We start from the raw sequence: 72,089 nt of genomic DNA on the forward strand, positions 1-72,089 counted from the left end.
AACGGGCAGTGGTAGTGGGCAGCGAGCTCGGGCGGCCGCGGCGGAGGCTGCAGAGGTTGGGGATGGCACGGTCGGCGGTAAAGGCACGTAGTGGCGTAAGTAGCGGCTTATGGCCGTGTTAGCGGCGGATGACACGCGGGCGGTGTGGCTGTGGGTGCTGGTGCATCACAGAGGAAGGGGAGAAGAAGGAGGAGGAGGAGGAGGAGGGAGGAAGAAGAGAAGGAAAAAAGAAAAAGAAAAAAAAAAGAAAAGAAAAGGAAAAAATGGAGAAAAATAGAAAAAATGCTAGAGAAATCCTGAAAAATAGGATTTGGGGATTTAGTAATTTTTTGGAGATTTTGGCAAGAAAAATGATTCGAGTAGGCGTTTTGAAGATATGACACGTATATCGAGGAAGCCAGAGATGCTAAGTTAAGGTAAGTAAAATTTTCTAAAAAAAATTAAAAATTCAAGAATATTATTTTATGAATTGTCGTAGTGAAATATTTGAGAAAATATTTTAGAAATATTTAGTTTGGATTTATTAAGGAAAAATAGAGAGAAAAATAAAGAAAATGCAAGAAATTATGGAAAATAGGTTTTGGATGCTTATTTAAATAATTATGGTGTTTAGGATGCTTTGAGGTTTAAGTTGAAGTGACTTGTGCAAATTTTGAGGTTGGTACACAAATTGAGGTGATGCGCGAATTTCAAGACATGCACGAATATCGAGGTAGCTTGATAAGATTGAGAAGGTAAGTGGTACTTCCCAACTAGATTTAGCTTTATAAAAAATACTTGAATTGTAGGTGATTTATGTTTCAAACCCCGATCCTTGGGGATGCTTTTATCATATTGACATGTTCCGATATGTATCCATCACGTAGACTGCATACATGACATGTTATGAAATGCATATGTACACGTCGATATCATTGATCACACGCATCATGGCCGTAGGGAGTATGAACTAGCACCGCTACCTCACCAAGGGTGCCCCCATACACTCCAACTTCGAAAGAGATGGCCGTAAAAATGGTAGGTAGCATGAGGGGTGCAGTTGACACCTACGATAACTAAGACATTGCATTCATGCACGAAATATGTTTTCTGTACTCTTACTTATATAATTCATCATCTAACTTGGGATTTGCCCCTGGAATATTCAAACATTCCATATGGAGATTGTAGCAGATACGAGGATGAATGAGGCATGAAATGACACTTAGCAAAGTGCATGATAAATGAAATGTATGTAATGTAGCCCCTATATTTAAGTTCTGCTACTTTGAATTCTGGATGTTTTGAAAGCATGAGGATGTATAACCTTATTTGAGGTTAATGATAGTTGAGAACTTATGTTTGTATTAAGTTATGTTGAGGAACGATGAATTAATAATCAATGTTAAGATATCAGGTTTCGATCATTACTTTCGCATTTGATGTGTATAATGATTTTCTTTCAAGATAAATGAATGAGAATTCTGGGATGGATTCGAGGAAGGATCTGGTTTAGCATTAGTTTGAAAGAAAAAAATTTATTGTTCTAGAATTGTCCCAAGTTATAACGCGCCCGAGAAGCGGGGTGTTACAGCTGCTCCGATTGCTGGCAGCCATCCGCTCGCTACCCAGCTCTCGAGGTGCTGCCATGGCCGCCTGCCCAAGCTCTCATTCGCTTCTACATTTCTTCCATTTGCTCTCCACTTCCTCTTCTATTTATAGGCAACCCTCACCCTCAACTCCTTTGGCCATCCCCTTTAGCGTGAAGATTACGCCATTTGTAGAGCATGGCCAGGGAGTTCACAGGGCATGGCCACACTTGCATATATATATATATATATATATATAGTACACCACATTTAATTAATGAGAGATAAATCAATCTCTCAATTCTCCCTACCCCATATCTTCTTGTAGATTTTCTTTCAAATCTTCCAACCCACGATTGATTATGTGCTTCCAATTGCACAAATTTGCACCCACTGCTTCACGTATATGCACATATATATCATATATTATATTATAATAATAAAGAAATAACACATTTAAATCTCAAATTTCATCTCTATTTCACCTATGCAATTCCTTAATTACAATTATACCCTTAAACCTCAAATTAATTTACATTACAATACCGAAAACGCAAAATTAATAATTTCAAAGTTACTCGATAAGGGTGATTTCATCCCAGTGTCCTCACTGGGCCATTGATTCATCTCGAAACCACTGAAGGGTTGCTCATTACAAAAAATTGGAGCCGCCTCAGGCTTCCGTTGACTTCCCGAGGGTCCCCTACGATGATTCAGTTTTGCAGCCTAAATAGCAGCTGTATTTTACCTGTACCAAAAATCGTTTCTGATCTGATTTCTTTCAATACCATAAATCCTATCTCGGAACGCTCATTAAGACCATATCATTTTTCTTAGATAATTTCACTCCGAGACACTCCCTGCAGTCGATTCGGTACTTATAACTGCTATCAAACCAATTTTTCGGTATTCTAAACTTGTCTAAATTATGTGGTAACCTCATACAAACATGGGGTATTACATATATATTTCTGTGTATATATGTATGTATGCTAGAAACGATGGTGTTCGTTGCTCATTTTTGTGTGGATACATATATTTTGTGTGTTTGCTGCTCATTTATGTATATTAAATGTATGTACGTTGTATTAATGTTTGCTGGAATTAAATCTTAATGTTTGCTGGAATACTGTATCCCGTCAAATTTGGTTTAAGATGTATGTATATATATTAAGATTTACATACATACAACGTTTAAGATTTATGTATATTTAATGTATGTATGTATATGTTTGTAAATGTTTTGTGTGTTTACATACTTATATTTCCGTGTATGTATGTATGTACGCCAGAAACTATGGTGTTCGCTGCTTATTTTTGTGTGTACACCTCATTTATGTATATTAAATGTATGTTTGCTGGAATTAAATCTTAAAGATTAAAATACAAATGAAATGTATGTAGGCAGCGTGTTTAAATGTGTGTTTGTAGGCCACGTTAGTATATGTATATAGTGATATTACGGGTCAGTCACGTAGTAAAAGGATTGCACACGGAAGACTTATTATTTTCTTGGAGTTTGGCATAGTGGGACTTGGACTTTGATATTGAAGAAGTAATTAATTGGGTTTGTTTGGGTGGGTCCTGAACAAACATTCTGATTTGTGCCCATAAAATGGCTGAGTTTTATCTAATTAATTATTTCCTTAAGAGTTGGTCATCTTTCTCTCTAACCTAGCAATTTGCCTGCTGCTGCTACAAGTGTGCCACGAACTTTCTTTCATCTTGGATACGTATGTAACATGTTTTTGAATGTTACTTCATATAATTTTAACAGCAATTAGTGTGTGTATATATCATGAGTTGGGTAGCTTTTTGAAAACTTTGTTTGGAGTAATCAAGAGTTTTAGTTACATATGAAAATGATGGTTTATTTTTTGGTTTTTGGTTAAGGCAAAAGGAACTCATAATCAACTATGTAGCTGTAGTCAAACACTTGGAAATTAGTTTTTTTTTTTATATATATTTCCAAATGTTGGAAACTTTTCTAATTTTTTTTTTAGGGGGGGGGGGGTTGTTAAATGTTCAAATACTAGTATAGTAGCATTTGTGTTTTTTCCAACTTTGAATGGAGTTTTTGACTTGCCAGTAAACATACGCATAAATTATGTAGTCAAATAATCAAAAAATATTTTTTGATAAATGTAAAAGGAATGCTTTGGTTGAAGAGGCGACGCACTAGGACTATTTATAAAGTTATTGAAATTGGAGGACTAACCACTATCTGATAATATATTGTCTACATAGGATATGTTACTGTCGCCTCTTCATTTGCATGTTCTAGTTTCATTTATCTCTTATTAATATATTTTTTGTTATAATATCACTAAAATGATATTTTTTATTCGATGAAATTATAGTATAATGACTTGTAGAGATATATGAGATGAATTTTGTTGTGATTTTATGAAGTATCTAATGCATTGAGAATTGATGATGTTGCATATATTGAATTGAAATATTTTTGTGGGATGTTTTTTTCTTATAAGATGTTGAATTGTAATATTTCTATTAGTTTAAAAACACAATTTTAAACATGAGATCATAAATATAATATAAATCATTTTTGTACATGATAAATCATATTTTATTTTGAAAGTATTTAAAAGTTCTCATCACATGCTTATTAATTGTTCTTTGTCTTGTATGGCAGAATATGGCACACAGATCATCATATGGTCAGTCTATGCGTCGTTGTCAATTCAGAAACATTGATGGGGAAAACCACATTGGTACACCCTATCTTTAACTTATTCATTACTTTGCATGTTAAATCCTACACAATTATATGTTTTTGCAGGGGGACATTCATCTCCGTCCACTGATATGAGATTTGATTCCCCTAACCCACAGACACCCCACCCCAACTATGATGGGCCTTCTTCCATGCCTATTGAAGTTGGGGGTTCATCCACGCCCACTGCCACCCTTGATAATCGTCCGATGATATGTCCATTGGATTTTTTGTAAGTATCCCTTATCTTACTAATCAATTTCAACTTAAACAAAGAAATTTTCATTTTAACACATTACTTTACAAATTAATGTGTGTTTTAATAGGTTTGATAATAATTTGTGCAAACGAGATATTTTTCGAATTATCCAAAGTAAGTTTGAGGGGCCGTACCCGAGTTGGAAGAAGACAGATCCTGCTGTCAGAGAGATGTGATATGGCGAGCTTATGGTAATGTGTTTCTTTAGTATATCTATGGTTGATGGTTTGCTTTAGTAATGTCTAAATTTAAATTACCTATGGCTTATAATCAAGTGAATGGTATGGAGACAGTTTGGTAAAAATTGATCCATATTCACAATAAAACAATACTCATGTCTTTTATTTAAACGTTTTTTTATTATCTGTATCCTTGTATTTTTTTAATTATAGTATCCATTTATGCATGTCTGTAACACCCAGTAATCCTAGTGTTATGAGGATGAGAAAGGAAGTAAGAAAACTTTCAAAAATGCCCTTGAGAAGGTGTTAGATCCCTGAGAATATTGGTGCCCTATAAGAGGGGTATTTTAGTAATTTGGATAGTGAAGTCCAATAAAGGGTATTTTGATAAATTGAAAATAATTCCTATGTGGAATTAGGTGTGTAAGTGAATTAAATCCCAATTTTGTGTTTATGTGGAGATATATGGGATTAATAATTCATAAAAGGTATTTTGGTAGCTTTGGAGCAAATTCCATAAAGGAATTTAATTATGGAAAATGGGAAAAATGGTGGATATTCAATTATGTGGTAAAGTAATTAATTTTCCCTATATTGGAGAATAAATGTGGCGATGCCACATGGATATATGAGATTAGAACTTGGAAGCCAAGATTGGTGTCTTGGAATGACACATGGCTTAATATGGTCCAAGTTAAATGGAGAGATTAAATTAAATGCAAAAGAAACGCTAATTAGTCTTTCAAGCATTTAATGTTGAGCATGATTATATGGATTAAGGAAAATCCAAAAGAAAATGGGAAATTAGTCACCCATTAATGATGGAAAATTGTGGGATTTATTAAATGGGAAAGAAATGTTTATGTCTCTCAAAGTAGTCTCTCATGTGATGGTTGAAAATAGTCTCATTTAAATAAATGAGAAAAATGGCTAATTTTGGGAAATTCCAAGACTTGATCCAAGGGTGGATATTTGGTTTTGAAATTGGAAATGGATCCAATGGCTAATAATGAGTCTTGGAAGTGGGCATGGATTGCTAAATATTAAGAGATGAGTGGTTGAGATTAAAACTTTCAAAAGCACTTGGATTGTGCTTTTAATTGAAGGTTGAGATCTTCTCTTGAAAAGTGAATAAAATCCAATGGATGAGATTTAAAGAGAGGAAATGGCATGGATTGTGTTTTCTTGTGTGGTTGGGATTTTCTCTCAAAAAGCAAATGAAAATCAATGATTAAGATGAAGTCTTGAAATTGAGATTTCAAGACAAGAGTAGTATAAAAAGGAAAAGAGTGCTTTAGTCTCAAATTTTTGTCATTTGAAGAGTCTTGAAGGAAGAAATAAGAGAGATAGGAAGAAGTCTCTCATGGAGGAAAGAAATGAAGAAGGAAGGAAAGAATGGAGATGAAAGGAAGAAGAAAATGAAGAATGCAAAGGTAAGGTTTCTACCTTATAGTATTAAAGAAAAATCCTTTTATCTTTCTTGTTTGGTGGCTTAGCTACCTTATTTTTTAAGGGGTTTCTTGAGAAAGAGCAAAGGTTGAAAGCAATGAAGGCCTTGAAGTTAAAGCATGTGAAAGCTTCAAAGAATGGAAAAGGGTAAGGGATGGCCCCATGGGAGGGTGGCCTTGCAATGTGTAGTAAGTATGGTTCATAAATGTATAGGTTGCATTTAGCATGTTCTTTGTGTTCATGAGACCTATGGCCATAGAGTAGTTTGGGAACATGGTTGAAATGGTGAGCTGATGCCTCTAACCTTGGTGGGTTGTGAGGGCAAAGAGACCTAGCCACACTTGCATACATTTGACATCATATAATCTTGTTATGTTCATATTTATTTTGCATTTCACCCTTATTGAGCTTAATAGCTCATGAGGTTTTTACCCTCACATATAGGTTGCCAAGGCATGAGAAAGTCAAGGCAATGGTGGAATGGCATGGGAAAGCTTGGGAATGAAGATCCAAGAGCTTATTTCGCTTATGGAAGCCTATGTGTTGTGTTTGATTTATGTAATGTAATTTATTTTGTTAGTTTTGAAATGTATGTTGTATTTAGGAAATGAGATATTAGCTTATGGAATGTTGAAGCCTAGGTTGGGTGAAAGTCTCATTTTCATGTGTGTTGTGGGAAGCACCAAGAAGTTAAATCATATGATTTTTGTTGGAAAAATAGTGGGTGTTTGATGTATGTTATGGAAACATCAAGAGTATTGTTTAAGCCTTAATTATGGAAAAATAAAGGCAAAAATTGAATGAATGTGAAGTATATTTATTTAATTTAATTTCTAAAAAAATTGGGTTAGGAAGCCCAAAAAAAAGAAAAAAAAAAAAGAAAAGAAGTGGAGGCAGCAGCAGTAGTGTCGGGGCCCGCACGTGGCCCGTAGGGGGCCACAGGGGGTAACAGTCAGCAGTAGGAGCCCGGGTGTGGGTGCGCAGGAGTGTGGGCTCGCACGGCAGGTGCGGCTTGAGAGCAGGCACGATGCAAACGCGCGCGACCAGCGCACCGCAGGACTCGCGTGGTGGGCCCCGTCGGCCAATTTTTTTTAAAAATTTGAAATTATTGGGGATCTTTGGTGCAATTTTTAATTGATTTTGGGCCCCGGAGGGATTTTCAAAATAAAGGGATTTCTCGGGCATTTTGGAGAATAATGCCGAATTTTTAGAAAATTGAAAATTTTGAATTCCCTTCAAATTTGTTATAAATTGATGGGTTGATTGAACTTGTGAGTTATGGAGCCCGATAAAATTCTTGGATGAAAAAAAAATTTAAAAAAATAAGAAAATAGCGATTGGGCATCTTCATGAGATTTCTTTTCAACCAAATGTGGTGCGGTTAAACCCCAATTCTGCTAGTGAATCTTGGGGTTGAGGGAAGGGAAGGATGAGCCTAGCTCCCACCTAGGGCATTTCGTTTCGAAACATGGTCCGCCCTTCACCAATGGTCGGGCAGGTGACAATTCGGGTAATTGTTCACGAGTGACAACTATAAGTGGGATCGGGGCGTCACAATGCCTAACTCTGCTATTATTGCTTAGAAAAGGTTTTTCTTAGTATATGTAATTGTTCACGAGTTATAGATGCTTGCTATGAAAAACCCTTGCATTTTGATATATAATTGATTTTTTTTAACTTTTATTTTTTTTAACATTACAGAAAAATTGGTCTTGGGATAGTGCTTTGGAACATCAAATCAGGGCTAATTTTGAAAAGACTGCTTCCGATCGTATGACCAATATTTATTTCGTGTCAGAAAGGATTTGAATAAAAAACCCTCGTGGATGTCGCTTTCTGTATTTGAAGTCCTAAAGAAGTATTGGAATTCTGCAGAATTTAAGGATAAGTTTGAAAAAGGAAAGAAAAATAGGGCTTCAGACGTAGGAGGTAGTATGCATACATGTGGTTCCGTACCCATGTCTGAGCATAAAAAGAGATTGGTAATATTTGATGTTTAATATTATATTTTACTTTATGAATTTTTAAGAAATAATGATTTTTGCATTAACACTTTCTTTTTTCTTTGTAGTCAAGACAATTTGGTCGCCCACCTACACAAGCTGAGTTGTTCCTCGCGACACATAGAAGGAAAGACAATTCTGGATTCGTTGATAGGAGGTCTGAGGATACTTATGTAAGTATACATTACTTGTGTCTTTATATTATTTTATTATGTTTAATTGGCCTTTTTATAGTATAATGTATTTCATACATGTATCCATGATGCTTGCAGGTTAACTTTCAGACGTGACAACACGAGGCATCATCACAGTCATCGGCTATTGGCCATTCAAAAGATAGTGATGCTGGCTAGCCCTCGCACCCAACTATTGACGATAGATCCTTATGGTTGGAGGTTGCGAGCAGTAAGAAAAAGGGTCGTGTTTATGGAATGGGGTCAGAGGCACATATAATTCTCAGTTCCTACTATGTACCGACACCACAACCACCGCCACAGTCATCGTCATCGTCATCCGTCTCACTATCAAATCAGATACAAGAAGCTGTTCGAGCAGTAATAGAACCCTTCAACCAGCGAATCTCGGCTATTGAAGATAGACTACATCACCGTTCTTCATCTTCATCGCCCTAGAACCCTTCGGATCATTAGCATGATCCATTATTTGTATGGATATGTAATATGAAATTGTAGACGATTATGGATTTGTAGACGTTATTTGTATGCATGATATGTTATTTGTAATTGTTATCGGGTTGAATTTTAATTTTTTTTTTAAAAAATATTTTATTTTTTTAAATTATATCTAAATTTGAGACGGATTTAGAGATAGATTTTTTCTGTCTCTAAAATCCATCTCACAATGCGATAAATTTTATTTTATCTAAATTTTCCGTCTTAATATTCGTCTGAAACCCGTCTCTAAATTCGTCGGAAAAATCCCTCTTAAAATTCATCTCAAAAATCTGTCTGAAAATCAGTCTCAATTAGAGACGGAAAAATTCCACCTCAAAATCCATCTCAATTAGAGACAGAAAAATTCTTTCTCAAAATCCATCTCAAATCCTCTCAAATTTTTCGAGGGGCATTTTACCGACGGACTAAAATATGTCTCAAAATCCGTCTTAAACCAAAAATTCATCTCAAAATCCATCTCAAATACACTGTTTTCTTGTAGTGACTTGTGTGTATTATGGAGTAAAAAGAAAAATGAAAAAGAAAAAAAAAAGAGGTAAAAGACCAAAATGGGTTTAATGAGTTGTGATGTGTGTAAAGGAGAGGGGCAAAGTGGTAATTTGGCCAAGGGGGTGGTTGGAAAGCTGATTGGTGGCCATCCCTCCCCCATGCTTCTTTTTTTTTTCTTATCTTTTTCTCTTTTCTTCCCCCTTCTCCCGATCAGTCATCTTCTTCTTCTTCTTCTTCTTTCTTTTTTCTTCCATTGTCAATCTCCATTAAAGCTTCAAGTGGGAAGTTGCAGTCGGTTGTTCATCTCTTTGGACCAAGCATCGTTAAGGCAAGTTCTTCTTGCATTTCTTTTTGGTTATGCAAGTTTCTTCTCTATTTCTTTTACATGGCAAGTTCTCGTTCTAAATGCAATTTCTTGTTCATTCTATGTTGTTTCAATGCAAGTTCATGTTGATTTTTCTTGTTAATGCAAGCTTTGGTTCTTTTTCTCTTGGGTCAAGTTGGTTTCCTTCTTGGTTCCTTTGTCTTTGAATCTTCTATTTTCTTAGAGATCTAATCATGAGCTTATATTGATTGGTGGATGATTTTCTCATTTCTTTAGACTTGGTGTTTTATCATTAATGGGTCTTTTTGAGAGTTATCGTTAGGGTCTAGCTTACCCTAAAGTCTCAAAGGAATGACACTTGATTGATTAGGAATGTTAGAAAAGCAAGGTTTTGGTATGTCTTGCCTGGGATGTTGAGTTTTGTGGGTTATTGTTGTTATTTTTAAGTTTCAGGCCTCTGTTAGTTGACCAAGTGTTTCAATCAGTCGACCAAGTATGTGTTTCGCCTTCTATTAGTCGATCAAGTACTTTTATCGGTCGACCAAATATGTGTTTTGCTTTCTGTTAGTTGACCAAGTGTTTCAATCGGTCGACCAAGTGGTATTTTAGTTTCTGTTAGTTGACTAAGTGTTTCAATGGTCAACCAAGTGGGTAATTTGGCTTCTGTTAGTCGACTGAGTGTTTTACTTGGTTGACCAAGTCTCTATTTTGTAATATCTCAAAATTTGAAAATAAATAATAATTATTCAAACCGGTGTTTGAGGATATTATTGTATATTTGAGAATTTAAGAGGAAGTATTTATTTATGTGGTTTTGAGGAAAATAAGGAACTAAAGATAATTAATTAAATTATTTGGAAATGGTTAATAATTATTAATTATTGTATTTTTGGTGATTATTGAATATTTGTGGGTTAAAAGGAAATATTAATTTATTTGGGTATTTGGAGATTTAAGAAAAATGTTTATTTATGTAACTTTGAGGAAATAGGAAATTTAGGTATTTAATTAAATTATTTGGGAGTATTTATGAAAATGGTAAATAAATTAATTTGGTGAAATTTCTAAAAAATTTAGGGTATAAGTGTAATAAGAGGAATTGGGGTTTGGGGGTGTGTGTGTGATTAATGGAAACTATGGATGCTGAAATGTAAAATTCAGAAGTGGCTGAGAGTCACTTTATATTTAATGTAATGCATTATACGTATGAAAATGATGGTTAGCCTGGCGGTTGCGCACGCGAGGAAGTAGCTAGGGGTTGCGGGTTCGAGGCCTGGGGCTTGCGTGCGCTGAAGGGAAATTTTGGCTGATTTTCAGCCAAAACCTTGCCTAAAACGACGTGGCGGTGGCACCAGCTGGGCTACCATGCAACAATCGCTGGTGGTCCCCTTTCCCTTGCTTTTTTTAAGCCACGATTTGGAGCAGAAATCGGGGGAAATTAGGCAAGAAACAGAAAGAAAAATTAGAAGGAGAAGAAGCGCGCGCAGTGAGCTCAAATGGAGGAAATTTTGAGGAAAAATTCAAGATTTAATTAAGTTTAATTGCAGTTTAATTAGCCAGGTAAGTAGAGAATTATGTATTAAACATTTTGTACGGTTTTATTAATTTTGGGAGTTTATATTAATTTGTAGCGTGTATTATTTTGGTGGCGTTCAAGCATAAAAAATGCTATAATCAGCTTAAACGATGCAAGCTCCCTCTACCCTTGCGATCTGTTTTCATTTTAAGAACCCCTCGCCTTCCCTTAATTTGTTTTGGTGTCGCGTATTAATTATAAATTGAGGATGTTATTAACGTGATTTAATTTAAATTAAATATGAGACTTATTAGGATTTTATTTGTGGTGCGCCTATGCGGGATTTTAGACGGTTAAATTATTTATATTACACGGTAGATTTATTTAATTAAAGTTATGATTTTATTAATTGCTAGAAAATGCTTTACTTCGTAACGGGAGCACAAAAGAAGCAGGAATCATTCAATTTTAGGCAAGCTCCTAACCCTCTCCTCATGTTCTTCATTTCCTGCGAGAGTCTTCGTTATTTTTTCGTATTTTAAACCTTTCCTCATCGTGACTCGGTTCCATGCATAAATAATAATAATCTGTGTGGTAACCACTTTATGACTTTTATTTTATTAATGGGTTTATTGTTAATGGAATGAGCTAAGCAATGACGTCTTGGTGTCTTTCATTTCAACCGTCACGGAGCTTTGTATCGCTTCGTTTCCCTTGGGAATGATGCCGAACCCGTTGGGGCTAGGTTCTTAGAAAATGATATGGTTTAGATTATGGAAATATGTTAAGAGTCTATTTTGTAGGTTGAGATGGTTTTATGAAAATTAGAAGGAATGAGAACAGGAATGGTATATTAATGGTTATGTTAGGGTGAATGAGATGTCATGGGAGTGGTTTAATAAATGTTAAGTTGAAAGTGTATAAGTTTGATGTTAAGGGTATGGGGTACAAAGCCACGGACTATCGACTGTGGGTCATGGAAATTGATGGCTGGATGTATGGGCGTCAATCATTGGCTGTTACGATAAGCGCTAGACGGGACAGAAAAGCTAGTACTCTAGATTCTCGCATTGGTTTGTGCATATCATGATGTGTGCGCTATAAGGGGTTGGGTTGCATTCATTCGGGGAAACATGCTTTGTGTGTGGTGGGATGTGTGAGCATTTGCATGACCTAGTTGGTCTAAGAGTCAATTTGGGTACCCTAGGCGAACATGTGCGTTTAAGGCATGCCGCATGTGTGTTTTCCTATGTGGGTGTAGCATGGCCTGATGCTTGGTTTATGGGGGTCTTGCCATCACGTTTATGCTACAGAAGCCATTGTATTTCTTATGTGTTGCATTGCATGGTTCTATTGTTATTGTTATTCTGGGCGGAAGTAGTGTGCAAGTCCAGGTGTTGGGAGTATCGACTTGGGGGAGCTTCGGCTCGGCTTAGAGATTAGCTCGGGGGAAGCCCGAGGCCACGATCACGGAAGGATATGACCATGTGATGGATGACAAGAAGAACATATGAGGGTATGATAGGTATCAAGAAGAGCATATAACGAGTATCAGGAAAAGCCGACTAATGTTAGGAAAATGTGAGTCTTTATGGATAATGATATGGTAGCCTATGTTAGGTTGCAACAGGTTTGTATGCGAGACTTGGGTGCCAATATGTGGCTTATGTGGGCCCTTAGTTCCTTTTTGTGCAGTTAACTTTATGTTATGCATTTAGAAGTAAGGCACGTATGGATCATGACATGGTGTGGTTGCATTGGTATGAATTGCTTGGGGTGTCATGGGAAGAGTCCTATCTTAAACCTATAGCCTTCCTTTCATGAGCTTGCTGAGTCTCGTAACTCACGTTTGCTTTCCATCATTCCAAGTAAGAGTCCTGAGATAGCAGGTGCGTTCAGTAGAGTTGGGTCCAGACCGTCGAGTCATGGTAGCAAGTGCAAAACCCTCCCAAAACTAGATCCTGGCTGTCACGGTGCTTGATAGCAGTTATAAGTATCGAATCGACTGCAGGGAATGACTCGGAGTGAAATTGTCTAAGGAAAATGATATGGTTTCGATGAACGTTTCAAGATATGATTTATGGTATCGAAAGAAATCGGATCAGGAACGATTTTCGATACAGCTAAAATACAACTGTTATTTAGGCTGCAAAACCGAATCGTTGTAGGACACTCCTAAAAGATCAACTGAACCCTAGGAGGGCTCCGATTTTGCATAATGAGCAACCCTTAAATGGTTTCGGGATGAAACAATGGCCCGGTGAGGACACTGAGGTGAAATCGTCTATATCGAGTAAAATTTAAGTTATTAATTATGGATTTTCGGTATTAAAATGCAAATTTAATCGATGTTTGAGGGCATGGTTGCAATAAGAAATTTACCCAAGTGAGATTATGATAAATTTGAGATTTAATGTGTAATTTTTAAAATTAATTATGCAATTTTCTATATATATGTAGTATATAATTATATGTATGCGTGATGTGTGTGCATATTAGTGCGCGTGAGGCTTGAGAAGCGGCTCGAAGCAGTGGAGCCGTGGCCATGGCAGCCATGGTCGCAAGCTCCAACAAGCTGGTGCGTCACTGTGAGGAAGAGGAAGAAGAAGGAAGAGAAGAAAAATGAAGAAGGAATGAGAAGAAGGAAAAAAGGAAAAAGAAATAAGAAAGAAAAGAAAAAGAAAAAAAAAAGGAAAAAGAAGAAATGAGGAAGCTGGCATGGTGTTGCGCGCAGGAGGTGGGAGGAAGAAGAAGAGAGGAAGAAGAAGGAGGGAAAAAAGAAAAGAAAGAAAAGGAAAATGAAAGAAAAAAATAGAGGAAATGTGGAAAAAAAATTGAAAAATAGGAAATAGAGTTTAATGGTTATCCCGAAGATTTTGGGCGAAAAAATGCTTCGGGCATGCGTTTCGGGAATATGGCACACATACCGAGGAAGCCGGAAAAGCTAAGTCAAGGTAAGTAAATTCCCTAAAAAAATTCTAAAATTTCAAGAATATTATTTTATGAATTGTCGTAGTGAAATATTTGAGAAAATATTTTAGAAATATTTAGTTTAGATTTATTGAGAAAAAATAGATAGAAAAATAAAGAAAATGCAAGAAATCTAGCTGGTGTTGTTTCCTTTCTTACACTATCCTCGATATATACTAACTTCTCTGGGCTCTCGGGGTATTACATTCTCCCCCCCTTAAGCACATGACGTCCCCGTCATGCGACCTTACAACTGGTCCCAGATCTCTCCCCCCTTACATGGTCGATGTGGGATTCGCCTAAGGTGCCTATACGCACCCCCCATAGGGGCCTCATGCCCCCCTCGGGACTCAGCCTCCTCGCTGAGGTTTGCCCCACCACCGCGCTCAGAGGCTCGGGGGTCGGCTCTGATACCACCTGTAACATCCCGTATCGAGCGATAGGAAGATCCGAAACAACTTATCCTAATGGGCCTACACGAACTTCCCAGGGGGATCACCCATCCCTAGATTACCCCACGTCAAGCACGCTTAACTTGGGAGTTCTTTGCCAACATTCAGCCCAAAAGGTATCCAGCTGGTGTTGTTTACTTTCTTACACTATCCTCGATATATACTAACTTCTCTGCGCTCTCGGGGTATTACATTGATACTTTGAGGCTAAAGTTGAATAGACTTGTGCAAATTTTGAGGTTGACATGCAAATCGAGGCGATGCACAAATTTTGAGGCGTGACGCGATTATCGAGGTGATGTTCTACCCTTGTGTTTAGTTTTGATGATGAAAAACAATACCTTGTTTTATCCCTAAGTCATGAGTCAAGTCTATGGTTTTCAACAAAAATCAATTTCAAGTGCTTTGTTAAAATGAAAATCAAAAAGATTTATAATTTTCTATATTAGTTGGAGATTCGCAAAGTCAAGTATTTAGTCTTAAAAGAATCTCTTAAAATGATTTTCAAATTAGTTTTGAAGTCGTTGGTCAACATAGAGCTAAAATTGTTTTAAGGCAAAAGACCAACTTGAACATAAATATGTTTGATGAAAATCCAATCTCAAGTATGAAAAATCATTTATGTTAATCTCATACTTCAAAATAAGTTTTCATATTTTGAAACGTGCATAAAAGGTTTTGGCTTGAAAGTTAATCGTATGAAAAATCCTTTAGTTCATGCATCATGTCTTGAAACTCGTTTTGATAACATTTCAATATTTTTTCTAAGTTTGGAAGACTAGCACCTTATAAGGAGACATATATAAAAATGTTTCCTTTTTAGAAAACTAACTCCCAGTAATTCAATAGCTAACATTCATTAGTGATAATGATTTTTAACGAATTTTTCAAGAAATAGAAAGTGTATATCTTGGAGGTGGTAAAATCGCAAAATCCTAAGTTCCTACTAAAATCCAAATTCTACTTTTTTATTCTTATGGATTTTGATTTTTTTGATATTTTTATTGAATCTAAATGGGGGGTACTTTCTTATTTACATTTATGTATTAAAGTAAATGAAAGGTAAAATATAAATTAAACAAGTGTGCTTCTACATGTTATCTGTTAAGTTTCCAGATTTTTCAAGAAGATAGTCGACTATGTTGTTTGGTGCTGTCGACTATGCATAAGGATAGTCGACTATGCTTGTTTAATCTGTCGACTATATATGGCCTATATCGACTATATTTCATTCTGTCGACTATTGTGTAAGGATAGTCGACTATGCTATTTATTCTGTCGACTATGTTTGTACATGATATTCAAAATTTTCTTTGTAATTTTTGATCTGTCAACTATGAGAAGTTTTGGTTGAGCAATAGTCGACTATGCTTTTCTATCTGTCGACTATGGCTAGTTTTATTTGATAAAATAGTCGACTAACCTATTTTCTCTGTCGACTATGTGTTTCACAGAAACTTACAATGGCTAGTTTTTCAATCTCCAACGACTAGTTTCTCATTCTCCAACGGTCACAAACGGCTTCATTTCTCTTCAATCTAGTGGGAAGCTTATAAATACAAGTCATGGATGATCAAGAGAAGGCTAATGGACGGGAATGAAATAATTTGAGTTTACTGTTACTCTCGTTTGTATTTACAGTGATTGGGCTTCAATTTTTTCTCTCTTCAAGGCTTTGATTTTAACTTGTATTAATTCATTCAAGCCTTGTTTTCTTTGTGAGAGAACTTGTAACTAAGAGTGCCAACTCTTAGCATCTCATTTACATTTGTATCACTTTTATTTTCCTAGCTTTATGCTAGAGGGCTTGCTTGTATAAGCAAGAGGTTGTAATTCCTAGTCTTGGACTAGAGGACCTACTTGGTTTAAGTAGGGGGTTTTAGTGGATTATTTGCAAAATCCTTAGTGAGGAGCTAAGGTAATGGATTAGGCTTGGGTTAAGCCGAACCACTATAAATCCTTGTGTTTCTTGTGCTTGTGCTTCTTGATTTATTTATCTTTCCAAGCATTTCATTTTTCCTCACTTGGTTCACATATTTTTCTTTGTAAACTTACATCTGTCATTTTATATGCTTCACGTTTTTAAGTCCTAAAACCTCAATTTGTATCAAAAGGTTTTCAAGTTTAAATAAAATTTTAAAATAACTAGTTCACCCCCCTCTTGGTGTGTGCCATAGCACCTCTCGTTCTAACACGAGGTAGCCCGATAAGCTTGAGAAGGTAAGTGGTACTTCCCAATTAAATTTAGTTTTATGAAAAAATACTTGGTTTGTAAGTGTACTATTACGAATAAGTACGATTATAAATGTTTATACCCCGATTTTCGGGAATGCTTGCATCATATTGACATGTTCTGGTATGCACCCATCACGTAGACTGCACACATGATATGCTATGAAATGCATATGTACACAATGATATCATTGATCTCACGCATTAAGGCTGTAGGGAGTACGAACTGGCACTGCTACTTTACCAAGGGTGCCCCCATAAATCCCGATTTCGAAAGAGGTGGCCGTAAGAATGGTAGGTAGCATGAGGGTGCAGTTGACACCTACGATGAGTAAGACATTGCATACATACATGATAAAACATTATGTACCCTTACTTAGATGATTCATCATCTAACTTAGGCTTTACCCCTAGAATATTCAAACTTTCTAGATGGAAATTGTAGCAGATACAAGGATAAATGAGGCATGAAATGGCACTTAGCAGAGTGCATGAGGAGTGAAATGTATGTTATGTAGTCCATGTATTTAAGTTCTGCTACTTTGAATTCTGAACGTTTTAAGGAATGATGATGTATAATCCTATTTAAAGTTAATGTTAGTTGAGTACTCATGTTTTGTATTAAGTTATATATGTTGAGGAACGATGATTTAATGATCAATGTTAAGATATCAGGTTCGATTCTTGCTTTCGCATCTGATGTGTTTAATGATTCTCTTTCAAGAAAAATGATTGGAAGTTCTGGGATGAATTCGAGGTATGATGTGGTTTAGGATTAGTCTGAAAGGAAAAAAAAAAAATTATTGTCCCAAGTTATAATGTGCCCGGGAAAGCGGAGCGTTACATGTGATGTTTTAGTTGGCTTCAAAAATCATCTCACGGGTATGTAGGTGTTCCAAAAATGGGAAAGTTAATTAATGGCGAGAATTAAAAATGAAAATCATGAACTTTTAATGGTGAATTCATGTCATCAACTTGTTTGATCTTGAGAAATGGTATGGAAATGAATCCTAATGAATGATGCTAAATCATGTGATGAAAATATCATTGGCTCATGTGAGGATATAATCTTGAAATGTCTAAGTGCGCATGATGAGCATGATGAGAACATTTCTAATAATGAAGTATGTTCGATATGTTACTTGAAACCTTCATGAGCATTACATGGTATTATTATTTGCGCACTTATTACTTTGCGCGGCAGTTATGTATTGCAGGGTGAGAAAAAGATATCCTAAAGAGCGCCTGACGCTGGTGAGGTAGCCATAAAATTCGGTAGATGATGCTCAAGCCAAATGAATGGCTAAATGATTTTTCTATATATATGTATGCATAAATGTGAATGAAAGGCCTTGAGGGCTGATGTGCTGCATGGAAAGTATGTATTCATGAGAAATGAAATGATGCATAAAATGCATAATGACAATGGCATGAGAATGATTGTAATGATGGAAACTAATGGGAAATGCTACTCGTGCTTGGGGGGTCGGGTTTATTCCACTTTGATTTACCCATGCCTTAACTCCATTGATTCATTTGTTGTATATATACTTACTAAGCCTTGTGGTTCACCTTGTTTATTTTTATCATTCCAGGTAAGGGAAAAGCAATTGCCGAGGGGGAGTCCAGTGGGGCTAGAGCTCGGGTCTAGTTGTGTACAGAGATATCCCAGCTGAAAAGGTCCATGGGAGTGATTTGTTTTGAGGGCATGTAGAGTGATATTCATTTTGTAAATGATAATTACCCTTATATTTTGATTATATGGTCTTTGAGCCTAAAGAATTGTGTAAGTTAAAATGTCATTGGAAATGTTTTATTTTGGCTCCTGAAGATCAATGACCAAGTAAGAAAAAAAAAATATTTGATGTTTAATTTGAGTTATTGTTTCTGTATCCATTTATGTGATGACCTCATTTCAAATTTTTCTATACTAACGAGATTTCCGGGAGAGGGCCGCTACATCCCAACCTCATCCAAGTTGTCTTAAGCCACTCCCAAACTTGCAAACTTCGAGCAACTAGGCCGTCTCCTCAAATGTGTAAGACCTACTCTATCCATGTTTGAGCTATCACGAAATCCTTTGCCAAACCTGTGATAGGACCATCTTGATAAAGATGAACAAAAGTTGTGTTGTGATTCTTTCTGTTTGCTTTTGATTGTCTCACAACTGAGGATTAACAACAAAGAATGTGACGAAATATTATTCATTCATTCATGTTAAGACTTCTAAGAGTTAAATAAAATATTTATTAGAATGTGACGAAAAATTATTCAGTTATGGGCAAATTGCAACGTCAATTGTTCGGATGATCCATAATTAGTTATTAATTTATGATCATTCGTCATCCTAGCTAGATCCTACGTTGTTAGATTTTCACCATGTTTTACACCACGTGCATGCATGTGATGCATTGCTGATTCTTCCACAGCAAGTCAATCCATTTTAACATATAAATTGGATGAAAATGGATCTGAAAGTCAAATCCCCAATGAAAATTGGATCGAATTTATTACGCATGGATGTTGCATTTATATGCATGGATACTTTAAAATTATTAAAAATTTACTTTCCTTCTTTTTTTTTTAGAGATGTAAAATTACTAATTAAAATTTTATATTTAAGTTTAGAAAATAATTTTTTTAATTAACAATATATTCAAATTACTTAATTTTTCTTGTGACATAGTTAAACACAAATAAGATTTTATTAATTTTAATTTTGAATTTTCTTTTTGCTAAAACTACAATAAGCAAAAACGTAAATGTTGAATAAGTTAAAAATGTGAGGATTCTACAACCAAATCCTGAAAATTAAAAAGTCACAAATTTTTTTTTTTAATACCTAAATCAGTGTGGATTCTCCCGGCAAAATTTTTGCTATCCAATGAATCATTTTATAAAATTATCCTTCTAAAATAGATTTGTTCACCTAATAAGTTTTAATTTAAAATAAAAATATGAAAATATTTGTTCTGTATAAATAATAGTATAAATATTATTGTGTCATAAGTAAAGACCCATTAAGACCAAAATAACTCTTTGAAGCAAAAGGTAAAAAATTTCAATACACGAGGGGTTCCATGCAACGCACAAACTAGATAACTCTAACATCCAAAACTTTCTCCATAAAGAAAAATAATTATTTATAAAAAAATCAAATTCTAAAAGAATTATGAAATATATAGAGATGAATATCATCTATAAGAATCATAATTCCAGACGGATTATGAAATATCAAGATAGATATTACCTATATCCTAATTCTAACAGGTTCCAGAATACCAAGGTAAACGTTATTTACAAGAACTCTAATTTTGAGACGCTTTGGATTATTCTATATTCCTCTATAAATAAGCAGACACTCTTTTTTAATGGTACATTTTTTATATTAGTTTTAATACAATTTTTATTATTTTCAGTATCTGATTTAAATCACTACAAAAAAATCAAAGTTTTAGCGACAGAAATTTTCGTCAGTAACACATCAAAATTCGTTGCTAAATTTTTTAGCAACGAGGCCTACTCATCGCTAAATTTTAGCTACGGGATATAGCGACAGTGGGCATTTTGCGACGGGACTGACCCCGTCACTAATTTTTGTGCAATAAAAAAAAATATAAATTACGACGGGTTGTTTACCCATCGCTGATCAGCTTTAAAATAAAAAAATTAATAGTAAATAAAAAATAAAATTATTAATAATTTATATAAATAATTTTTTTTAAATGTTAAAAAAGAAAAAAAATTATTTTCTAAATAAATAAATTTGAAAGATAAAATAAAAATAAAATTTTTAAATGTAAATTAAAAATAAAATTATAAAAAATTACAATAAATAAAAATTTATTTATAAAAAAATTCATATTTAATTATTAGTCAAAAAAATTTATATTTTATATTTATTTAAAATAAAATTTATATATAAATGAAATTAATGATAATTAATAATTTATTTTAATTAAATAAATAAAATTAAAAATATATTATTTTAAAAAAATCAAAATTCATATTAATTATTAAAATAACAAAACTGAATTTGTAAGTCAAATTGATTAATTCATAAATAGTCATAAATATTCAGTTACAATCATCATTATTACAATCATCATCATTTTGTTCCTCGTTATCAAAAAACTGATTACTTGGTCCTAGTTGAATCGATGGTCCAGGTTGCTGATAAGACGAGCCAGGTTGTTGTAACGCCATCATTTGTCTATTCATCTGCTCCTACCATACCATCATTTTTTGCTGCCACTAACGCAACTGCACATTCTCATTTCTCACCTTTGTCACCTTGGTTCGAGCAGAATGCAACTCCTCGTCCATTCGAGACTGCGTGGAATACAGCTGATTTTGCACCTCAATCACTTGGCTTCGAGCGCAATGTAACTCCTCGTTCATCTGGGTGACCCTCAGTCTCATTTGTTCTAATTCTGACGACAACCCATATGAACCATTGGAACTGCTATCAGATCCAACTGGGAATGACTGTCTACCTTAAGAGCTGAGACCGTAGACACGACCCTTCTTGTTCCTACCAGAGACAACTTGATAAAAAATCTGATGTTCGTCGATTGTAGGTGGGGAGGATGACTCGTTATCGCCGGCTGATGCTGAAAATTCCTTTGCATTTAATCTCTCGAAACGCCTCTTACATATATAAATTAAAATATTGACGTTGTCAATTAATAAAAAAAATTATTAAATTGTAATGTTAATTAAATTGTACAAAATACAATTACTGCGACGGCCTTTGATCTATTATCAACCCACATTTCTTGTCCTTGATCATCCTTACGAGTATGGGTTCTCCTGAAAATCTCAAATTCATTAGGCTCGTTACATGTCAAATATATGAAATAAATAAAAAATAATATAAACCATTATATAAATTTATAAAATTTATATTTAAGTAGAAAAACTAATTACCATCTTTCTTTAATTATCTCTCTGTGAAAAAAAATGAATCTGCTTGTGTGAACTGACCCACCAGTCTCGGAGGCGTGATTCTTTTTGTTTTGTTCTACTTTCTTCTTGTATTTATCTTCATCCCACTTGGCCTGCAATGCTCACCGCACCATCGGATCCATCCACTCGCCCTTATCTGCACCTCCTTTAATTTTTTTCAAATTATTTCTTAAACTTCTCTAATCAGATTTATTCCAAGTGATCTATATATGATCACTCTCATCGGGTTGACACTTAAACTCCTTCTACAAGAAATTAAAAATGAATAAATATATATAAAATTTTAAATTGAAACTTTCTATAATTAAGAATTGCAATTAGACTTACGCTAAATTCATTCAGCCACATCCGTCATGTTAATCCAGGCATGTCGCCAAGCTTCAGTATACCATCTTTTCCTAATCTTGGATTATACACTTGGTGAGCCAACCTCAGGAAAAAAACTGTAAAACCAATATTTATCAAGTATGAAATTGCATTTCTATGTAAAACAATCACAAATAATTAATTAAAAATAATATATATATATATATATATATATAAGATACTCATTGATTACAATTCTGATTGCAGGATAACTTTACTCGGTGATCAGTTCGGTCAGTATTAACTGGTTCAGATAGAGTCGGGTCAACATTCTGCGCAGGAAAAAATGTCGAAAGGTATGCATGTGGTGTTGACATAAATGAGTATGGGTATGAACCTCCTATAGGATGAAAAGTAGACCCAAGATATGGGACTGAATGTGGTGCAGTCTCAGGTGGGTGGGATGTGAGTGGGACTGTAGTATAATTCATATGATATGGCATAGAGGGAAATGGTTGTTGGAACTGAGGCATGAGAACGAAAGCATGTGGGTGTGATGGCTAAGGATATAAAGAAGTAGATAGAACAGCTGTAATACCCCATGTTCGTATGAGGTTGCCACGTAATTTCGATAAGTTTAGAATACCGAAAAATTGGTTTGATAGCAGTTATAAGTACCGAATTAACTGTAGGGAATACCTCGGAGTGAAATTATCTAAGAAAAATTATATGGTCTCGATGAGCGTTCTGAGATAAGATTTATGGTATCAAAAGAAATCAAATCGAGAACGATTTTCGGTACAGCTAAAATGCAGCTGCCATTTAGGCTGTAAAATTGAATCGTTGTAGGAAGCTCCTGAAAAATCAATGCAACCCTAGGGGGGCTTCGGTTTTGTGTAATAAGCAACTTTTCAGTAGTTTCGAGATAAAACAAAGGTCTCAAGAGGACGCAAAGGCGAAATCGTCTATATCGAGTAAAATTTAAGTTATTAATTATGGATTTTCGGTATTGTAATGCAAATTAATTTGAGGTTTAAGGGCATAGTTATTAATTTGAGATTTCGGTATTATAATGCAAATAAGAAAATTACCCAAGCGATATTATGAGAAAAATTGGAATTTAAAACATAATTTTATATATTAATGTAATATATGATATATAAATATATATATGTGTGTACGCGTAGAGCAGTAAATGCAACCCATGCCTTAGTAAATGCAACTCCTGCCACGCAAATCTCGCGCCTCTGCAATCGAAGCTTACCTCTGCAAGCTTGGAAGATTTTGCACGCAATGAGGGATGGCTGGAGGAGTGGCCAGGCAGTCAAGGGAGGTCGAGCATTTCCAATAAATAAGGGATTGTTTGAGAGCAAATGCAAGAAAGGAATGGAAATGAAGAAGGTAGCCGCGAATGAAAGCCAATGGCCAAGTGAAGCTTGGAGCAATGGCAGAATCGGCTGAGGCAACGAACAACCAACCGGAGGTCGAAAAGGAGCTGGGAAACGAGCAAGAGATGGCTGGAAGTGGCCGAATCTAGCCGCAAAAGGCGGCCAGTAACCATGGCCGTAAGCTCGAGTGGTCGGCTAGCAACTTTGGGGACGGCCCAACAAGGTATGTGGTGATCAACATGCTTGGTAGAGGCTCGAGAGGCGGCTAGAGAGAGCTAGTGCGGCCATGGCAACCATGGCCGCAGGCAGTTGCGCCGAACCAGTAACCAGTCGCGGCCGCCAACAACGGGCATGTGCGACGCCGAGGCGGCCGGCGGAGGGCCGGGTGGAGGCCGACGGAGGGCCATGTGGCGGCTGGAGCAAGGTGCAGGCGCGGGAGGAAGAAGAAGAAAGGGAGAGGAAGAGAAGAAAGAAAAATAAAAAAAAAAGAAAAAGGAAAGGAAAGGAAAAGAAAAGAAAAGAAAAGAAAGAAAAAAGAAAAGAAAATAGAAAAAATTCTTGAAAAATCCTAAAAAAATAGGATTTGGTGATTTATTATTATTTCAAAAATTTTGGCAAAGAAAAATTATCCGGGCACGCGTTTCAAGGATATGGCACGCATATCGAGGAAGCCGGAAATACTAAGTTAAGCTGAGTAAAATTTCATAGAAAATTCTAAAAATTCAAGAATATTATGAATTTTCGTAGTGAAATATTTGAGAAAATATTTTAGAAATATTTAGTTTGGATTTATTGAGAAAAAATAGGAAGAAATAGAGAGAAAATTAAAGAAAATGTAAGAAATTATGAAAAAATAGGTTTTAGTGTTTATTTAAATAATTATGGTGATTAAGATGCTTTGAGACTTAAGTTGAAGTGACTTGTGCAAATTTTGAGGTTGGCACGCAAATCGAGGAGATGTACGTATTTTGAGGCAAAGCACGGATATCGAGGTAGCCTGATAAGCTTGAGAAGGTAAGTGGTACTTCACAACTAAATTTAGTTTTATGAAAAATGCTTAGTTGTAAGTGATTTATCTTTAAAAACCCGATCCTCGAGAATGTTTTCATCCTATTGACATACCCTGATATGTATCCGCCACGTAGACTGCATACATGACATGACTATGAAATCACTACAAAAAAATTGATTTTTTGCGGTGGTTCTAAAAACCGCCGCAAAACATGGTATTTTGCAGCGGTTTCTATAAAATTTTGTGGCGGTTTCATAAAACCGTCGCAAAATTCAGTAAAACATATTTTTTTGCGGCGGTTTTAAAAAAACTGTCGCTAAATTTAAAAAATAATTAAATAATAAAAAAATTAAATTCTTTTTCACGGCAGTTTCTTAGAAATTGTCGCTAAATTAAAAAAATAATAATAATTTAAAATTAAAATTACATTAACATTTGCGGCGGTTTTCAATTTAAAAAAAATTAAATAATTTAAAATTAAAATTAAATTAACATTTGTGGCGGTTTTCAAAAACCACTGAAAAATTCAAAAAATATTAAATTTAGCGGCGATTTTTGAAAAACTGCCGCTAAATTTAAAAAAATTAAATAATTAAAAATTAAAAATTAAAAATAAAATAAAATAATTCATTAAAAAATTAAATTTAGCGGCGGTTTTTGAAAACCGTCGCTAAATTGAAAAAAAAAATTAAAATTAAAATTAAATAAAAATCTGAAATATTAAAATTCATTATTTTCATTAAAAAATTAAATTTTGCTTAAGAAAATAATTAAAAATTAAATAAATATAAAATATTAAAAATAAATATAAAATTGCATTTAAATTAATAGAAAAATTCATTAAAAATATAATTTTAAAAAATAAAAATAAATTTAAAAAAATTTTAATATATAAAATTTTAATAATTTTTAAAAAATATATAAAATCTTCTTTTTTATTTTTAATCAATTAATTTATTTAATTTAACTCAATTAATTTATTTTTAATTTATTCTATTATTCTTTTAAAAATAATCAATTAATAAATATTTTTAATATATATTAAAAAATATAAAATATAATTCTGTAAATTAGTTGTTAGATTAGTATATAATATATATATGTGCATATATGTTAAGGAATTCTTCGCAGATCAGGCAGTTCCCGTGCGCCGCACGCCCAAGAGGTCTTGGGTTCGAAACTTGGGGAGAGTGTGTTGGGATTTAATTTCCAGCATCGCCACGTGGCACGCAAGGGCGGGGCGGGCTGGCTTGTGCGGGCCGTAAAAAAATTAAATTTTTTATTTTAGCGGCGGTTTCAAAACCGCCGCTAAAATTAACAATTTAATTTTTTTTATTAATTTTAGCAGTTGTTTTGAAACCGCCGCTAAAATAATTTTTTTTTTAAATTTTTAAAAATAAAATTTAAAAAAAAAATTAATTTTAGCGGCGGTTTCAAAACTGCCGCTAAATATTATAGAAATCGCCGCAAAATTTAAAATTAGCGGCGGTTATTCCAGCGGTTGCTAAAAATCGCCGCTAAACGCTCCACGACGGCTGACTTAGCGACGATTTTGAAAACTGCTGCTAAAATACTTAGCGGCAGTTTTTAACCAGCACTAAATGCAAAAAAAAAACCGTCGCTAAATGCTGATTTTTTTTTGTAGTGAATGCATATGTACACGTTGATATTATTGATCACACGCATTGAGGCCATAAGGAGTATGAACTGCCATCGCTGCTTTACCAATGGTGCACCCATACACCTCGGCTTTGAAAGAGGTGGCCGCAAAAATGGTAGGTAGCATGAGGGGTGCAGTTGACACCTATGATGAGTAAGACATTGCATTCATGCACGAAATATATTTTTTGTACCCTTACTTAGATGATTCATCATCTAACTTGGGCTTTGCCCCTAGAATATTCAAACGTTCCAGATGAAGATTGTAGCAAATACGAGGATAAATGAGGCATGAAATGACACTTAACAGAGTGCATGAGGAATGAAATGTATGTTATGTAGCCCATGTATTTAAGTTCTGCTACTTTGAATTCTGCATATTTTGAAAGCATGAGAATCTATAACCTTATTTAGGGTTAATATTAGTTAAGAACTTATGTTTTGTATTTAGTTATGTTGAGGAACGATGATTTAATGATTAATATTAAGATATCAGGTTCGATCCTTTCTTCCGCATTTGATGTGTATAATGATTCTCTTATGAGATAAATGTATGGGAGTTCTGGGACGGATACGAGGAATGATGTGATTTAGGATTAGTTTGAAAGGAAAAAAATGTATTATTCCAAAATTGTCTCAAGTTATAACGTGCCCGAGAAAGTGGGGCGTTACAACAGCATGTGTGGAGACAGAAGAAGAAGACTGTGAACCAGCACTACTAGGATTTGGGGAAGTTGTGTCCCTACAAGATCGACGTCTTCCTTTACCCTTACTACCCCTACCCCTGTTTGGTTTGGGAGATGAATGTCCTGACATCTATTTTTGAAAATTACATGAAACATAAAAACTCGGTCAAACGTACAAGGTCACATACATTAAAAAATACAAAATATATTATATCATAACATATATATTTGAATTCACATATATTCATAAATATATCAATCTTCTTCTACAAATTCATCACTATCTATGTCATCAATAACTCTCTTTTTTTTCGTCTTCTGATATAGATTATTTCTTTGCATCATTTTCTTCTTCTTGCTGAACAATATTTGAAACATCTATTTCGTCGACTATCTCATCTAAATCTTGTAAATTACCTCTAAGGTCATCATTTTGATCACTTTGCGGGAGTTATGGTATTTCATCCTCCTGGAAAGGTTCTTCCATGTTAGTCTCGGGAGCCATTATTGTAGGTCGTGTATTTGTTTTAATAACAACCATCCAATCATGTTTATCACGGCAAGTGTCGGGATATGGCGTGTAATACACTTGTTCAGCTTGTTGAGCAAAAATGAAATAAGCATATTTCTTATACCTTCTTGACGGTCAAACCTCGATAATACCATACTTTTCGTGGATTTTGATTCCCTAGGACTTGGATCGTACCATTCACATTTGAACATAACTACTCTTTTGATTGGTAGACCTGCATATTCTAATTCAATAATATCTAAATTTTTTTCATAATAATAGGTCTCTGAGAATCCAACCCTTGTCCTAAGTACGCAAACACCAAAATTTTTGGTAGATTTACTAGTACTCCATTCGATGATATGAAATTTATATCCATTCACAAAATACATTGTCTAATACCGCACGTTTGGAGTAGGTCCCCATCCTATGTTCTGAATTAATGGATCTGTAACAACTTGATTATTCGAATTAACCTGAGAAAATGTTTGAATCACTTAATATATTTTTAAAATTCAATTAAAAAATAATCTAGTATGAAGTAACATATTTGATGATGGAACCACTTAGGAAAATGTTCCTCGATTTGTTTAATTATCTATTTTTGCATCTATGATATTTAAAGATAGCTGACGCAATAGATTGGTGTACATGCTGAAAAATTTAAATGATGTATCAATCATTTAATATGAACCAAGTATGAAATTATAAATATATTCATTTAAATTTTAATTCTTACTCGATATAAGGTTCGACCTCCGGAGTATTGAACAAGACATAATTTGGCGGCTTCAAACTTTTTCCCATCCATCCACCTGAATTTCATTGCTCCCGCAACATAGACTGAATAATTGAACACGAAAATTTATAGATATGAAGAATCTCCCCCATCGTCATTTTGAGGGACTCTCGTTCTTCTTGATGGAACATTTGGTGCAAAATAATATGAACCAAATTTGGACGTCTCCTCAATTAAATATACCTCACATATAGATCCTTCTACACGAGATTTGTTGTGGACTTTTTTCTTCAAAATGTTGAGAAACCTAAATCATTCGAAAATCTCCTCAATATAAAAGAATTTTATTATCTTTAAAAATTAACGATTCAAATTATAACAGATGTATCTTTCAAACGGATACATCCATCTGTATTGTACTAGTCCCCCCACATTTGCTTCGTTAACTAAATGCACTGGGAGATGCTTCATTGGGTTAAACCATCCGATAGGAAATACACGCTCTAATTTGGATAAAATGATGGGTATATTTTGTTCCATGACATCTAGGTGTTCAATATATAATTTATATAGTATTTTTGTTTAATATATTATTTATATATGAATTAATTATTCTATTCAAATAAGATTTTAATTCCAACGACAGTTTTTTTAAATATCTTATAATTAGAATCATTCTTTTTTCAATCCAGTTCCTCTACCACCACGAATCCCTTTTAGATTCAAGCATGTTACTCTTTTTAGTTATTGGGAGAACCCAAGTACTCTCTTTCGTTAGTATTACACCCTTGATCGTCAAATATCGATTGGTTGTTGAACCCTGTGAATTGCGTGAAAGTAAAATACTCCAAATTTGGGATTTTATTTATTATTTATATATATATTATTTCATTTTTATTATTGACTATAAAATATATATTTCTCTCTATATATATTATTTATATTTGAAATATTTTTTTAAAATTTTGAAAATTTTTAAAAAAATAGCGACGAGCATCTGCCCGTTGCTAAACCCCCGTCAAATTTTGTCCCCCCGCCCATTCTTTTAATTCCCCCATTTCTCGCCAGCAACCCTCTTTTCCCCTTGAATTTTCCCCTCTCCCCCCGCCCTCCTATGTAAATCCCCTCTCCTCCCCCTCTATGCACTCTCTATCTCCCCCTTTTGTAGTCTCCCCTCGCCCCCTTTACACTCCTAATCTCACTTTTAAAGTTTTGTTTAATTTGTTTTTTGGTAGAGTCTTCATTTAGAAGATACAAGCATCACCAAAATTTATAAGGTATTTTTTTTCTCTGTATATTATATTTTTAATATTTTATTATTTTAATTTTTAAATACATCTTTGAATATTTTTTAGAAGAAAAATATCCATGTTAGTTATAGTTATAGATGAATATTTATGATTCATTAACTGAATTAATTGAGTTAAATTTTATATTCATTTTTGTTAACTTACATATTTATATGAATTTAAATTTAGAATATTTTAAATATTTATTTTTTTCTCTTAATTGATGATTATATAAATAAATTTTTAATTTCTATAAAAAATATATTTATATTAAATAAATATAGAAATTTACTTTTAAATTTTAATTATTTTTTGTATTTGTTTAAAATTTTACTTTTTATTCAGCTTTTAATCAACAACTGAATGAGTGACGAGAACATTTTGTTGCTCATCAGCAACGGTGATTCAACGATGGAATAATTCCGTCGCTAAATCCATTCATCGCTAAAATTTAGTGACGTCAATTTTAGCGATGGAATCTTTCCATTGCTAAATCCGTCGCTAAATTATTTAGCGACAAAAAAATTTTATCACTAAAAACTAGGTTTTTGTAGTGTTTTGAAAAATATTTACTAGTTTGTAAACAATTGTTAATTCAATGAAAAGTATTCATAATTTTGTGAGTGTCAAAAAATAATGTTAGCCTAGCATTATGGTTACATGAATTCATCCACTAAATGTGTAGTTAAACATGTAGTTAAACCTTAAATTATTAACTATTTTTTAAGAATTATAAACATTTTTTGTTATGTGTAAAAAGTGTTTATAGTTGTTATCAAGATACAACAATAAATTTATAGTTGCAAGAGACATTTTAGGTTTGTTGAGAGTGCAAGTAATCGGGAGACCATAAGATAGAAAATAATTAGGGGCGCGGGTGTCTTTCTCTCGAGTCCTCTGATGCTTAAATCAACTTCAACCAGAAGACAAAAAAGTATTCAAGTAACTTATGCATGAATTCTTGCATACGTCAATCAAGGGAGATCACTTCCCATTTAAAGAGGTTAGATACTGATAAATGAAAAGAATTCGAATGTGAGTTTAATTGTTCTTAATGAGCCATAATTCGAAAGGTCTTTCGGAGATTATATGTTTAGGACTTAGGAAAGGCTCCCAAAGGGTCCTCGAGGACTCTTATGTTGGGAAGATCTTCTATGTCTCCCTTTTTGGAATTTTTTCTCTTAATTCAGTCTTGACCTTGGGCCTCTTTTGTTGGGCAGTTTAATAGTTTTTTAAAAAATAAATACTTTTATTATGTAAAAGTGTTTATAATTTTCAAAAACTATATAAACATTTTTAATTTTTAAATTATCTATAGTCCTTGAAAAATAGTTAATAGTTTGTAAACAAGTGTTAGCTTAACATTACCATAACACGATTTAAATCATCATAATACTCATCATAACACTAAAATAGCAAAATGGTCAATAGATGATCTTTGACAAGGGAATGAGATGTTGAAGTACCCAAACATAATATTCATTCCACATGTTCAATTTAGTTACAAGAGATCAAGCCATATAGTTACTCAAAAAGAAAAGAAAAAGGCAAGCCATAAGGTTGATAACGTTGTCGATGCTCAGTGACGACGATGGTTGCCAAACACGACGGGCCTCAGCTTATCGATGTTATTTGGGAGTGGCATCTGGTTACTGCTAGTGTTATCAGGGTGAGGTAGAAGAGTACCCCTCTGGGAAACTAGGATGAGAGACGTCCTCTGCGATGATGAGAAGATCAGAGTTTTAGTTTGGATTTTGATCAGGTTGAGGAACATGTTGGGGATGTGAAGAATAGTATGCGAATAGTGAATCTAGTAATAGAGCTCGATAAGCTTGCAGATCACTAACCTGCTATTGAAGGGCAAGAATGTGTGATACACATCCATAGACAAGATCCTGAAGCTGAGCCTGAGCTTCAAAGAAGAGTGTATCGGCAGCCCAAAATCGATCACTGACCGGAAGCGGAGCTAGGAGCCTGATGGCATTTTTTAGAGTAAAAACATCACGAATGGCAACAAAATGGGTAATACCATCCTCACAATGGAAGTAAAAAGCAAAGATGCATTGTGGATTGCATCTTCTATTTAAGACCACACACGCACCGCATCGAGATCGGGGTCTTGGTATGTTGTGCCTTGGTATGATAGATCTGGACCTGGCTAAATCTAAACAAATTAGATATGGGTCAGATCTAATTAGATGGGTCAAATCAGATGTGGGTCAGATATAATTGGATGGGTCAAATCAGATATGGGTCAGATATAATTGGATGGGTCAAATCTGAATCGAGTCGAGTTGGGTCAGATCGGCCCAGATCTAGCTTCAGATCCAACAGCAACAGGCAGCGTGGCCAGATTTGGCCTACGGAGGGTCGTTTGGGCCGTCGGAGATGGTGATCGGCGACTGGGGGGCAAGGAAGCCACGTTGTGGCTCGCGGCCAATGGCGGAGCAAGCCCTGGAGGTAGTTACAGAAGGGGCGACAGCGGCCATCAAGGTGGTGGCGATGCTGGAAGACAACGACAGTCGATGGCTGTTCGCGCGCAAGGTTTGTGCGCTGTAGAGGAAGGAAGAAGAAGAAAAAGGAGAAGAAAGAAGAAGAATGAAGAAGAAATAAGGAAGAAAAATAAAAAAGAAAAGAAATGAAAAAAAAAAAGAGTAGAATTTTATGGACAAAAGTGTTTTATTATTCCAGAGATTTTGGCAAGAGGAAAAAAAAATTACCTGGGCACGCCAAAGTTGAGTTCGAGGCTTTTCGGGTATTTATAATCCCGACCCTATGTTTCGAAACATGGAGCAATGTAAGGTTCAAAATAAAATTTTGGGAATCAGGTTTCGAAATAGGATGCTAGGATGTTTCGAAATAAGATGGTTGGCAAGCTGTTGTTAGACGGTCGTGATGGGACACTCCGAAGAAGAGATTAATGAGAATGATTTGCTAGACGCAGTGAGAGCTTGTGATAGCTCAAAAGATCAGGTTGCATGATAGTGCAACATGAACGAATGATTACGTGTGGATTACACCAAGGCACAAAGAGGACTACCCGATGTATGACTTTGAGCTAGCAGCTCGGGTATGTGCTCTAGAGGTTATGGAAACATTACTTGTATGGTGAGACATTTGATGTGCTCGCAATCCATGAAAAGTCTAAGGTATGTGTTTTCGTAGAAGTAGAGGTGTCAAAAGGGCCAGCCCGGCCCGAGTCGACCCACGGGCTTTTTAAAAGGGCCGGGTCGGGCCAGGGCCCTTTTGCCAAGGATAGGGCCCGGACCGGCCCACGACCCCTCTACAAGGGGGCCGGGCCGGGCCAACCCGTGGGCTAGAGGGCCGGGCCGGGCCCTTAGCCCACAGGGCCTAGCGGGCTGGGCCCGGGGGGCCTTACCCTTTTTTTTTTAAATATTTTGTTTTAAAAATAATACATATAATATATACATATATAAATATCAAAATAATACAAATATAAAAATCAATTTTTTTCTTTTTAAAATTTTTTTCATCTTGATTCATAAGTTTTAAATATTATTTCATTATGTTATATTTTAAAATTCTATATGCCTTATAAATTTTCTTGTGAATTGATATGAAAAATAATGTACATATAAAAAGGAGAATGTTTATTTATAATTTAAATATATAAAAAATTTAACTTAAAAATTTTAAATAAATTGATGGTTATTATTTATATATATTACGAAATTAATTTTTTTAGTATCTAATATCAATAATTATTAAAGAATAACAAAATTAAAAAAAAATGAGTAAGGGGCCTAAGGGCCTAACTGACTGGCCCATAAGGGCCTCATGGGCCGGGCCCAAAAGGGCCCAACGGGCCACGAACCGGGCCCTTAGACGAGTCGGGCCGGGCCAGGCCATGGGCCCAATTTCTTTGGCCCGGCCCCTTTTGAACAGTAACGGGCCTGGCCAAAGCTCGGCCTGTCCCGGGCTGGGCCGGGCGGCCCGCGGGCCGCCTGGCCCTTTTGACACCTCTACGTAGAAGGAGCTAAACATGAGGCAGCAATGATAGATGGAGTTCCTTGAGGGCTACGACTGCACTACTTCGTATCACCCGAGGCGTGGCAGTGAGGTGCCTGACGCTTTGAGTTGGATGTGCCTACTGTAACTAGGTGGATAGCCAAGAGTGGCAATTGTTGGAGGCTTTTAGCCTGCTAACTATGAGTGTAGTGCCAAAGGGATTATCTGTTTTTATCGCTGGCCTAACGGTTTAGCTAGATTTGGTGAACGAAATACGAAAGGCATGCGGTTGACTATGGATTGATGATCATGGCCAGCCTAAGGGTTCTGATTTTGAGACGTAGGATGGCATTTTCAAAAGTGTTGGGGTAGGATGTGCGTGCCTAAAAATTTTGGAAGGCGTGTGGTCGTCTGATCAAAGTCATAACGAAAAATTCTGTAAAGACACGGTGTGCTCATAAACGTTGGACGTGTATTCAATGCAAACCAGGATGTTGCTAGGGTTGAAATTATACGTGGTCGAGGTGTTCAGGTAATAAGCTGTGTTTGACCTTAGTTACTTGGTCGGTCATGTGCAAATTTTGAGGACGAAATTTTATAAGGAGGGAAGACTGTAACATCCATAATTTTGGAAATAATTAATAAATTGTTAAATCGACGGCAGGAAATGCCTTGGGACTTGGATGTCCAGAGAATAGGGCATGATATTGGTGAGCATCTCGAGGTGGGGCTAATGATGTTGGAAGCAGTCAAACCGAAAATAAATTATGGAATAATTTGTGTATAAGCCTGAATGAAGACAACCTAAGATAAGTAGAAAAGTTATACTGATAGACGATGACATGACCTTGAGTTTGTTGTCTGGGATCATATATGGCTCAAGGTAATGCTTGTGAAGGGCGTGCGGAGATTCGGGATCTCAGGAAAACTTAGCCCTCGGTATGTAGGACCATTCGAGATATTGGAGCGGGTAGAATCGTTAGCCTACCGGCTAGCCTTACCTCCACAATTAGCCAATGTTAATAATGTATTTCATGTGTCCATGCTGCGCAAGTATGTGCCAGACCCTCAACGTATTATTGATTATCGAACTCTTGGAGTCAAGAAAGATGCGTCGTATGACGAATTGCCAGTGACCATTCTGGAACGAAAAGAAAAAGTGTTGAGAGGTAGATCCATTCTATATGTAAAGGTACAATGCGAGTATCACAGTCTAGAAGAAGCCACATGGGAGTTAAAGGAAGAAATGAAGCGTTCCTTCCCTCAGTTGCTTGAATGACTAGGTACGAATTTGGAGGACCAAATTCTTTTAAGGGGGGGAGGACTTGTAACGACCAGCTTATTTGTGAATTAATGTGAATTTTGGGTGTGAAAAATTAATTGGAGAAAAATTAAAATTTATCAAGTGAGTTTTGGTAATTATTCGAAATTAATTGAGGTCATTTGAGGAAATGGGCAATTAATTATTTTATTTGGGAATATTTTAGAAATTGAAGAGAATATCTCTTTTTCATTTTTCTTAGATGCAATTGCCTTGGAAATTGAAGGAATATGAATGATGACCCTTGAAAATTGAAGAAATAAGCATGATGACCTTTGGAAATTGAACCCTTGAAAATTGAAGGAATATGAATGATGACCCTTGGAAATTGAAGGAATAAGCATGATGATGTTTCTCCAAGCTTTGCAAAGAATAAATTAGGTGAAGTGTAATGAATTGAGTGCAAAATTGAGTATAAATAGAGAACATGGATGTAAAAGAATTGGAGGAGGAAGTGAAGGAGAAGCAGAGGAATTGGCCGTGAGCTTGAGGAGGAATTTTAGCAGTAAGTGAGAGTGCGATAAAGACGAGAATCGATCATTTAAAGGCAAGTTCTTCTTCCTCTTTGTTTCATTTAAGAGGCAAGATCTCAGTTTTCTCATTAATATGCAAGTTCAGTTTCTCCCTCTTCTCAAGTTCATGTTTGCAAATTCTTCTTCCTTTTTGTTTCATTTAAAAGGCAAGTTCTCAGTTTTCTCATTAATATGCAAGTTCAGTTTCTCCCTCTTCTTAAGTTCATGTTTGCAAGTTCTTCTTCCTCCTTGTTTTATTTAAGAGACAAGATCTCAGTTTTCTCATTAATATGCAAGTTCAGTTTCTCTCTCTTCTCAAATTCTTATTTGCAAGTTCTTCTTTCTCTTTGTTTCATTTAAGATGCAAGATCTCGGTTTTCTCATTAATATGCAAGTTCAGTTTCTCCCTCTTCTCAAGTTCATGCTTGCAAGTTCTTTTTCCTCTTTGTTCCACTTAAGAGGCAAGATCTCAGTCTTTCTATTAATGAGCAAGTTCTTATCCCTATCTTGCATGTTATTTTCCTATTTTACAAGTTATTTCCCTTTGCTAGTAAATTATTCCTTGATTTACATTTATACCTATTGAATCTCAAATAGGGTTTTGTATCACCCAATCTTTCCTTGGGAATTATGTTTTATTGTAGACACGCAATGGTTTGATGTTGTCTTGCATGAATGTTTCCCTACTGTGCATATTGCTTTGTAAATTGCATGTCAGTTATATATGAGAAGTTATTATGAATATGTATGTTATGATAATGCATGAAACATATACATGAAAATGGTTTTTAATTAAAAATATGGAAAGGCCTCACAATGCGCACAGCGGATGAGTCCGCAGGATATGTTATGGACTTCGGTCCCAAGTTTATGTTATGGACTTCGGTCCAAAGTTTACGTTATGGACTTCGGTCCCATGGTTTTGGACTTTGGTTCCATGTTTATGGTTTTAAAAAAAATTGCATATGAGCATGGATGCATATTTCATCATATTATCATGTGAAAGTACCTTAAATGGCATTCATGACTCATTGCTTCTTAATACCCATGACTCTTATGCTCATTTTTTTCTAGTTATACTTGCTGGGACTTGTGGCTCATGTTTGCTTGCATCATTTCAGGTAAGGGTAAGGCTAAAGTAAAGGGAGAGCCAAGTGAATCAAGATCTATGGGGTAGCATTGTGTACAGAGCCGTCTCAATCAAAGGTCTTAGGGGGTGTTTTGTGGTGTGTAATATTAAGTCATACTTGTTTATGTTTTAGGTTGTACCCCTGAGGGGATATAGTGGGTTTATGGACCCTGATGTGGTGTGTAATATTGAGCTACTTTTATTTATGTGAACATGTGAACATTATTGTGTTTGTCTATGAGTAAGAATGTATGAGTGTGGCTTCCATTGCCAAGAAAAATGTGTAATATTTTAATAGATTTTGACATTTTTATCATCTTCTTGTGGTCCCTAGTTAGGGGCACCTACAATCTCACCTTATCCCTCAACACGCACATGCATGAAATTACAAAGTGGTTGAAATATATAATATAGAAAGCGTGCGACGGCTGTTGGGCAACACCAAAGCCATATCCTATCTGTCTTCACTTAGTAGTTATGATTTAAATTAAATATTTGTTAATGATAGAAAGCTCTTATGATTTAAACATCATTAATATATTCAAATTAAATATGCAATACGACAGTATCACACACATTAAACATGGCATGACATTTTGCTAATAAATTATATTAGGAGTTATGCAGAAACTTCTCAATCCTTGACGGAAAATATTAATTGCAATCTTAGGATAGGGATAGGGACAAAAGAAAAAATGTGAGAAATGCTAAGAAAGATAAGATATGAATGAATAAATTTGTACACGTATTCACACTCTTCGATAGTTACTTCAGATATAAATAAAAGCAGAGAAATTCAATATAATAATGCTGATAGTTCCTTTTTTTTGTTAATTTAATAAACACTTAATTAATTTTCAAATTAGCTATTATAATAAGCTAAAATATCTTTTTTATATCATTTTCATTTGTTTAATATGTAAATAATATAAACATTAATATTCTTCTATGTCTCCCTTTTTGGAATTTTTCTCTTCATTCAGTCTTGACCTTGGGCCCATTTTGTTGGGCATTTTAATAGTTTTTTAAAAAATAAATACTTTAAAAATACTTTAAAAAACTATAAACATTTTTAATTTTTAAATTATCTATAGTTTTTGAAAATAGTTAATAGTTTGTAAACAAGTGTTAGCTTAACATTACCGTCTCTCTCAAGATGAAATCCTCTTCAATATCAACTAGTTAAACGTGTAGTTATAATGACTCGTGAACACCACGTAAGTATAATTAAAAGTGTCATAATTGAGTATTTAAATAATATTTTTATTAAATTATAAAAATATTATTTGAACACTCAATAATGACACTTTTGGTAACATATGCATCGATGTGCTGTATTTTATGTTACATTAACGCCAATGTACAAATATCATTAAAAGTTTAATAACTAAATGTTTAAATAATAATTTCATTAAATTAGGTAAATAATATTTAAACACTTAATTATTATAGTTTTAATATAAATTTTTAAGTAGACGTAACAACTCACAAACAAGAGATTAAGCCGACCAACTAAAAATTGATCCGCTCATGTTTCCAAAACTATTTAATCTGAATAATTAATCTAAACATCCCTATTTGTACAAGTGTATTTTTTAAGGGATAATCCCAACCATTATCCTAAACTTCAATAAATGCACCTTGTATTTTTTTATGATAAACGTTTGTAATATTTTATTAACTAATAAAATTATTCTGAAATTGAAATATATTTATTAAAATATAACCATTATCTTTAAAATAATAATTAGCATTAACATTTTTAAAAACAAAAATACTATTTAAACACTCAATTTTCTATTAATCCATTTATATTAGGCTTAATACATACGGAGACCCCTAAACAATTAAAAAATATGATATTTGGTCCCTAAAGTGCAAAATATAAATAATTGGTTTCGAAACTATTAAAAAATATTATTTTTAAAACCTTACCGTGACAACTGATTAGTGCGGTACACATATGCTCATTTTCCTAAGTAAACGCCACATTAGCAAGACACATCAGATTAGACTAATGCATAAATATGACATTTGGTTTCTCAATAATTAAAAAAAAATAAAATTTGGTTCCTCAATAATTAAAAAAAAAATGACATTTAGTCTCTGATATGAAAAAAAATCAAATTTAATATAAAAAACCTAAATTTCATACAAAACCTAAAAATATTCATAAAAATAAACTAAATTTCATTAAAAAAAACTAAAAATTTCATTAAAAAATACCTAAAAATAATCAAAAAAAGATGTAAATTTTATAAAACAAAACCTACAAATTTCATAAAAAAGACCTACACATTTAATGAAAAACCTCAAAATAATCAAAAAGACCTAAATAAAACTTATGAAATGAAATTCGGGTCATTCTATGAAATTTTTATTTTTATTATTTTTAGGACTTCTAATAAAATTTGTAGGTCTTTTTTTGAATATTTTAGGTCTTCTTTATGAAATTTTTAGATCTGCTGATAAAATTTAGGTTTTTTTTTGGGAATACTTTTAGGTTTTTTTTTTTTTGTCTAGTTGTAAAATTCTTTCAAATTTATCCTTTTTGAATTATGACAAAAAAATGGGGAAGATTTTTGGATTCTTCATTTAGTTTTGTCATCATCAAAAAGGGAGAGATTCTTGTTTTGCCTTTTTATGTTGTTTTGATGATAAAAAACATTTATATTCTTAATTTGAAAATATTTTCTCACTTGGTGCTCCTAAATCAACTTATAAGTTCTATAAGCACCAATCATGAAAATTAATTTCATCCTATACCAAAAATCTTGGGTTCAATATTCTTAATGGCATTTGGAAAAATAAGTTTTTGTATCAAAAGACTCTTTTAATTTTAATGTATCAAAAATGGTTTTGATGTCTTGAAAAATTGGAGCAAAATTTTCAAACAATAGAGGATAAGTTGTCGACCATTTTTGGTAAATAGTTGATCGTTTTTGTCTTGCTATTGATCGACTTTTCAAGCTAGTCGACCAGTTCAAATGTTGCTCTTGGCCGTGTGTGATTGATTGTTTCTACATCTAACATGTCGACCGTTTTGTACTACAAGTTGATCGTTTCTTATATACTATCAATCATTTTTATCTCTAACGGCTAGTTTTGCAGGCTTCAACTATCACAAACAACTAGTTTTGCTTCAAATTTTTTCTATAGCCTATAAATATAGTCAAAGGGAGATATTGAGAAGACTAATGGATGGAATGAGTTGAGTTGAGCATATAAAAAGATATTTATCTTCTCACAAGAGTTCATGCCCTAATTTTCTCTCAAATAATGTTTGTACTTAATTTCTTTCATTTGATTCCAAACCTTTTATTTGATTTTGAGAGGCATTGTAATTAAGAGTGTCTACTCTTAGAACCTTTTTTTTGTTCAATTCTTGTATTTTTTTTTTTTGATGACCTAGGTGTTCGAGTTTCACCCGAATAATCCTGAGGAGAGTAGCCTTCTCCCCTGATTTTCCCTCTAGGTAAATTCAAATGCAGTCACAACCTATACACACTCGAAGTGGACTTTTGGAAAACTATTACACTCCCCATAGACCCACATTTATGTCATGCGGACAAGACCCCTGGAAAGGCGACAGGGCACACCATGACCCTACCTCCACGTGGGCGACTTGTCTTCTAGCCTTACTGCTGCCTTCCAACAATAATTCTGCCTCCCAATACATTACGAGGATGTGAACCTCCAATGCTCCTGTTATCCTCCTTATGCTTTACCCGTGGGAGGTAATTCTTGTATTTTTTTTAGTTTGTGAGCTAGAGGGCCTACGTACTTATATATAAGTAGGAGATTTGTAATTTCCGACCTTGTTGCTAGAAGGCCTACTTGAGATCATGTAGGAGTTTTAGTGAATTGTTTAAAATCCTTAATGGGAAGTGAAGGGAGTTGATTAGGCTAGGTTTAACCAAACCACTATAAATCACTTGTCCCTCTTGCATTTTATTTTAGTTGTGCTTCATTATTTTTTTGTTTATCTTTCAAAACCTCTTGAAAAGTTTTTAATTTGTCTATCACCCAATTCACCCCTCCCTCTTTGTGGTGGTGCCATTCATTGTGCCAAATCTAACTCGATAATTTTTAGGTATTTTAAAGAAATCTAGGTCCCTTTTTAATACTTTTAGCTCTTTTTTTTTATTAAATTTGTGGATTTCACTTTAAAAACATTATGCTTTTTAAATTATTTTCGGTTTTTTTAAATATTTTTAAGTCTTTTTTTTTTTTATGGAATTTATGTCTTTTTCTTCATATCAAGAATCAAATGTCAATTTTTTTTTTTTTATTGTTGAGCAACCAAATGTCATATTTATATATTAAGGCTAATCTAACATGTTTCTCTACGTGGTTTTTTTATGTGACGTGACATCTTACATGACATAAATAATGGTTTCATTTATTTTTAATTACAATAAAAACTTAAAAGAATAATTTTTAATAGTTAAGATAGCGAATTTTGATATTTTTCACTTCAAAGATCAAATGTTATATTTTTTAACTAGCGTATGCCCGTACCTAAAGGTACGGTGTAAATAATATTAAAATTAAATATAATTATAATTTATACATATTATGTTGTAATAATTTTACTTGTATTAAATACTCTACAAAATTCAAATAAGAAACAAACATATAATATTGTAAATCAAAATATAAGTGCAAGTAAAAGAAAAAATTGTAAACACTAAACAAAAAAAATAAAAATTAAAGTTATTGTATACTTGTTAATGTCTTATAATAATAAAAAAAATTACTATCTATATAATAAAGTAGCCCTCAAGAGTTTCCGACCACGCATGGTTGACGATCATGTTTTATTTTATATTATTTTAATTAAAAAAATTTATTATAATAAGATAAAAAATAGAATTAATAAAATTAAAAAATAATACAAATAAATGAATTATTTTTGAATATCTGCATCTTTAAATTATAACTCAATAAAATAGATTAACCAATTTCAAATTTTTTTAAGTATCAAAGATTCAAACACCTAAAACTAAAAATATTAAATTTTAAATTAAGTTAATATCATTATTTAAATAAAGTTTAATAGTAAAAATAAGGTAAAGCATTTTCTAAATCCTTCTCATTGCCCAGCTATCTTCTAAACTTTCTTTTCACTTCCATCAATCATTTTTAAATTTTTAATTATCAATTCATCCATTAATCTCAACCATTAAAATAAATTTAAAATTCATCATAACCATACAAATGAAATATATCTGTAATATATTTAATATATTTTCAAAAACTCATCTCCCTTATTATATAGATATCGCTATGAAGTGATTGTGTATGTTTTTCTTCTTATGGTTAATTGGATTGTTCAATTTCCTTGTTTGGCCTAAGTTCTTTTCTGATAATAATTTCAAAAGGTCTTCAGAATGGAGCAATTTGTTAAAATTCTCTGTATCGATCGTACTAATATCCATCAACCAAGGTGGGGAAATAAATTAACAAAGCCCAAGCAGGAAAAAAACAAAGAGATCAAAGTTAAGGGAAATTCATAGCGCGCCTCTCATGTGAGGCGCAGCACACCCAATGGTGTGCTGCCAGCTGGGGTCATGACTGTCATCAGTCATGACGCCCAGCATTTCTTGAATACAAATTAGAGTAATCCTACTTGCCGAGAAAGCTTCAGAGAAAGCTTTGCCGAATTTTTTTTAATTTATTTTGTAATTTAATTTTTCATCTTTTTATCTTTTTGAATTCGCCGATTTCACTCACTCTCTCTCTCTCTCCCTCTAGGTGCATGATTAATTTTTTCAAAAGACTAAACACAACCCATTCTTGCATCAACGTATACAAAACCTATTGATAGCAAAAAGTCAAGCAGCAGTGCAACAAAGAAAAAAAAAATCTGGCCACGTAAAAAGGAAAATCCCATTTGACACTTTTGATTACCGAAAATTTCTGAAGTTAATATAAATTGAACAGATTGGAAGCTAGAAACGCAGAAACAGAAAGAAAATAACTTCCAACGCATTCAGAAGAACTCATATCTCTCATATAAATCGTATCAAAGTAATACTTAAAAACCCCATATCAGAAAATTGTACAATTTTAGTTTAGCGCCTAACAAAAGCAAGAAACGACCCAAAAGCAAAGGTTTGAGACCATTTCATCATCAAACACCCGATTTCACCAAAGAAAATCCCAACCAACTAAACCCGAAACCTTGTTAAGCTTTAAAAACAAAAACCCAGAAGCTCGAGGAGCTATATGCTTGCCATCAGAGCTGGAAAACAAAGTAAAATCAGGAATAATCGAAATAGACCCACCAAAGCCACACCTCGTGATCATGTATTTATAGCTCGCTTCTGCCACTGTCTTCAACAAACAGATCATGGACTGATCAAGAGGGTCCAAAATCAACCTCAAACTCACCCAAATCCCTAATCTCACCCCACCTGCCAGCCACCCATCTCTAATCCAAGCATCGCTGCCGGCCGCCCATCTCCTCATCGTGCCACCGCTACCACCATCTGCTTACCGTGCCATTACTGAAAACCCATCTTCTCAACGCGCGACCGTCGGCCTCCCATCTCCTCACCGCGCCACCGCTACCACCATCTGCTCACCGTGCCATTGCCAGAAACCCATCTTCTCAATGCGTGACAGCCAGCCACCCGCATCTCCTATTCCTCTCTCTCTGTTGCAAGGAGTCTGCATGTGTGGGTTTCGCAGACAAATCTAGGCGAGAGAAAGAGGCGTCTGCGTGTGTTTGTGTGTGGGTTTTGTCGAACGTACCAGTTTGTTCAGCGACAGAGATGAAGCTTGGCCGGTGGTCGTGACAGAGAGAAAGAAGAGAGGAGGGTGGTTGCGGCAAAGCTTAGAGTGGGAGAGGCTGGGCCACCGCTAGGTGGGTCTGTAAGAGAGAGAGAGAGAGATAGGCAGTGACTGAGAGAGGATAGGATGGGATGGTTTTGAGGGGGAAAAAATATGTTGGGTATTTGATCTAAGCCATTCATTTACACTGAAATTCATCTCAGCCTTCGGCTGCCGCACCCAGCCACTGCATCGGTTCTTTATTACCAGACCAGCTCGTCGTCTGCCATCTCTAGCTTCTCTATTGTCGGTCGTCGCTGCAATCGGCCCCACCAGCCAGCCCATAGCAGGCCACTGTTCGACCTTTACTGCTTGCTCTCTGTAGATAGACAGAGAGAGATGGTCGGCCAGAGAGAAAGAAAGAGGGAGAGAGAGAGCCAGTAAGGGAATGGGTGAGTGGGTGGGTGTGAGAGAGAGATAGAGGGGTAAGACAGAGGGTAGTGAGAGTGGGTGGGAAATTAAAATGTAAAAATTGATCCAACCCATTCATTTACACTGAAATTGATCTCAGCCTTCTATCTATCAACACATTTTTAAAAATAGTGGTGCCTTATTATATAGATTGTTAAGAAATCACAGTACGTATTAGATTTTAAAATGATAAATAATATTAGACATCACGAATATAACTTCAACTGTTAATTAAATTAATTTTAAAAGACTAATATTATATTAAAGGTGATTAACTAGTTACTATTTAAAATCATACATAATACATAGTGTTTCACGTGGCATCGGCACATCATGTGCGGTAACAAATGCTATTTAAATTATAAAATACCAAGCGAAGTTATGTTTAGAGTTGCATTTGTAAAAAATTATTGAAATATTCCATCAATGAGGGGGGCGGGGCATCAATCATTATCCATCCGCACACCATCTTACCTAATCCTAGGGGTGTTCAAAAAAATCGGTGCATCGTGGAAACCGGCCAGACCGAACTGAACCAGACCGAATTGATCGGTTTTTTTGTTTTGCAGTCGAAAATGGTTTGAAGGCTGTCCAAACCGCGCGGTTCATGGTTTGGACAGCAGGCGGTTCGGTTTTAAACCGAACCGCCCAGAAAATAAAAAACAATTAAGAAAAATATATTAATATATAAAGTCACCACCAGCCTCGTGCAACCCGCTCCCCCACACGCAACCCTAATCCCTAATCGCATTCGGCAGAGCCGCCTCCCCCACCTGCAACCCTATCGCAATTGGCAGCCCCCTCCCCCACCCGCGCAACCCTATATGGCAGTCCGATCCGGCCCTCCCCCACTCGCGCAACCCTTCCCCAGTTCCCCCAATCGGAATCATCCGTCAGCAGCCCACACCCACGGTTCCACCGCCGGCTGCGGCAAATCGAGCCAGATGAGAGGAAGCTCGAGCCGAAGTGGAGAGGAAGCCCAGTAGATCGAGGCATAGGAGAGGAAGCTCGGGCAGATCGAGACAAAGGAGAGGAAGCTCGGCAGATCTAGAGCTATCTACGAGACATAGCTGGGGCCGAAGCTCGGGCCAAAACAGTTCGCCGATCTCACCAACGAGGATCATTCAGTGTTAATCTACTTCAAGTTTAAGGTGAATATATATATAAGCATCACATTCATTGCTACGTATACTTACAATGCTAAGAAAAGAATATCGACAATCTTTAATCATGTAGTGCTTTAAATGGTATATATCCTTTATGTATATACATGCCCCTTCCTAATCCAAAAGCTCAGTCATAAGGAAGGAACCAACAAAAATTCCAGATAATTTCTTTTTGAAGCGGTCAGAAAGCTCTATTAGTTTCTATTTTATTTGATGCTAATATATAGGTCCATTAGTTTATGTTTTAGTGATTTTAAGGCACTTGTATTAGATTTTCAAATCGCGGTAAATCGCACCAAACTAGACCGCAAATACTGTGCGGTTTGACCACACCCAAATCAGACCGCGGTCTGGTTTGGTCGAAAAATCATACTAGCGGTTTGGCTTGTTAAAAATAGTTCAGACCGGTCAAATCGCACCGTGAACACCCCTACCTAATCCCTTCACACGCACATGCATAAAATAACAAAGTGGTTGAAATATAGAATATAGAAAGCGTGTAGCGGCTGTTGGGCAACACCGAAGACGTCTCCGATCTGTCTTCACTTAGTAGTTATGATTTAATTAAATATTTGTTAATGATAGAAAGCTCTTATGATTTAAACATCATTAATATATTCAAATTAAATATGTAATACGACAGTATCACACACATTAAACATGGCATGACATTTTGCTAATAAATAATATTATGAGTTATGCAGAAACTTCTCAATTCGTGACGGAAAATATTAATTGCAATCTTAGCATTGGGATAGGGACAGGGACAAAGGGACAATAGAAAAAAATGTGAGAAATATAAGATATGAATGGATAAATTTTTACACGTCTTCACACTCTTCGATAGTTACTTCAGATATAAATAAAAGCAAAGAAATTCAATATAATAATGCTGACGGTTCCTTTTTTTGTTAATTTAATAAACACTTAATTAATTTTCAAATTACCTATTATAATAAGCAAAAATATCTTTTATATCATTTTCATTTGTTTACTATGTAAATAATATAATAATTAATCCGTGTCCTATTATTTTTTTTTAAACTTACAAAGAACAAAGCGTCCTTCTACCAACACCTAGAAGATGACAAACGAGAAAAGATAAAAAAAGTATCAATAATGGAGTTAAGAAACCAGTGGCCTTTGCATATAAATAAATTTTGATTTAATAATATAGTTTTAAATTTTCATTCACTATGCACTTTAAAACACATTTTTTTTTTAAAAAAATGTGTCAAACATAATTATAGTTTAAAACTATTAGAAAATGTTGTTTTAAATCATTGCTGTGACGGTCCGTTAGTGTGTGCATTTATGTGCCCATTTTTACAAGTAAATGCCACGTCAACAAGACGCATCACATTAGACTAATATATATAAATATGACATTTGGTCTTTCAATATATATTTTTTTTTGAAATTTCGTCCCTCAATAATTACAACGCAAAATTAACATTTTGTCCTTGATATGAAAAAATGACCAAATTTAATAAAACAAAAGACCTAAATTTCATACAAGACCTAAAAATATTCATAAAAATGACCTAAATTTCATTAAAAAATCTAAACTTTCATAAAAAATACCAAAATTTTATATATAAAAAAAACATACAAATTATTAGTGTAATACGCCCTAATGCTAGATTTAGATGACGTCTAGCAAACTTGTAAAAAAATACATTCATTGTATTTTTATATATATTAATAAAAGGCGGTAAGTTGTTCATCATTCATAAATTCTCTAGTTTATTATATGAATAAGTCCATAGATCTTTTATTTGAGAATCTTATTATTAAGATGTTAAGATTATGTGACATAATTATCTAGTAATAAGACTTTTTAAATGATTCATACTCCTTAGACTTATTGGTGGGGACTCTGATTAGTAAAATATGGATTAGCACATAGTTTACTACCATTGATCGGTATGAGCTACTAATGATAAGGGATGGTGTGTCACATGTCATATGACATGGGGATGTCTCTAGTAAACTCGTGAATGGTTGTTGGAGAACAACGCACTGAATTAGACACCGATGACTAACCACATGGCATTGTGAATAATGGCTATTGCGATAGTGTAGCTGATCTTTAAACTTGAACTTACACAGTTGTCTTATATATTGGTGTGCAAGATTTGCTAATGGGACACATCATCTAATTGCGAGGTGGAGATGTTCATTTATGTGGTTCTATATTGCTGATATATGGAGCTAGGTGCATTGTGATAGGATTTGTCGCCCTAATCGTCATCGATGAAGTGAACGTCCAATGTGGTCTACTATTAATATGACAGGACAGGCCCTAACCATAACAAATTGATTACCAGAAAAGGTGTTTCCTGAGATGTCATCTCGTCATATTGATAAGATCTGACACATAGTTACTGAGTTTATGAATTTATTGTATCATCGCTCTTACTCAGTCAGGACATTGGGTGATGGAAAGAATATTATAACGCACAATAATCGTCAACTGTAATAGGTTCAATTGAAGTGAGGCTTCATTATCTTTTATATTATCCTAAATCATTGTTAGGCACTTCTCATGAACTCTCAGATCATCACTGTGATATGAAGAGATTTTTGTGATGGGTCAATTAAGGTGTTGGCCGGTACCAAATGAGTTTTGGTGTTATATGTTTGTTAGTGAATATTGAACCTAGAAAGACACACACCATATAATGATGTGTCTGCTATCACACTAAGTACTCATTGTGTTTTAGATATGTCATTAAATGTTAATGATAGTAATGGGTCAAAGGTTGACTTGTTGAAGCACTAGGTGTAACGCCCCGCTTTCTCGAGCGTGTTTTAACTTAGAACAATTCCGGGACAATAAATTTTTTTCCTTTCAAACTAATCCTAAATCACATCATTCCTCAAATCCGTCCCAGAATTTTCAATCATTTTTCTCGAAAGAGAATCATTATACACATCAAATCCGGAAGTAAGGATCGAACCTGACATATTAACATTAATCATAAATAAGTTCTTACATCCCCATTAACCTTAAATAAGGTTATATATCATCATTCTTCAAAATGTTCAGAATTCAAAGTAGCAGAACTTAAATACATGGGCTACATTACATACATTTCATGTCTTTGTTAAATGCCATTTCATGCCTCATTCATCTTCGTATCTATTACAATCTCCATTTGAAACGTTTGAATATTCCAGGGGCAAAACCCAAATTAGATGATAAATCATCTAAGTAAGGGTACAAAATGCTTTATCATGTATGCATGCAATGTCTTACTTCATCGTAGGGGTTAATTGCGCCCTTCCTGCTACTCCCATTTTTTACGGCCACCTCTTTCGAAGCCAGGGTGTATGGGTGCACCCTTGCAAAAGTAGCGGTACCAGTTCGTACTCCCAACGGACAACATGCATGTGATCAATAATTTCAACGTGTACATATGCGTTTCATAATTATGTCATGTATGCAGTCTACATGATGGATACATATTAGGGTATGTCAATATGATGAAAATATTCCCGAGGATTGAGTTTTTAAACATAAATCACTTACAAACCAAGCATTTTCCATAAAACTAAATTCAATTGGGAAGTATCACTTACTTTCTCAAACTTATCGGGCTACCTCGATATATGTGTCTTGCCTCGAAATACGTGCATCACCTCGATTTACGTGCCAACCTCAAAATTCGTACAAGTCACTTTAACTTTAAGTCTCAAAGCACCCTAATCATCATATAAGCATTAAAACCTATTTTTCATAATTTCTTACATTTTCTTTATTTTTCTCTCTATTTCTTCATATTTTTCCTCAATAAATCCAAACTAAATATTTCTCAAATATTTTCTCAAATATTTCACTATTATAATTCATAAAATAATATTCTTGAATTTTTGAAATTTTTAAAAAAATTTATTCACCTTGATTTAGCCCCTCAGGCTTTCTCGGTCTGTGTAACATATCCTCAAAATGCATGCCTGAACTATTTTCTTGCCCAAAATCTCTGAAATATTAATAAATATCCATTTCCTATTTTTTTGAGATTTTTCAATAATTTTTTCTATTTTTTTCCTATTTTTCTTTTCTTTTCTTCCTTTTTCTTTTCTTTCTTCTTATTCTTCTTCTTCCTCCTCCTTCTTCTTCTTCCTCTGCAACTCCCGCACCTCTACTACTTCTCTTTTCTTCTTTTTTTCTTCTTTCTTTTCTTTGTCTTTCTTCTTTTCTTCTCCTTCCTTCCTTCCTCATTCTCTTCTTCTTCTTCTTCTCTCCCCTGCCTCCTGCACACCAACCCAGCCATTGCCTGCCCCCCGCCGTCGCCACCCACCTCGAGCCGCCTTGCACGCATGCACACACTCTAGCCGCCCCCTGCCTCTCGCCTCTAGCTCTGCAGTGGCTATGGCCGCTTACTGCGTGGCCAACCTGGCTACCTTCGGCCTAGCCAGCAGCCGCGCAAAATTTAGAAAAATCGAATTAAGCGACGGAATTTAGAGACAGAATTATTCCGTTGCTAATTAGTGACGGTTAGCGATGGAATTTTCGTCGTTAATTTTTTTTAATATTTTTTTAATTTAGCGACGGAATACCCGTCACTAAATTTAGCGATGGAATTTGCGACAGAAATCCCATCGCTAAATTTTAATTTTTCTTATTTAAATTTGTTTTAGTTTTTAGCGACGGGAGTAACCCCATTGCTAAATTTTAATTTTAATTTTATTTTTTTTATTTCTTAGCAACGGGGGGATGACCCGTCGCTAAATTTTAATTTTTTTATTTAATTATTTTTTATTTTTTAGCAATAGGAGTAAGCCCGTCGCTAAATTTTAATTTTTTATTTAATTTTTTAACTTTTAGCAAATTTGAATTTTTTTATTTAATTTTTTTTTATTTTGTAGCGACGGGGATGCCCCATTTGCTAAATTTAAATTTATTTTTTATTTTTTTTAGTTTTTAGAGAATTTGAATTTTTTATTTTTTTGCGACGGTGATGCCCTGTCGCTAAATTTAAATTATTTATTTATTTATTTATTTATTTTTTAGCTATGGGGTCGACCCCATCTCGAAATTTTAAATTTTTTTTTTATTTTTTTTAAGTTTTAGCAGCGGGAGTGTTCCTGTCGCTAAATTTTAATTTTTTATTTAATTTTTTTTATTTTTAGCGACAGTTCACACCCGTCACTAAAATTTAAAAAAATAATTAAAAAATTAAATAAAAAATTAAAATTTAGCGACGGGACACTCCCATCGCTAAAAATAAAAAAAATTAAATAAAAAATTTAAATTTAGCGACGGGGTATTTCCCGTCGCTAAAAATTAAAAAAAATTAAATAAAAAATTTTTAGTTTAGCAACGGGCTTTACCCCGTCGCTAAAATAGAAAAAAAATTTAAATAAAAAATTAATATTTAGCAATGGGCCAACTCGTCGCTAAAAAAAATAAAGAAATAAAAAAAATTAAAATTAAAAAAATGAATTTTTTTTTAAAATATCACAATAATTTTTACTAACATTAATATTAGTAAAAACTAATTTTTTAAATATATTAAAATTAAAATCAAAATCAAAACATAATTTTTCACTACTAATATAATAATTAATAAAGTTTTATTTAAATTAATAACGAAATAAAATTAAAATTAATATTCATTCCCTTTACTAACATTAAATATTAAAATTAATATCATTAAATAAGTTTGAGAAATTTTGGTGTATAATATAATTCTAAAATATTTGAAAGAAAATAGTATAAATATATTTTATATACATCAATAAACGAAAAGGTTTTAGATCAGCTGGCTCGCGTGCGAAACTTAGCCATAAGAGATTAGGGGTTCTATATATATATGCAACATCAACGATATCTCTCTGTCTCTAATATCTCTCTCCCTACATATATATATATATGTATATATATGTGTGTGTGGATGCTATTAGCAAGATGCCATGTTTAATGGTGTCATAGTTAATAATGTAATTTGTGAGATGTTGTATTATATATTTAGCTTGAATATATTAATGATGATTATATAGGAGCGAATGGCATTAAAAATTGTGAAAATGTTATGTGGTCATCTAAATTAGACATTTTATCTTATTCTTGAAAGATGATCATATAATATGATAAACACCAATATTTGGTGGATGTTTGCAAGATTATATGGGTTTTAAAACTTTTTCAAAACCAAAAATAAAGCACAACAAAAACAAAACAAACCTCTACAAGATTCGATCCATATGCAAATACAAATAACAAATTCATGGGGCATTTATAAGATGTACCTCAATGGATGATGTCAGTTGTCCGATGCACCTATAGCCGAGCTCCCGACTTCCTCTAAGTTGTCTCAAGTCACTTCCGAACCTGCAAACTTCTGGTGACTATAGGTCGCCTCCTTAAGGTTATTTGATTTTCATGCACTATAATCCTTCCATTGACTAACATCCTGATCGAGTGAGAGAAATGGACTGATTAAACTCACAAGACTCAATAATTATTTCAGATCTAGTATGGTGTGATCGAGATAGCATATCAGAATTCCTTTCGACATCGAAAATTCTTTTTTGATCGTGCGTACCCTGGTCAAGGGTTTTCGACCTACAATCAATTGATACCACATATATAGGATGTACACCCCAATTCTAGAAGACAATGGATCCCATCTACCTCTATACACCACTACACATAGACCGTACAGAAAACATCCCCACCTTTCACGTCAGATAGTTCCACTCAACAATAAATTCCCAACACCAGTGTGCAAGACAACTTTGTGGCTTCTGGTCAAAGGACCATATACACAATCAAGAATCAGTAATAGATCATTAATCCTCTCAGTCTTGTGAGTTGTTACTAGCATCCAATTTAATAGATGTTTAACTAACACTTACCTATATATTTATTATCTGCATCTCATGCAAATATGTTATGTGACTCACCATCCATTATCATCAACATCTCATGGTAATCAATGGTATTAGCCCATATGTCGGTCCATGATCAATAAATCATATTCCTCTTCTAAAATATCTAAAGACTGAGAACTTTTGAGAAATCATGAACTAAAAATTTTTGTCACAGATTTTTAACACTTAAAGAATAAAGATGAGAGTATAAATGAAGATATAACATTTTATTAATTTACAAAATTACATCAATAGTACTCGTTATACATACTAGATGTCATGTAAATCTAGCACTAGGGCACCAACACTAACAATTCTATGTGTCATATCGATGTAAATTTACAAGATATCAATACAAAGCATATCACGAGTGTCAAACTTGCTTGTTTAAGCAGCGTTTTTGTAAGAACATTGTGGAAGGAATGGTGGTTTGCAAAAGCGAATAATAAGTGTACATTATTTTTAAAAAATGTGTATTTATGGCAACTTGTTTTTATAATTCAAATTATTTGATTAATTGATGATAAATGCATCAAGTTTTGAGATATTTAATCAATCAATTAAAATTTTTAAATATTAAAAAAATATAATAAATAAACATTATATAAAAATAATATTCACTTATTACTTCCTAATCATTAATATTATTCTTATTATAAACAAAGGGTAATATTTATATCTTTAGTAATTGGGGGTTGGCATCACAAATATCAACATTCACGTTAAATGGTGACTTGAGCTATAAGTATACTTATGCAATTTAAGTGATTATGTTAATTAGTATCCTAGGGTTAACAACACAATTGTTAATTTTGGATAACCAAATTAAAGGCAACATGATCCTTAGGGAAGTTATTTTATCTAAATATGTTCAGAGGGTTACACTGATAATAATTTTCTTGACAGTTGTACGTCTCTTTTGATATCAAGAGGATTATACATTTATATATTTATTTTTTATTAGTTATTTAGATCTTTTAGTATGATCTTTAGTTGAGACCCGAGAGATGCCCTAGCCTAAAGTTATAGGTGTTTTATGTTGTTCTCAATGAAATTCTCATTTACAGACAAAAAATATTCACACCTTTTAAATTGTTTTGGTTTTTTCTTATTTTATATCTATCAAAATATATAATCTTTTATGCATGTGTATATATATATTGACGAATATATATATAAAATAAATATAATATTTTAGCTAAAATATATAAATATGAAATCAACTCAAATAATTAATTAAAGTGCATAAAATATAATTAAACCTTAAATTCGAAGCCAAATAACTAGGGGAAACAATTAATTAATAACCTTAAAACAATTAATTAGGGTTTATAAGGGAAGGAGATTATCCCTCTGTGAAATTTGAAGTGCCAGAGCCGCGCCATCAGGCAGGGGCGCAACGTAGCATCTGTGGCCGTCGATGCTCAACGGTGCTTTGCCGCTCGAGCCGATGATCAAACTAGAAAGTTTCTACTTAGTCGACATGCTCATCCATCACGTGCAGCGCCAACGGTCTGTGTGTGTGTTAAGGTTTGTAACAAATTATTAATAGCATCATGGTGTCATTGTCTAACGGTGTAATGTGTGTAGGGATGGCAATTGCAACCGAAATCGTGGAGAATCGAATTAAAACTGAATCTGTCAACGCAGTTAAAAACTGTTTGACTGGGTAATGGTTTGGTTTAAGGAAAAATCGAACACTGTTTTAATGGGTATAGTTTGATTATGATTTTCATTACAACCAAACCAAAACTCGAACCGAAACCGAACCTTTGTGTGGGTAACCGAATCAAACCAAACGGAATATATAAATATATATATATATATAGTATGTATATTGTAAATTAGAGGGCCGGCTGTGAAACCCAGCCCCAAACCCACCCCAACCCAGCCTACTTGCGAACCCACCCCAGCCCAGCCCATTTGCAAACCCACCCTACCCCAACCCACTTGCAAACCTTTCTCTTCTTCCTCTCTCGACCTCGCTCTCGCTTTCTCTCACCCTCGCTGCCTCTCGCTCTCTCTCACCCTCGCTGCATCTCGCTCTCTACCTCTTCTCTCTTGCTTGTCCGCTCACGCTCGCCCTCTCTTTCTCTAGCGCCTCTCTCTTACTCTCACTAGCTAGGGCTCATCCCCTCTTGCTCACGCTTGCGCTCTGCCTCTATTGCTCTCACTTGCCCTTGCTCTCTGCCTCTCTCTTGCTCTCGCTCCGCCCCCTCCTGCAAACACCAACAAACCCTTCTCCCTCTCTCATCTTCTCTCTCGATCTGTTATGTTACTCGCCCTCACTCTTGCTCGCTGCCTATCTCGCCCTCTCTGGAATACAAATACAGTTTTGAAAGCAATAATCGAAACACAAGAAGCGTCGACCAGGCGAGTTTAGAGTCGTGAACCTTCGTTTTTTGAGCATCACATTTGATTTGCCTTCTGTAATTTATCTCTGTACGCTGACAGCAAGGCCTCCCTCTCTCTCTCGGCAACTCACAAATTAAGGTTTCTGACTTGATTTATTATTTTGGTCTGATTGATGCACAAATGCCTAAATCTAAATCTAACTTCCATTCTATATTTTTATGTAAATCTGTAATGTTTAAGAATGTGTTTATGTTTGCTATTTCTTTCTTTACTTCTCTATTTTGGTTCTTTTTCCCCTTACTGCAATGAATTGGAATGTCGAACTTTCTCTTTCTTCCCTTCGCGCTTGCATCAATTTTTTTAATCAAATATTAATATATATTGTGGGTGTGTTTGTGTCTATCACTTAGATGTATAAATAAATTAAATTATTGCAATTTAGGAGGCATTGTCAATTTGAAGCCAAAAAGCATGGGGTTAATGTTAGGACTTTCTTCTAATAGTTAGATATATGTTTCCATAATGTTATTGATAGTTGCCACAACTGTGAAAGACATAATGTAGTGCATGCAGATCAACAAATTCTTACAAAATATGGCATGCTCCTAAAGTGGCAGCACACAACAATGTTAATTTGTAACTTTGTGCAAGAAGAAGATAACTTTATTAGAGTTTGTCTTTGTTTATTGTAGAGTTATTAAATTTTTTTATGAATGTTATTTACAAGAGTTTATCTTTATTTGTTGGTATGGATTAAACTAAAAAAATCATGGTTAAAACTGAAATCGAATCGAAATCAAATGGTTTGGTTATGGTTTTTAATTTTTAAAACCAATGGGTTAATAATTTGGTTTGGTTTTACTATTTTAAATTTGGTTTGATTATGGTTTTAACAAAAACCGAAACCAAATCAAACCATTGCCAACCTTAAATGTGTGAGTTGTTGTATTCGCTTTGAATATATTAACGATGTAAAAATTTTGAAAATGTTATGTGATTGTCTAAGTTTAATTTTTTATCTTGTTTATATGTTATGTCGATATAAATATAATATCATTCTTTTTTTTAATCAAATAATATAATTTCTTAAAAAATTAAAAGAAATTAATAAAATAAGTATGTGCCCTAACCCTAAGGGTACTATAAATATGTGTGTTTATGTACCCCTTCTTCAAATTTGTTTTATTCTCAATTATGAACTATATATATACGTGTATGTATATCTCAGCAATTACCTATTAAATATATATATTTATCATTTAACATACCTTTATTTATCATATTTTCTTTGTTAATATATATGAAAATATTATTTATACACTTATATACACTCTTGTGACACTCATATATTATTATGTTGTATTTTTTATTACATCAATACAACTATATAAAATCTTATTTCGTAAATTTATTTAAAAGTATCACAACTAAATATATAAATAACATTTTCATAATATATATATATATATGTGTGTGTGTGTGTCTGTGTGTGGTGCCTTTCTATTTATGACCCACAAACACAACAGCACATGACATTAATTAATTAATAACATTGACACAATGACACCACTTTTGCTAATTATTCATTACAACTTTAAAAAGACTTCCAAATAAATAAATAGGAAGAGGCCTCCATGTCCCACCTTCTTATCCTGAGTTGAGTTGAGTTGCTCGATTAATTAAATGAAAAAAATAAGAAAATTCAAACTCAAAATCTCACACTAACCATCCAATATTACGATTCTTAGACCACAAAAGACTAGACACTAGGGGTCTTGGGTCTGCATCTTCTAGTGTCATTATGGCCTCAAATAATGGGAGATGTGTAGCTGCGAGTTGACACATAGGATAAACATCCATTCCACTTGACCCTTTCAGACTAACCACACTTGTACATCTCAGCTGCAATCCCACCCCAAAGATCACCATTGTCATAGTGCTTAGCCTCCTTGATCTCGGTATAAACCTACATATATATAAACCTACATATATATAAGAGAGACAGATTTTGTTTTCAAAGTTATAAGCAGTTGGGTAGTGTTGTAACTAACAATTAAATGAGTTGATAATGCAACAACAATATCAATTATAAACTTGCCATGTTATCCCAACTCGCTCTGTCCGAAGGGTTGGACCAACCCAACAACCAATCACATTCTTGTTCAGCTTTGTTTTTACCGCGATAAACAACGACGACAATGGATCCAACGGCCTCGCCAGTACTCTTGACATGTAAAAATGCCATTCCTTTTTACATTGTTCAGCCATTCGCAATCTCTTTAGGGTATTTGGGGCCATACAGATGGCCATAATTATTATGGCTGGTAATATCAGTCAGAGAGTAGAGACAACGATGCCCCATTCCTTTTTCAAGAGCTCGACGTGATGCATTGTAAGTCAGGCATTGAAATTATTCATAAAAATGACCTAAGTTTTATTAAAAAATCTAAAAATTTCATAAAAAATATCTAAAAATAATAAAAAGACCAAAATTTTATTAAAAAAAAAAAACCTACGAATTTCATAAGAAAGAGATAAAAATGTTCAAAAAAGATCTCAAAATAATAAAAAAAAAGTCATATAAAACATGTAAAATGAAATTTAGGCCTTTCTATGAAATATAAAATGAAATTAAGGTTTTTTTTAATTATTTTTAGTACTTTTAATAAAATTTGTAAGTCTTTTTTTAATATTTTAGGTCGTCTTTACGAAATTTTTAGGTTTTTTTAATATGTTTAGGTATTTTTTTATGAAATTTAGCACTTTTATTATTTTTAGATCTTTTTTATGAAATTTGTTGGTATTTTAAAGAAATCTAGATCATTTTTTTAATACTTTGGATCATTTTATAAAATTTATTCTTTTTAGATTATTTTAGGTATTTTTTAATGAAATTTTTAGTTTTTTAATTAAATTTAGGTCATTCTTTCATATTTTTTGGTTTTTTTTATGAAATTAGGTCTTTGTTTCATATCAATGACTAAATGTCAACAAATTTTTTATTATTGAGGAACCAAATGTCATATTTATATATTAAGACTAATTTAATATATTTTTGTATATGACGTGGCATCTTACGTGACTTAAATAATAGTTTTGTTTATTCTCAGTTATGATAAAAACTTAAAATAATAATTTTTAAAAGTTAAGATATTAAATTTTAACATTTTACACTTTAAGGATTAAATGCTATACTTTTTAATTATTGAGGGATCATAGTATATATTAGACTTTTATATTAATATGATAAATAATATTAGACATTGCAAATATCACTTCAAATATTAAAATTAAATTAGTTTTAAAAAATTAATATTATATTAGATGTGGTTAGTTAGTATTTAAAATCATATATAATACCTGTATAAGGTGACACCGGCACATCACGTGCTCTAACAAATACTATTTAAATCATAAAATACGAAGTAAAGTTATGTTTAGGGTTGCCATTGCAAAAATTATTGATACCCTATATTAGACTTTGATATTCCATCAATGAGGGAACATCAATCATGATCCATCCGTACACCATCTCACCTAATCCCTTAACACTTGCATGCATAACATAACAAAGTGGTTGAAATATAGAATATAGAAAGCGTGTGGCGGCTGTTGGGCAACACCAAAGCCATCTCCTATCTGTCTTCACTTAATAGATATGATTTAAATTAAATATTTTTTAATAAGAGAGGGACTTATGATTTAAAATTAAATATGTAATACGACAGCATCTCATATATTATATTATTATTGATGATATCATTAAATATGGCATGTCATTTTGTTAATAAATAATGTTTAAGAGTTATGCAGAAACTTCTCAAAGTCTTGACAAAAAATATTAATTGTAATCCTAGGATAAGGATAGTGATAGGGATAGGGACGGAGACAAATTAAGGGACAATAGAAAACATGTGAGAAATGCTAAGAAGATACAAGATATGAATGGATAAATTTGTACACGTCTTCACACTCTTCGATAGTTACTTCAGATATAAACAAAAGCAAAGAAATTCAATATAATAATGCTGATGGTTCCTTTTTTTTTTTTTTTTGGTTAATTTAATAAACACTTAAATAATTCTCAAATGAGCAATTATAATAAGCTAAAATATCTTTTTTATATCATTTTCATTTGTTTAATATGTAAATAATATAATACATCAATATTAATGCGTGTCCTATTAACCTTTTTTTAAACTTAAAAAGAACAAAGCATCCTTTTACCAACACTTAGAAAATGACAAACGAGAAAAGAGAAAAAAAGTATCCAATAATGGAGTTAAGAAGCCAGTGGCCTTTGCATATACATAAATTTTGATTTAATAATATAGTTTTAAATTTTCATTCACTATGCACTTTAAAACACATTTTTATTATTAGTAAAAATGCATTTTAAGACACATGTTTTTAAAATGTGTCAAAACATAATTATAATTCTTAAAATGTGCCAAAGATAATCATAGTTTAAAACTAGATTATTAAATTTTGATAAAAAATAATTATTATTGATATTGATTTATCATATGTCAAAGGATAAACAAACGCAAGTATAAACTCAACTAACAAGGTTCGAGTGGAAGACTTGGAATTGGAAACAGGGTCTCATCCTTCTTTTCTTACCTAGTGCGCGACTGTCATGCTTTCTCAATACGGTGGACCAAGTTCTGGAAGATTTCATTCTTTTTTCTTTATCTCTGTCTATCCTTGGTATGCCTTCGATTGAGGTTTGAGTGGTATCTATGACTTAAAACAACAATTAGCATTACTTCATTTAAAAATAAAAATCTTACATGAACGCTTTATTTTGACACTTGATGTAACATTTTTTATTAATACATTTATATATTTATATTAGGCTTAACACACATGAAGACCACTCAACAATTTAAAAATATGACGTTTAATCCATGAAATACAAAACGTCAACCATAGGTATCTAAAGTATTAAAAAATATTGTTTTAAGTTTTTACCATGATGGCTCGTTAGCACGTGCACTAGCGGTGTTCAAAAAAATCAGTACATTATGGAAATCGGCCAAACCGAACCGATCAGTTTTTTTTTTTTTTCTTTTTTTTTATGGTCCAAAATGGTTTGGAGACTGTACAAACTGCACTGTTTGTGATTTGTACAGTTGGCGGTTCGATTTTAAATCGAATCGCACAATAAAATATAAAAAATATATATATTATATAACACCCCAACAGTCCAACAGATTATAAAAATAAAAAAAATAAAAAAACCAACAGCCCAACAGGGTGGTTTTTTTTTTAAATAGAAAAAAAATATTATTATAAAAATCACCCCAACAGCCCCGCACAACCCTTATTATTATAAAAACCACCCTATATTTTTATAATAATATATAACATGTTTATAATAATATATAACTATTATATCCAATATTTTTATAATAGGTTATAAATTCTAACAAGTTATAATAATATATTATATGTTGCCAATAAATTATTTTCAAACCGCAGTAAACCACCAAACCAGACTAGAAATGCGGTGTGGTTTGGCCCTACCCAAACCAGACGGTCGAAAAATCGCACCAACGGTTTGACGTGCTGAAAATGGTTTAGACCGAACAAACTGCATCGTGCATACCCCTAGCATGCACACATGCGCCCGTTTTCGAGAGTAAACATCACATCAACAAGATACATCAAATTAGACTAATACATAAATCACATTTGATCTCTCAAAGGAAGGCAGAGGAAGGAGGAGTGCAGAGCAGGGGAAGAATGAGTGTAGAGCAAGGGCGATTTTTGATTTGCTGTTCAGTCTTGGCAGGTTTAACAGGCAAGCTTTTCCTCCCTCCTTTCTTCTTCTAGGGTTATGAATGGCGGTATGTGAGGGTTTTCTTTGGGGTCGTCCTGCTGTTCGGTATATATATATATATATATATATTTACGGTGGATTTATGTTTATAAATGGGAGAGATGGCAGCCGAGTGGGAGTTTCTTCTCTACCTTTTGGTTGTTTTTCCAGCATTCCTTAGCTAATAGATCTCTTGGAAGTGGTTTCAGTGTGCTTGTTTTTGTGTAGATAGATATATGAGCACTTATATATATATATATATATACACGCAGTTCTGTTTTGGCTGAATGGCCAGCCTACTATTGCTTTTAAAATCCCCCATGAACTCTAGATATAAGTCTGATTAATTGGATGTGAAAGCTTGTGGCCGGCTTTCATTGAATTGGTGGAGTATAGCTTGGCCGAAAATTGGATATGGGGGAGGAGGCAAGCTCTGCGTGTAAGTATAATGGTATATATATAAAGCAATGTGAAGATGGGTTGCATCCAGCCACTATCACTACAAAAAAATTGGCATTTAGCGGCGGTTTTTTTTGCATTTAGCGGCGGTTTTTAACCGCCGCTAAGTGATTTAGCGGCGGTTTTCAAAACCGTCGCTGAACCAGCCGTCGTGGAGCATTTAGCGGCGGTTTTGACCAACCGCTGGAATAACCGCCGCTAAATCACTAATTTTGCGGCGGTTTTAAAACCGCCGCAAAATCAGTGATTTAGCGGCGGTTTTTTTTAATTTTAGCGGCGGTTTTAAAAATCGCCGCTAAAATTAAAAAAAATTAAAATTTTTTATTTTAGCAGCGGTTTTTAAACCGCCGCAAAAATTAAAAAAAAATTAAAATTTTAAAAAAATAAAAAATTAAAAAAAATTAAAAATTAAAAATTAAAAAAAAATTAAAATTTTAAATTTTAGCGGCGGTTTTAGAAACCGCCGCTAAAATTAAAAAAAATTAAAAATTTTAATTTTAGCGGCGGTTTTTAAAACAGCCGCTAAAATTAAAATAAAATTAAAAATTTTACTCTCTCACCCGCCCGCGCCCACACGGTTGCCCACCGCCCAGCCACGTGGCCGCATATCCGCCCGCCACGTGGCGAGGCTGGAAATTAAATTTCCAGCCTCCCCCCTTCCCCAGTTTCGAACCCACAACCTCCCATATGCCATTGCATGCTTGAAACCGCCTGATCTACCAACTTCCTTTGTTATATAATTACATATATAAATTATATACCACTATTTTTCATAATTATATTTTATATTTTTTAATATAGAAAGAAAAACATTAATTAATTTATCATTTTTTAAAAGAATAAAGGAATAAATTAAAAATAAATTAATTGAATTAAATTAACTAAATTAATTTATTAAAAATAAAAAAATTATATATATTTTAAAATTATTAAAATTTTGTTAAATTTATTTTTATTTTTATTTTTTTAAATTAAATTTTTAACTAGTGGTGAACCCGCGTGATATGTGGGAGAGTTTAATTTAAAAATAAAAAAATAAATTTATTATTTTAAATAATTTTAACTAAATTGATAATTATAATTTTTTTAATCTTTAATCATATTGAAAAAATTTAAGTTTACTCAATTATTCACTATTTAATATGCTAATGGAGAACACTTTTAATTCAATATACTTATAATTTTTTTTATTATATTATATTTATTTATAAATAAATATTATAAAATCTATAATATTTTCACTTAAAGACGTTGGTTATTTTCTATTTATTATATTATAATTATAAATATAAATTAAAACTCTTAAATATGAGTAAGAATAAGTTTTTTCAATAATAACAAAATTTTAAAAAAATGAATTTTGATTTCTTCCATAGTCGTAAAAATGTGATACCTTAAATATTAATTAGCATTGAAAAACTCTAATACTTGACAACCCTAATAATTGACATTTGGCAAAATACTTTATTTGACTATCATATTTTATTATTATATAAATATACATAGAATAAAGATATAAAAATAATATATTAAATAAATAGATACTTTTCTATGACTTAATTAATAGTTTAAGTTGTCTATTAATATTTCTCATAAAATTCATGCAAATTTAATATAAAACAATTAGCATTGAAAAACTTGTATATTTAAAATTTATTATTAATTTTACATAATTAGTATATATTATTTCGAAACAATTGAAAGATTTAAATTATTAATGCAAATTACAAAATATAAATTATTAATGTAATAAGTATTAAATGCAAGTTTTGGGGGAAAATTTTATTACTACTTATCATTTCAAAGCAATTGAAAGATTTAAATTATTAATGTAAATTACAAAATGCAAATTATTAATTCAATCAGTATTAATTGTAAATCATTAATGCAAGTTTTGGAAGAAAATTTATTTTTTGAAGACTATCCTATTTTTATATATGTAAAGATGCAAATTACAAAATGTAAATTATTAATGCAATAAGTACTAAACGCAAATCATTAATTTGGGGGAAAATTTTATTACTATTTATTATTTCAAAACAATTGAAAATTTTAAATTATTAATGTAAATTACAAAATACAAATTATTAATGCAATAAGTATTATTTGTAAATCATTAATGCAAGTTTTGGGGGGAAATTTCTTTTTCGAAAACTATCCTTCTTTTATATATATAAAGATGCAAATTACAAAATGTAAATTATTAATGCAATAAGTATTAAATGTAAATCATTAATGCAAATTTTGGGGGGAAATTTCTTTTTTGAAGACTATCCTACTTTTATATATATAAAGATGCAAATTACAAAATGTAAATTATTAATGCAATAAGTACTAAATGCAAATCATTAATTTGGGAGAAAATTTTATTACTATTTATTATTTCAAAACAATTGAAAATTTTAAATTATTAATGCAAATTACAAAATACAAATTATTAATGCAATAAGTATTATTTGTAAATCATTAATGCAAGTTTTGGGGGGAAATTTCTTTTTCGAAAACTATCCTTCTTTTATATATATAAAGATGCAAATTACAAAATGTAAATTATTAATGCAATAAGTATTAAATGTAAATCATTAATGCAAATTTTGGGGGGAAATTTCTTTTTTGAAGACTATCCTACTTTTATATATATAAAGATGCAAATTACAAAATGTAAATTATTAATGCAATAAGTACTAAATGCAAATCATTAATTTGAGAGAAAATTTTATTACTATTTATTATTTCAAAACAATTGAAAATTTTAAATTATTAATGCAAATTACAAAATACAAATTATTAATGCAATAAGTATTATTTGTAAATCATTAATGCAAGTTTTGGGGGGAAATTTTTTTTTCGAAAACTATCCTTCTTTTATATATATAAAGATGCAAATTACAAAATGTAAATTATTAATGCAATAAGTATTAAATGTAAATCATTAATACAAATTTTGGGGAAAAATTTTATTACTACTTATTATTTCAAAGCAATTGAAAATTTTAAATTATTAATAAAAATTATAAAATATAAATTATTAATACAATAAGTATTAATTGTAAATTATTAATGCAAGTTTTGGGGGGAAATTTCTTTTTTAAAAACTAAATTAAATATTTTAATTTAAAAAATCACCGCAAATATTAATTTAAATATTACTACTTTAGTTTAAATATTTTAATTTAAACTTAATTATATTTGCATTAATATTTTAATTATTAATGCAAATATAAATTAAATATGTTTTGAAAAATCGCTGCAAATATTAATTTAATTTTAATTATAAATTATTTAATTATTTTTGAATTTAGCGGCGGTTTTTCAGAAACCGCCGCTAAATTAAATTTTTTAACGAATTTTGCGGCGGTTTTGAAAACCGCCGCAAATATTAATTTAATTTTAATTTTAAATTATTTAATAATTTTTGAATTTAGCGGCGGTTTTTCAGAAACCGCCGCTAAATTAAATTTTTTAAGGAATTTTGCGGCGGTTTTGAAAACTGCCGCAAATATTAATTTAATTTTAATTTTAAATTATTTAATAATTTTTGAATTTAGCGGCGGTTTTTTAGAAACCGCCGCTAAATTAAATTTTTTAACGAATTTTGCGGCGGTTTTGAAAACCGCCGCAAATATTAATTTAATTTTAATTTTAAATTATTTAATAATTTTTGAATTTAGCGGCGGTTTTTCAGAAACCGCCGCTAAATTAAATTTTTTAAGGAATTTTGCGGCGGTTTTGAAAACTGCCGCAAATATTAATTTAATTTTAATTTTAAATTATTTAATAATTTTTGAATTTAGCGGCGGTTTTTTAGAAACCGCCGCTAAATTAAATTTTTTAACTAATTTTGCGACGGTTTTGAAAACCGTCGCAAATATTAATTTAATTTTAATTTTAAATTATTTAATAATTTTTGAATTTAGCGGCGGTTTCTGAAATTTAGCGACGGTTTTTCAGAAACCGCCGCTAAATTAAATTTTATTTTTTAATTATTTAATTATTTTTTAAATTTAGCGACGGTTTTTTGAAAACCGCCGCAAAATGTAAAAAAAAACCGCCGCTAAAATAGTATTTTGCGGCGGTTTGCAAACCGCCGCAAAATTTCATTTTTTGCGGCGGTTTTAGAAACCGTCGCTAAAAAACCGCCGCTAAAAATCAATTTTTTTGTAGTGTATGTGCATTGGGTGTGTTTGGGGGATATTTAGCATTTAAATAATACTATTGTTAACATATATTATATTATTTGTTAGTCTTATAAATAATATGGATTTTAGTTATATTTAATACTCTTGATTTTATATATTAATATGTTATCTTATCTTATTGTAAATATGTTTATCATTATCATACTTCACTTTAATAATATGTAGCGAAATATTAATATGAAGTATAAAATAAAATGAGTAAAGGAAATACAATAAGAATAATATATGTGAGTTATACATTTTCATGCATATGAGTTCGTCCTCTTTTATTTTATTTAACTATAAGAGAGTGTGTCTATTCCAGCTTAGTAAATACGGGATCAAGGTAACGATGCTCGTGAGTCGTATTTGTGTTTCTAGAGGGTTTGTTCACTCTCTACTCTCTACTCTTTACTCTCTAAATGGAATGAAGATAGGTATCTTCGAGTTGGTGGCCTGCTAGTGTCCATAGGGAACGGGCGTACGTCTCTAACACTATTTTCCCTGCTCTAATCAGTTAAACTCATGTGACTCATCCAAGTGCTAAACGTACACTCAAGTCGGGTTTATGCATTTTGTGTGGTTCATTTACACTTGAGTGCTTGTTACACGATCATGTTATATTTATCTATAATTGTAGACACGAGCATTTGCATTTAGCGTGTGTTTTACTAGTTGGGCGAGGCTTGGCGGGATGCTTGGCTTATGGGGGCTTTGTATCCTATCTGGTCTACTACGCAACCCCTTATTTATTGCATTTGCACAATCTTAGCGCCAGTTTTGAGATACAGTTGTACGGTGTCGGGTTTTTTGAACCGAGTTATTAGGGACGCCTCAGCGTGCCCAGTTTTTATTTTAGTCGCTTATGCAGGCCAGAGAGTGTGGTCGCTCCCACCCAGGCAAGCTTCGGCTTGTAGTACAGGTACAGTCTGCCTTCAGGGCAGTAGCAGCTTTGTGATAAGGACTTGGGTGCTAGTGTATTCTTTATTTGGGTCCCATGATCCTATATATGTGCATTGATACTTATGCAGTTTGTACCTGTGACAGTTTATGATATTGCATGGCATGTTATGCATGAGTTTTGATTTGTTATGTACTTGAGATGTAGGTTTACTCTTAGCACCTATTCTATTCGTCCTTCATTTCTTTATGAGCTTGCTGAGTCATTTGGACTCACCTTGTTTTCTCTTCATTCCAGGTAAAGGCAAGGACCTAGTTATGGGCGAGTCTAGTAGGTCCCGACTTCCGGGTTAAACGGTGTACAAGGCCATGCAGATCTAGCAGTTGTCAGTCTGGGGGTTTCTTTTTGTTCATTTTGCCTCTTCCGAACTGTATTTTCTTCAGTTTATTTGGGTCTGTATGGTTTGTGTTATTTTGTGACCGGTGTGCTGTGTTGTATGTTATGCATGCTTGGGCTATGTAAGCCTAGAGATCAGTTGTTGTATAGCAAGTTAAGGTTTTGATATGCATGCCGGGATGGCAAGTTTCCTTTAGCAGTTTTCTCTTGATATTTATCAGTGGCATGCATGACAGGTCTTTTTAGATCAGGTTGTCTCTATTTTAGTAGGGCACCCGCTCTGGTTCTTTGGGGAACTGGGTAGGGGCCCTACACTTAATAATTAAAAAAATTGACATTTGGTAACTAATATGAAAAAATGACCAAATTTATTAAAAAAAATCTAAATTTCATACAAGATCTAAAAATATTCATAAAAATACCTAAAAATAATCAAAGAAAGACCTAAATTTTATATAAAAAAAAAATCTTACAAATTGTTAGTGTGGTATGCCCTAGATTTAGATAACATCTAGCATGTTTGTAAAAAAATACATTCATTGTATTTTTGTATATATTAATAAAATGCAAGTTGTTCATCATTCATAAACTCTCTAGTTTGTTATATAAATAAGTTCCTGGATCTCTTATTTAAAAATCTTATTCTTAAAATGTTAAAACTATGTGACATGATCCTTTGGTAATTAGACTTCTTAAATGATTCATGATCCTTAAAACTTATCAGTTGGGAGTCTGATTAATCAAGTATGCACTACTATATAGTTTACTACCCTTAATTAGTATGAGTTACTAATGGTAAGGGATGGTGTGTCACATGTCATATGACATAGGGATGTCTAATAAACTCGTGAGTGGTTGTTGGAGAACAACGCACTAAATGTTGTTGCTCCCTTAAGGTATGGCCACTCAAGAGAGAGAGTGAATTGAGTGATTAAAATTTTTCTTAATTTTAATAAATATTCTTGATTAATGATTTTATTGAAGAATATATATTTGATAAATATAATAAATGATGTTTGAGATTAATAATAATACAAGCCACAAAATATAGCAAAAATAAATGAAATGAGACAATAGGCAATTTTAAGTGGTTCGGTGTCTCCACAAACACATAATCTACTCTCCCAAAATCTAACCACTTTTGGGGTTCCACTAAACCAAATTCACTAAAGTTTTCACACTATCTCATCTTAGAAATTAGATACACACCTAGATTACAACGAGTTCTAAGCAACCACTACATCAAAATTTTCACCCTACCTTACTTTGGAAACTAGATTTACCTAGGTTTTAACAGTTCTATGAAACATATACAATCCACAACGATAGTTTAAATGTTTACGAATAATTTTTCACACTTGGACACAAATAAATAAGCAATTAAGCACAAAATATAAATATTTAAATCAATAAATAAATTAGTGACCTCAGATTTAATTGAGAAATTCGAAGTAAACTTGAAATTTTTTTCTCCTCTTATATTGTAACTTTTCGATTAATGTGTAATAATGTTTCAAGAGCCTGGTTGGATGTTAGCTTGAGAGCATTTGGGATCTTTTGGATGTTTTGGATATGCAATATGTGTAGTAAATGATCTTTAAAATGAGTTTGGAATTATTTATAGGCATTTTAAAAAATATTGTAGTGTATAATGGTCAAATTCACTGTACTAAACGATAACATTACTGTAGCAACGGTAAAATCACTGTAGCAACGGTAAAAATACTTTTAAAAAAAAATTACTTTACTTGGAAAATAATATTTTTGGTAATACATATACTATGAAAAAATATTTTATAAATTAATTAAAAATAATTTGGCACTGCAATTAGTATATTTAAAAATACTCTTTTTGTTAATTATCAAAACTTAATTAATATGAATAAATTGGCTTAACAAACGTGACGTCGATAACTAACCACATGGCCGACATTATGGATAATGGTCATGTAGTGAAGTTGCAATAGTGTAACTGATCATTAGATTTCAACTAACACAGTTGATTTGTGTATTACTGTGCAAGATTTGTTAATGGGTCGCACCATCTAATTGTAAGGTTGAGAGATTCATCTATGTGGTTCTGTATTGTTGGTATATGGAGGCAGGTGCTCAAGGATAGTGTAATACCCTAAGACATCGTAAATAATAATCATAATTTTGATATTAGTGGAATTTTAGTGTTTATCAGTAAATTTAATGGGGGTAAGGTATATTGTAAATAAATTTATTTATATTGTAAAAAGAATATAGTTTAATCTTAGTTAAATTGTATGGTTTAGTCATAGTTAAAATACTATAAATTATATAGATGTTATGTATTAAATTGGACTTTTCTTGCAAATAATACTGCCTGTATATGTATGTATATAGGTATATTAAAAAAAATCCAAAAATCCAAAAAAATCGGAGCAGGCGCGCGGCCATGCTTTGGTCGCGCTTGCAAACGGCTATCAGAGGAGAAAGGGGTCATTAATGCTGAAATGGCCATCGGGATGGCCTTCTAGGACACGTGGGTGTCGTGATGGGACAAGACACGTCGAGTTTTGGCTATAAATAGCCGAGTTCGGGCGAGGCCCTTCGTTAGAATTTTTTACTTCGTAGATCGGGCATTTGGAGCAGCGTTTGAGAGCTTGGTGAGTGAGGTTCTAATCCTTGCATTGTGGGCAAGGTTTCTGGAGCGTTTGGTGGCCAACGGAGCAGCGGAGAAGGAGAATCAAGCCTCGCTGGAAAATCGTGACTTTGCCGGAGCCGAGACTTCAAACGTGAAATCACGATATTTTTGCTATTTTTTTTCTCAATTTTAAGGTTGTAATCGGGTTAAGGGGGTCGAAAATAAGGGGGAGGGAAGCTTCTTTTGAAGCTTGGAAGCCCGGCAAGGTCGCCGGCGACGATTTGGCCGTCGGAGAAGACGACCCAGTCTGGCGCGTGGCTGCACGCGCCAGCAAATAGGAAGAAGGCGCATGGCCTGCACGCGCTCGCCAGAAAAAAGAAAAGAAGAAAAATAAAAATAGAAAAAATTTTACAAAAATTTCCAGAAAATCTAGAATTTCGTTCATGTCTTATTTTGTGAAAAATTTTCTGGAAAATGCTAAATTAATTATTTAGTTAAGTAATTTTGTTATTATGGAAATAAGAAAAAAATAGGAATTTAATTTGAAAAATTTCAAGAAAATTCCAGAAGGCTAGAAATATTATTTAAAGAATATTAGTAAAGAGAAATTGGGTTCTATGAAAATTTAAATATTTATTATGAAATTTTGAGGAAATAAGACTTAGAAAATAAAGAGAAATTGTAGAAATTATGAGAAAATAGTAAATTGACATTTTGGAATAAATTTAATGTTTTAGGAATCCTTGGGGCACGAGGATTGGGAAATAGCTCGCCTTTCGAGGACGACACCCTTTTGAGGCAACTTAAATTGTGGACGGTAAGTGTACCGTTACAAGATTAGTACGGTTATAAATATTTATGTTTACACCCGATCTTCGGGAATGCTTCATCATATTAACTTGCCCTGATATGTATTCATCACGTAGACTACACACATGACATGCTATGAAATGCATATGTGCACGTTGATATTATTGATCACATGCATCGTGGCCATAGGGAGTACGAACTAGCACCGCTACTGTACCAAGGATACCCTCATACACCCCGTCTTCGAAAGAGGTGGCCGTAAAAATGGTAAGTAGCATGAAGGGTGCAGTTGACACCTACGATGAATAAAACATTGCATACACACATGATAAAGCATCTTGTACCTTACTTAAATGGTTCATCATCTAATTCAAGTTTTGCCCTTGAAATATTCAACGTTCCAGTTGGGACTTGCAGTGATGGTACGAAAGTCAAAGATCTGTAGTGATGCGAGTTGTCGAGTAATGAGCAAGTGTGCCATGTTATGTTGTAATACGAATATTTCAAGAATTATGTACGTTTTAAATTATCTTTAGAAACTTATGTATCAACTTTGTAATAAATGCCATGTTCAGTTATCTATGTATGAAATGCTATGATCAGGTTTGATTTCAGCTTCCGCTTTATGAGATTTAATTTTACTAGTGTATAAATTATTTCGTCAAGCACTAGATAGGTCTAAGGGAATTTCGGGGTGAGGTAGCGTGGAAAAAAAAATTCCTAAATTCCCTAAGACATAACACGCCTTGAGTAGGTGGGGTGTTACAGATAGGATCTGTCGCCCTCATCATCATTGATGAGAAGAATGTTCTATGTGGTCTATTGTTAATGTAACAAGACAGTCCCTAGCTAGGACAAATTGATAATTAGGAAAGATGTTTCTTGAAGTGTCATCACTTTTGCTCAGTCAGGACGTTGGGTAATGAAAGGATTATAGCGCACAGTAATCGTCAACTGTAATAGGTTCATTTGAAGTGAGACTTCACTATCTTCTATGTTATCTTGAATCACTGCTAGACGCTTCTCAAAACTCTCAAATCATCACCAAAATATGGAAAGATACTTCACTACAAAAAAAATCAGCATTTAGATGCGGGTTCTTTTTTCATTTTGCAGCAGTTTTTTTGCATTTTGTGGTGGTTAAAGTAATTTAGTGGCAGTTTTGAAAACCAAACCGCCGCTACTATATCAGGCGTTGTGAAGCATTTAGTGATAGTTTTTAGCAACCGCAGGAGTAACCGCTGCTAAATGCTATTTTTTGTGGCAGTTTGTAAATCGCTGCAAACTAAGTGATTTAGCGACGATTTTTAAAATATTTAGTGATGGTTTCGAAACCGCTGAAAAAAAATCGTAAAATATTGAATTTGTAAAAAATTCAAAAATTTTAAATTTTAAATTTTAACAGCGATTTTAAAACCGCCACTATTTACCTACCAGTACACAAGTAAGCGACAAGGATGAGTGCCCGACCACTCGTAGGCGTGGGCCCACATGTGGGGACAAGCTAGGGCTAGCATGCCCGTGCATGGCCCTGGGCACCATGTGGCCTCATGTCCGCGCGCCACGTGGCCATGCTGAAAATTTAATTTTCTAGCCTCTCTCTTCCGTGGATTCGAACCCGCAACCTCCTGTACACTCGTGCGAGCACGAAACCATCTAATCTGCGAAGCCTCCTTATAAATTATTCGCGCACATAAATTACATACTAAACCAATCCCATTTTCCAGAATTATATTCTAAATTTTTTTAATATAAATTAAAAAAAAAATTGAAAAACATAAATTAATGGATTATTTTTTAAAAGAATAAAGCAATAAATTTTGAATAAATTAATTAGATTAAATTAAAAAAATTAATTGATTAAAAAATAAAATGAAGATTTTATATATTTTTTTAAAATTATTAAAATTTTGCTGCATGTTTTTTTAATTTTTTAAAATTAAAATTTTAATGAATTTTTATTTTTAATTATTTAATTATTTTTTAATTTAAGGAACCGTCGCTAAATTGATTAAAAATTTTATTTTGCGACAATTTTTCAAAACCGTTGCAAATATTAATTTAATTTTTATTTAATTATTTACTTATTTTTTAAATTTAACGACGATTTCTAAAAACTACCGCTAAATTGATTAAAAAATTGTATTTTGCGGCGGTTTTTCAAAATTGCCATAAATATTAATTTAATTTTTATTTAATTATTTGATTTTATTTGAATTTAGCGGCGATTTTTCAAAAGCCACCACAAAATTCAATTTTATTTTTTAATTATTTATTTATTTTCTGAATTTAGCTGTGGCTTTTTGAAAACCGTTGTAAAATTAAGTTTTTAATGAATTTTGTGGCAGTTTTTCAATATCGCTGCTAAATGTTAAAAAAACCACCGCAAAAAAATTGCTGCGAAAAATTAATGTTGTGCTTGTGATTGGTCAAGGTGTTGGCTGGTGCCAAATGGGTTTTGCTGCTATCTGTTTGCTAGCGGACAGTGAACCTCGAAAATCACATACTATATAGTAATGTGTCTAGTATTGCACTAAGTACCCATTGTGTCTTAGATATGTCATTAAGTATTAATGATGGTAGTGGGTCAAATGTTGACTTACTGGAGCACTAAGAGTTGACTGCCTTAGCTCTGGGAGTTGACTATCTCGACAGTCGACTCGCCAGGCCACGAGAGTCAACTCTCGGTGCTGCCTTATTATAAATGTATAGCAATGACACTACAATCCAAGAGGGGGTGAATTGGGTTATTTTAAAAATTAATTGAATTTGAAGAATTTTTTGCTTAAAAATGAGTTTTTAAAACAAATACTTGAAAGTCGTTTGGGAAATTCTCAACCCAATAAATGAATCTAAGAATAAACACAATAGAAGGATGTAAACAATTTATAATGGT

This window comes from Diospyros lotus, chromosome 2 (assembly GCF_014633365.1).
Source record: "Diospyros lotus cultivar Yz01 chromosome 2, ASM1463336v1, whole genome shotgun sequence".
NCBI classification, from domain to species: Eukaryota; Viridiplantae; Streptophyta; class Magnoliopsida; order Ericales; family Ebenaceae; genus Diospyros; species Diospyros lotus.